This window comes from Cornus florida, unplaced genomic scaffold, assembly GCF_030987335.1.
Source record: "Cornus florida cultivar Cherokee Brave unplaced genomic scaffold, ASM3098733v1 CherokeeBrave_3.0.0_Hap2_Chr08, whole genome shotgun sequence".
Taxonomy (NCBI): Eukaryota; Viridiplantae; Streptophyta; class Magnoliopsida; order Cornales; family Cornaceae; genus Cornus; species Cornus florida.
The window spans coordinates 54,172,058-54,244,146 of NW_026775578.1; the positions used below are offsets into that span (position 1 = coordinate 54,172,058).

Here is a 72,089-nt window from a genome sequence, read left to right on the forward strand (position 1 = left end):
AGTTAAACAAAGAACAAGCAACTCATTCAGCTTAAATAAGCAGTAAATCACATACCAGCTAACAAGCAGGTGAATATGGTGAGAAGCAGAGCAATGAGCCAATGAGTCCTTGTTGTTGCCTGATCTTTGGCCAAACACCTTTAAAATGTCCAAAGTTTGTATTCTAAAAGTCTATGCAGAGTAAGAGATAGAGACTGGGAGAGGCGTGCTAGAGAGAGGGGTTTAGTGCAGGAAAGATGAGGTGAGGAAGGGTATTGTGCGAGTATATAATGGTCAAAAGGCGTGCTAGAGAGATGGTAATGAAGCCTCTCTTGTTTGAGAGCCAAAAATGGGTAGCTTTGCCCAATGGGTTTCTTTTTGCCAGAGGTCCCTAAATACTCAATATGACAATGATGTGCCCTTCGAATACCAAGGGGCAATGCCATTTAAATTGTCCACAAGCTTGCTCTTAATATTTATGGATGTGCAAATACGTTTGATATATATATATATATATATATATATAGAGAGAGAGAGAGAGAGAGAGAGAGAGACCAGTATTAACCTTTGATGCTGCAGTCAAAGACGTTTACATCAATTGTTAGCTGGCCAGCATCATTTGAGTTCAGATGCTTTTAATAGCTGCTCCTTATGATTCATAATCAACCACATGCATTTGTTTATCTAGTGCTAAAAACACATGTAAGGAAAATATGTTTCATTGGGAGATGGAAAGAGAGGTTTGTACAATTAAGGAAAAATAAAAGAGGAGGTTTGTACATGCTGCTAAATCAGATCAGCTCTAATACACATTTTTTTATACAATATACATGTTTATATGCTCAAGCAAGCATGAATTAAAATTCACGAATTAAAAGGACTATTATCCTATTATTACTTCAGTAAGATGAAGGACATCTCCCTCTTAATTCACGAATTAAAATCCACTCTAATACCAAGGCAAGGAAGCGCAAATTGGCTATGTAGCAAGTTTTGTTACTTCGGCACACAGTAGGCTCCAACAACACAACATGGTTCAATAGGCTTGAAACTGCTCGGCCTGCAGCTTCTTCACTTCCCGAGCAAAAATTGACTTATCATAGTTGAATCTTAGCAGTTTGCCTAAAATATTGAGGCAAATCTCACCAAATTTTCCCACCCCTACCAAGCCAAAAACAAGAAAGAAAGGTATTTAGCTTACTTCAGGGAAACCAGATTTATTTTTTCTCTCTCTTTCAATTCTTAAAATGCAAAGAATGCTTACAAAAACCATAAAAATCATGTCGCACAATTTCCATTTCATTTCACAACCACCAAACAAAGAAATAGAAAATCAACTGCAGGAGATCAAATTTTCTCACCTTATCGCCCCACAATAGCTGAGCCCTAACCGAAAACAGTTGAGCTTCAATAGCAGCTTTAGAAAATCCCACGCTAATTCTGAGTTTTTCCAGCAGATAAACTGTTGCCATGTAGTTTGAGAATTCTCAGAATTATGACTGCTTAAGCTGCTACAAAATGTCTACAAAATGGCAAAAAAATATCATGATGTATCAATACAAATATAAAATATATATAAAACAGTAGCTAGTTGACATGTTACTGGCAGAAACTAAAAACAATGAAACCCTACTAACAGGATAATTACTGAGATGAATCTAGAAACTTCTTAGATTGTACCATTGGGCTAGAGGCCCTTTGGATGTGAAGTGCGTAAGTTGCTACCATAGACACCTCAACAAAAATAAGTGTCATGCAAAGAACACATGAAGCATTAATAACTAGATCAATAGCAAATAGAAATGGTTTTAACTCTAAACTACTAAAAAGTCACAAGCTCAATAGTGTTTGTTATGCTAGTTATAGATTACCATGAAAGCTAGAATATTAGTAAAAGAATTCATCCAAATGGTACAATACTTTCATATTTTCATCCGGCATTGCTAGTGATAGCGACTAATATTGAGTCTTAACTTGGTACCACATCAACACCTTTATAATGAGACTGAACATCATAAGTTAAGGAGATGACAATAGGCCACTCAATAAAAAAATCTACACACAGTTTGTCTGAATAGCGAGGAAAGGATTCGGTTGTTTTTTAAGCATTAAACAGATCAATGGACTCACTGAAATTCAAACAAATGTTCTTGTACCAAATGACCATTTCGCTATTTGAGTTTATAAATTTTTGAAAGATAGTTTGCATTTTGAAATTTCAGTTTAGGCCTCTGCTACATTGCAGAAGAGGAGGAACCTATATTCTAAAATTTAAATGGTCACATACTTTTTTTTTTCCCATCTTTTATTATCTAATTCACCAATTAAGGAAAAGTTCTGAAATTAACATGACCATATAAAGCTCAAAATAGTGGAGTCCATAATTGTGTTAAGTATACTGAGAATGATTTTTGCCATTGGTAGTAAAAGGCTAAAATTCATGTCAACATGCAATTTCATAATCAAATAAATGGAGACTTGCTTATAGTCCAAGAGAGAACAAAACTTATTCACACTCAAATAAATAATAATTATTGCATTTTCTCAGTGCCTGCATCATGTTTACACCAAAATAAGAATCACTAAACCAATTTCTAGAAGATAAAAAAAAGTATAAATAAAAAAAGGAAGAATATCAGCTATAAGGATTTATCAATCTATATAACAATCTATGCTTTCATAAATCAACATCAGATAAGAACACCTAATGAGTACACATCAGTGTGTTTATGACCTGCATAATTGTGCAGAATTGTCTGCAATAAGAATCATGTTGAAGGATATATATAAAAGTTGCACCCTCTCTAACAGCTTAAGCTTTTGGAGTAGATGGTTGCTAACATCATATCAGAGCCAAAGGTCTCGAGTTCAAACCTCACCGTCACCCTAATTAAAAAAAAAATTTGAAAAACACGAGTTGGACCAAAAAGAAGGCCACACGTGAGGGGGCGTGTTGAAGGATAAATATATAAAAGTTGCACCCTCTCTAACAACTTAAGCTTTTGGAGTACATGGTTGCTAACAAATCATATACAGAGGCATTTGACCACTGCAGACAAACTTACCCTGGTAGCAGAAATAGATAAGAAGAAGGGCATTACTAAACAAAATCCGAAAAATACTGTGTTATCCACAGGACACCTTTTAAGGCTACTCAAGAAGTTCTAATTTTTCTTTTATTAGATACAAAACTGGAAAACCAATGGTGTATGCTTTTGACCTGCATTACTTATCAGCAGATCATGTCTATTGCAGGGTACTAAGTTTCCTTGGTGTATGCTTCTTTTACCAGGAGAAAAGAAAGTGAACTCCATGTACAAGACTCTATCCTAACAAAATATCTATTATCCTCACCATCGGAATAACTTCTCTTAGCATTATTCCAAAGCATCAAAACACACGTGTCGTAAAGTCACGTATGATGAGATAAATTTTCTTCCGAGATTGATAACTCCTAGATGTTGCACTTGTTTATAATAGATACATTAAATGAAATATGTTTGCATGAAAGTGTAAATTTCATTTAACATAAAGGAAAACCAGATCAATCATTAGTTTCCCTCAATCTCTCTTTTTCAACTCTTCAAATGCAAAGAGTTCATACAAAAACCAAAAACATCATCTAGCACAATTTCCATTTCATTTCAAAACAAGCAGACAGAGAAATAGAAAATCTTGTGCAGGAAATCAATATTTCTTACCTTATTGCCCGCAGGAAATCAGTCTGCCCAAATCGAACACATGCATTGATGAGAACTCCAACAGGTTGAGCCCCAATCAAACACAGTTGAGGTTCAATAGCTGCTTTGGATTCCGATTTGAGCTCCAATAGCTGCTTATCCTTGATAATCGACTACATGCATAGATTACTTTCAGCCCTTTTTTGATAATCAATTAATTTTAGCCCTAAACAGCACAAATATGGCAAATATATTTTTAAGAGGGATGGAAAAAGAGTTCATTACATGCTGATAAATCAGCTCAAATACACACATATGTAGAGAGAGAAAGAAAGGGTTGACATTGATTTTCCACTTACAGGACTATGTATTTCAATGAAAATTCTGTATTCTGGCTATGAAGAGAGAGGAGAGAGAGCCAGAGAGAGAATGATTACAAAAGAGAAATAAGAATAATCTATGAGAGAAGATAGAGTCAGAGAGACATTCTAAGAGATAGATAGAGACTGGGAGAGACTAGAGAGAAGGGTTTAGTGCAGGAAAGATAAGTTTCACGGAAGAGTACTTTGAGTAATTGGAGGAAAGTTAATAAAATAGTTTGAGCAGCGGTCACAATATCTCTTAGGCAGCGATTAGAGAAAAAGGCTAGCATAAAGGGACTCCTGTATATTTGCCGAAAGAAAGAGAAAGAAAAAAAAAGAATAAGTCAAGCTCTTGCAGCAATTTATTTAGATCGCTACTATACATCCGCCATCATTTCCTCATTAACTTGCAGTGAGGATATGTGATGAATTCAGTGCTAAGATTCTTGTCTGCAAAGAGAACAATAAATGAAAGCAAAACTCAGAATTCATTGAACAAGTCATGCTCATAGTAAATTTCTTGTGTTACAGCAATTATCCACATCGCCGGATGAAAATTCTCACTGCAGGAATCACTCAATCTAGCAACCACACATGCACAACACCATCTTTCATGCACGGAAAAGTTTCTGGAAAAGAGTTACTAGCAGATCCAGGACATACAAGGGATGAGGGACTAATTTAAAGAAAGAGAAAACATGTGTAATAAATAAATAATAAATATAATTGATTATTGGAGATACAGCCTGAAAAACCACTAATCATTTGTTAGGAAGGTGGTTACTCAAGTTGTTTAGTTTTGGCCTCTGCAGCTTTCATCATTAACAGAATGATATCAGAAATACTAAGGTCTGCACTAAAAATTAGCTCTAATCATCTAAACCAGATACCAAATCTAACGCAGCAACCCAACGCATCGGTAACTGAGATACTATATATAAATTTGGCAAAGCATTTTAATAAAGAATATCTAAGCAACTTCACATGCTTTAAAGAACTACTATGACAGCCATACAAAAAAAAAAAAAACAGGGGAATCAGTTTTGGCATCAAAAGTGGAAACGACTACTCGTTAATCAATCGCTCAATAATTGCCAAACATTGATCAGCAATAGATTTACATTCAACCGAACTCAAACATTGATCAGTAATAGATTTACTTTCAAACACACACAGATCCATTATTATCAAGCCCTCAAGAGTAAATTAAAGACATCCAGGGAATTTTAATAATAAAAAATCATAGAACTACATTGGTCCCCTTCATGAATGTCATCCAATTCTTTAGTACATGAAAAGGATTCCACATTTGATCATGAAAAGGAATCCACATTTGACCAAACTTAATTATAAACAGGCAACCTCAAGAAACTACCATGTAACTACCAATCAAGCAAGGCTGCTTGGCACAACCCAGCAAGGCTCTTTCATCATACACTGAAGGTAACAAACTGTGACAAGTTTGAGAAATGTAATCAACACACCAAACACTAGAAACAAAGATTGACGAAAAATATACACTTACTACGAAAAAAGAACAGAAAAAATAAGACACAGAGAGTTGTCAGGATTCACCATTTTTGCATGACAAGATCTGGTTCTCTCTTGCGATTAGGGTTTAAGAACGTCGAAGCGCAAACCCTAAAACTATGGCAGCCCCAGTCGTGCTCGAGAAAAGTGTGATTATATATTAGGTTGTTAAATGCTTGGAGACACCATCGTCTGTTGTTGATATTCTACCGAAAGGCACCGTATATATCAAGCCTAGTCACTCATCGCCCTACCAATCTAAACCCTAGCCCACCTTGCGTGTGTAGCCCAACCCACAAAAGTAATTTGGATAATAAAAAATATGTTTATCACTATAGGCCTCACTGAAATTCGTTTATCACTATAGTGTGGAAAGGACTCAATTGTATTTTAAGCATTAAACAGATCAATGGACTCACTGAAATTCAAAGAAATGTTGTACCACATGACCATTTCACTATTTGAGTTTATAAATTTTTTAGAGAGTTCGCATTTTGAAATTTCAGGTTGGGCCTCTGCTAAATTGCAGGGGAGGAAAAATCTATATACTTAAATTTACATGGTCACAAGCACTTAATATTTTTCCTTCTTTTACTCACCATCATAATAACTTCGAAAATACTAAACCAAATCCGAAAATACGCTGTGTTAGTCCACAGGACACCTTTTAAGGCTACTCAACAAGTTCTAACTTTTCTTTTATTAGATACAAAATTGGAAAATTCTGCCATGCGAAACCAATGGTTATGTAATGACCTGTACTACTTGTCAACATGTCGATTGCAGGTCACTAAGCTTCCTTGGTGTATGCTTCTAACTTTTATCAAATTCTATTTACCAGGAGAAAAGGAGGTGAACTCCATGGCATTATTCCAAAGCATCAAAACACAAGTGTCGTGAAGTCATGTATGATGACTGATGAGATAAAATTTCTTCTCAGATTGACAACTACCAAGTTAAACCATATTCACACTAAAGCCATAAAATTGAATGATAAACGTTGCCCTTGTTTAAATAACTCTGCTATCCAACCTATACTACATTAAATGAAATATGTAGTGTAAATTACGATAAACATAAAGAAAAACTAGATCAATCAATTTTTTTTCCCACAATCTCTCTCTCTCTCTCTCAACCCTTCAAATGCAAAGAGTTCATACAAAAAGCATAAACATCATCTAGCACAATTTCCATTTCATTTCAAAACAACCGAACAGATAAATACAAAATCAAATTTTCTCACCTTATTGTCCGCAAGAAATCAGTCGGCCCAAATCGAAAGGACTTCCATAGCTGAGCCCCAATCAAACACAATTGAGCTTCAATAGCTGCTTTAGACTCCGATTTGAGTTCCTATAGGTGCTAATGCTTCATAATCGACTACATGCAATGATTAATTTTAGTCCTAACAGCATAGGTATGGCAAATATTTTTTTAAGCGAGAGTTTGGTACATGCTGATAAATTAGCACTAGCACACGTATATTTATATATGTATAATATGTTTATATGTAGAGAGAGAGAGAGAGAAAGAGTTGACATTGATTTTCCAGTTAAAGGACTGGACTACGTATTTCAGTGAAAATTCTGTATTCCTGCTATGAAGTGAGAGAAGAGAGAGAGCTAGAGAGAGGGTGACCGAAGAGAGAAACAAGAGTAATCTATGAGAGAAGATAGAGTCATAGAGGCATTCTCAGAGACAGATGATTGTTCCATCAATTTTTTTGGGCTTGAACAGTCTTGTGTGTAGTGCGAGAGAGAGGAGAGACGGGCGTAGAGCAGGAAAGATAAGTTTCACGGAAGAGTACTTCGGGTAACTGGGGGGAAATTAATAAAATAGTTTGAGCAGCGGTCACAATATCTCTTAGGCAGCAGTTAAGAGAAAAAGGCTGGCATAAAGGGGCTCCTGCAGCGGTTTATTTATACCGCTGCTATACATGCACCATCATTTCCTCATTAACTTGCAGAAAGGATATATGATGAATTCAGTGCTAAGATTCTTGCCTGCAAAGAGAACAATAGATAAAAGCAAAACTCAGAATTCATTATAAAGTCAGGCTCATAGTACTGACAAAAGAAAATATAGATACTTGCAGGAACCACTCAATCTAGCAAACCACACATGCACATGCACGAAAAAGTTTTTGGAAAAGAGTTCGTAGCAGATCCGGGACATACAAGAGAATGAGGGACTAATTCAAAGAAAGAGAGAACATTTGTAAGAAACAAAAAAAAAATATTGATTACTGAAGCTACAGCTTCAAAAACCTATACAGGGGAATCAATCAAATTATCTACTGCTGATCAGTTTTGGCATCATAAGTGAAGATGACTACTCATTAACCGAGTAGCTCAATAATCAGCTATTCATTCATCAGCAATAGATATACATTGAACCATGTAAGCAAGGCTACTTGGCTGCAATCCAGCCGATCTAATATAAGAAAATTGTGGTCTAAAGAATATATATATATAAATATATTCTAGCTCAGGAAATATTTATAATACCAATAAATAAATGAGAAACAACCACAATAATATTTAATTAATGGTCTTGCGAGATTGATCTCACATTTTGATACAACAAGAGATAAAAATAGATTACTTGTAACGACCCTAAACTGAAAACCAAATTTAAAAAAAAAAAAAAAAAATTCGGCATGACCTCTGCTAAAAAGGGTCCTACAACAACCTGCTTAAAAAATATATATATATATATGCAATGTCCTCTCATGGACCTTCAAGACTTATCCAACTTGTCCCAATACACAATACAAATTATATATTCCAGCATCCCTTTCATCCATTCATTATGCCTCAACATGGTTCATCTCTTGGTGGAACATCCACATACCATTTAATCCAAATTATCGTAATTACAGTCACAAAATATATGGTTAAGATCTAAAGTCCATGTCTTACAATGTTTAGACAACTTATAATAAAGTTACAACCCATAAATATAATTACAATAACAAGAATCCACAAATCTCTATACCGAATATAACAAACTAAGGTTTTACAAAAAAATTATGGGACTTAGATACAAAAACAGCAAAATGATCTTCTAATCCAAATTAGGCCTGTGGTGGAACGTCGTTCGCCACTTCTTTCCCGTTTCCTAAAAAATGTTAAATATAAGGGGTGAGCAAAATTGCTCAGTAGGTGGTGCCTAAGACACCTCTTGTAGCCCCATGAATCCAAATAATGAATAGGACAATAGGGAACGGGGTCATGCTAAGCCGGGAAAATACAATATCAATTCCAAGTTCAAAACAAGTAAATGTCGTGCCATGAATGCAACGTCATGCATGTCATTCCCCATTTTCAGAAAACATCCATCACTTCACAAACTGTTAATATAACCCGTCCTTTGGTGACTCCGCAGCGACACGAGAGAAGGATTGGCTACTGTCCCTGACCCTTGGTACCTCCGCGGCGTCATTTTGGGCCCAGATAGCTCAACCACGCTAGGGCAATCTCCCTAGTTCCCTCCGGGCTATATTAACACACCAGCCCTTTGGTGACTCCGCGGCGACCGAGTTTTCTCAAAAACACTTTTACCAAAACATTTCCCCAATTTTTTTTTTTATACCAAATACTTTCCCTTTTTCTTTCATGCCCGATGCCATGGATGCATGCTACATATTTTCCAATAGTATAAAATGAAGGGAATTTAAACTTCACAATTTAACATGTTTCTTCATAGGAATTTCTCAGAAAATATTATAAACACCATGGCATGGAAAATTAACAAATTAAGCATATTCTTTCATACATTTCAATTAAATACACATAAGCATGTTTTTCATACAATTCAATTTAACACAAATAATCATAAACTTCATACATGACAATTATATCATTCTCAAGGCTAATAACTCAAAATTAAATATGTTTTGCAACAATTAATGAGAGAGAACTCACAAAGGAACAAGAAAAACATGACTTAGGAACCCCTACCTCAATTTTATGCAAAACCCACAATTTTCACCTCAAACCCTAGGATTTAGAGATCCATCAAATGATGGCCAAATGGAAATTGGCTCTGATCAACTCGTAGATCTCGTCGTGGGCTTCAAATTGCTGCAAACGGCTTCCAAAAATACCAAGGATTGGAGGAGAAATCAAGCTCTAAAACTTTGATTAAAAAAGAAAAAGAAAAAGCAAAGTAAAGGGGAGAGAGAGAACCAGCGGGGAGAGAGAAATGAGAGAAGGAAAATGAGGCTAAAATGCCTCTTTGCCCACTTTAAAGCATTCATGTGGGCCCCACCTATTTTTCTTTTTATTTTTCATTTTTCTTTTGTTTTTATTTTACACCACACACAACATATATAAACATATACACATTAATTTACAACCACATAAAATACATTGAATAAAATAGATAAGATGCAAATGGACCCAATTAAAATCCCCGCATGCAACAATTTCGGTAGCGGGTCCCACATGGGACCGTCCGGCCCGAAAAACGAAAAAATGCAAGAATGATCACCCTTACATTTCAAATAGTCTTGGACTCAATGAAATGTCCCACACAGTTCACAGACACAACTAGCACACTCCACAGTGTCCGGCAGGCGAAATGGCAAAAGACGAAAATGCCCTCGCAACAACAAAAATTCCAAAAAAATGAAAAATGGCGAAAATTGAAAACATCACATTACTTTACCACAAAATGATAAGCACAAAAACAAAAAAATAAATTAAATTAGATTTGACCAAAAGACAATCCAAAAACAAATTAAGTCTATACTCATTTTCCTAAAACAATTAGTACAATCCAAATTGAGGGTGGCATATGGTTATGTGAAGGATCAAAGATGCAATGGGTCCCAAAGCTTCCATTCTCTATGTTGAAGATACCAATGACGCGGCACCCAGGTGCGGGATAATATACAATGATTTTATAATCTTTTGTGTAGAATATTGAATTTGCCTGACATCCGGACCATTTGGAAGTTGAAACACAAATGGAATGGTGATCTCCCCAAAACAGGGTGTCTCCACCCAAGTTGTTCGCTTCAACCTGCATAGGCTAACCTTGCTCAAATTGCTCTAAGAGCAACTTGAAAACCTGAATTCTCTTTTTATCTAACGTAAGTCCAAGCTTCATCTCCTGCTTGAATAAATGCCAGGTTAAAACGACAACCATAGATAGCGGTAGCAATATAGTCATTAGGATACGAAGCAGGGTCAACTAACAATGTAGCCTTTGCAACTTCAAGCTCAACCTCAGGAGGAACTGCATCAATCTCGTATAAGATCTCACCATCACTATCACCGCCATTTTCATGAGGAGGTTCGAATTCTAAGCGGTCCATTATTAGAGGAAGCTCAATGGTGGCGCCGGATTCATTAGAGTTACGCCCAAGGATTCTTCCACAATAAATAGCCAACCATGTAAGGAACCAGAAACCCTCTTTCTGTAAGGCACCCGTAACTAAAAACCATATAGCTTCTTATGAGTGATGCTATATAGACTACGTCTTTTGTCGCTATTATCTTTCGAAGGCACCATCAAGAATGGAACTTGTCTAAAAAACTTATTTTGAATGAATTTAAGTTTGTTGTCCATTGCCACACAATGCCATGGTTTGCAAACCGCACCAAATCGAACATATTCAAAAACGAAACCAACTTGTCCAGAATCATATTCGATAAGTTCTTTGGCAGGTATGCCAAATCTGACTCCTCCATTGAACTCATCGTGTTTATCTCGCTAATAGCACTGCAATGTCAATCAAAGAATCTATATAATCACAATACATTATATCTGCAATACTCAATACTCAATTCGAATGGGTTTACAATTTTAAACTAATTGATTCACAAAAAAACAAAAACAATAAAACTTGCTAGATATAGTATGAATTAGTCATTGGTGCAATACCTCTTTCATCATACACTGAAGATAACCGATTTGCTACTAACAAATTCGAAAAAACTATTCTAATAAAATTCATTTTCAATATTAAAATCTAATTGAGCCACTACCAAATCCAAATCCCATAAAAACTATATATATTGTGAATATGAACAATCAAAAAAAATTACCTCAAGGCAGCAATATTATTTCATCTTTATATGAACATATATATTTACTAATCAGGAATTAAATGATTATACATATACATATATATATATATATATATATATATATATATATAGTATGCATATATAAGTTCCGGAATATATATATACACACAAGTAGTTCACACCAATCGCTTGAAAAGGAGATATATTAGGGTTATACATCATATGAATATGAATACATGACCATATAATAGTAAATTCGGCTAACAAAGTAGGCAAAAGCAGAATAAGAATATACACAAAGGTTGGAGCTTAAAATAAGGGAAAAGATCAACTCTTCTTTTCTATTTTCAACTCAAAAAACTAGAACACCTTCTGAATAGCGAGGAAAGGACTCAGTTGTTTTTTAAGCATTAAACAGATCAAAGGACCAACTGAAATGCAAAGAAATGTTGTTGTACTAAATCACCACTTCACTATTTGAGTATATAAATTTTTGAAATATAGTTTGCATTTTGAAATTGCAGTTTAGGCCTCTGCTAAGTTGTAGGGGAGGAGGAACCTATATAGTTAAATTTTAAATGGTCCCAAGTACTTAATTTTTTTCCTTCTTTTATCTAATTTACCAATTAAGGAAAAGTTATGAAATTAACATAACCACATAAAGCTCAAATTAGTGGATTCAGAAACTGTATTAGGCATACTGCTAATGATTATTGCCATTGGTAATTAAAGGCTAACACTCATGCCAACATGCAATTGCAGAATCCAATAAATGGAGATTTGCTTATAGTCCAACTGAGAGATCAAAACTTATTCACCCAAATATACAATAATTGTTGCATCAAGTTTACACCAAAATAAGAATCACTTAACCAACTTCATTTAAGATTTATCACTAACAATCTATGCTTTCAAAAATCAACATCAGGTAAGAGCACCTACTTTGTGAAACACAGCTGATCAGATTACTTTGTTATAAACTGACTTCACATCAGTGATCAGTGTGTTTATGATCTGCATAATTGTGCAGAATTGTCTGCAATAAGAATCATATACAGAGGCATTTGACCAGTGCAGACAAACTTACCCTGGTAACTAAAACAGACAAAAAGAAGGGCATTTCTAGACCAAATCCAAAAATAGACTGCGTTAGTCCACAGGACACCTTTTGAGGTTACTCAACATGTTCTAATTTTTCTTCTATTAGATACAAAACCGGAAAATTCTACCAAATATGTGCAACAAAACAGAATTTAGAAACCATGCCAAACCAATGGTTATGTTATGACCTGCATTACTTGTCAGCAGATCATGTCGATTGCAGGGCACTAAGCTTCCTTGGTGTATGCATCCAACTTTTATCAAATTCTATTTACCAGGAGAAAAGGAGGTGAACTCCATGTACAAGATTCCATCCTAAAAAAATATCTATTATCCTCCTCATCGGAATAACTTCAGAATGTCCTTGGCATTATTCCAAAACATCAAAACATGTGTTGTAAAGCAATCTCAAACCGACTCTAAATGTGTTTAAAAAAACGTTTTTAGGCAGTTAAAAAGCAATCTCAAACCGACTCTAAATGTGATTGAAAATGCCGATTCAAGAATCAAGCTCGATAAATAGGTAAGACTCAGTCCAAAAGTATCGAGGGACATACTGTCCAAGGTTTGGTCCAGTAGTCTCTTTATTTGTTAATTTTATTTAGACTTTATTTTTTTAGGATTTTTTAATTTAATTTTGTTATAAGTAAATAAGAAGGACATTAGAAATCAAGTGGGTTCCTCGAAGTACAAAGTTAAATACATGAAACAATGTTATATAATTTAAATTATATACAAAATTTTCTATTTCTATTACTAGGGCTATGTGTTTTTCTTAGGTAGCTAATCATGCAAAAGAACACTTTTTCAGCTTACACGTTGCCACAAAGCATATTTGGACTCTTGTTTCCAACCATAAAGATAACCTTTGGGCTCAATGGGTGAGGACTCGATTGGTTCGGGATAGATGTTTTTTGGACTATGAGCATTCCACAAGCTTGCTCTTCTGGGTAAATGAAAAACAAAACCAGAATTTACAACATACAGCCTCAGTACCAAGAAAACATGTCAATTCATTCATATATATGGATGTGCGCACACACACACACACACACATATATATATATAGAGAGAGAGATAGAGAGAGAGCACTTGTTAGCTGGCCAGCATTTACCTTTGATGCTGCAGACAAAGACTCATTCTACCCATTTTTCCTCTAACAGCTTAAAGCAATCACTGAATGTGACTGACTGCAGTGATCCTTTATAACACAGTAAATTTTTTTTTTTTTGATAAGTAACTTTATGACAGTAAATTACTGAATGTGACCGACTGCGGTGATCCTTTACGTGGTGAGGACTCTTTTTTCCAACCATAAAGATAACCTAAGACGTTTACATCAATTGTTAGCTGGCCAGCATTTACTGTTGATGCTTTTAATTCAGATTTGAGTTCCAATAGCTGCTGCTTATGATTCATAATCAACCACATGCATTTATTTATTTAGTGCTAAAAATACATTATGGAAAATATGTTTCATTGGGAGATGGAAAGAGAGGTTTGTACAATTCAGGAAAAATAAAAGAGGCTTGAACAAGCTGCTAAATCAGCTCTAATACACACATGTTTTTATACAATATACATGTTTAAAATTCACGAATTAAAAGGACTATTATCCTATTATTATTTCAGTAAGATGAAGGACATCTCCCTCTTAATTCACGAATTAAAATCCACTCTAATACCAAGGCAAGGAAGCGCAAATTGGCTATGTAGCAAGTTTTGTTACTTTAGCACACAGTAGGCTCCAACAACACAACATGCCCTTCGAAAGATTTAAAAATGACAGGTTCAATAGGCTTGAAACTGCTTGGCCTGCAGCTTCTTCACTTCCTGACCAAAAATTGACTTAACATAGTTGAATCTTAGCAGTTTGCCTAAAATATTGAAGCAAATCTCACCAAATTTTCCCACCCCTACCAAGCCAAAAACAAGAAAGAAAGGTATTTAGCTTACTTCAGGGAAACCAGATTTATTTTTTCTCTCTTTCAATTCTTAAAATGCCAAGAATGCTTACAAAAACCATAAAAATCATGTAGCACAATTTCCATTTCATTTCACAACAACCAAACAAAGAAATAGAAAATCAACTGCAGGAGATCAAATTTTCACACCTTATCGCCCCACAAGAACTTCAATAGCTGAGCCCTAATCGAACACATGCATTGTTAAGAACTTCAATAGCTGAGCCCTAACCGAACACAGTTGAGCTTCAATAGCGGCTTCAGAAAATCCCACGCTAATTCTGGGTTTTTCCAGTAGATAAACTGCTGCCATATAGTTTGAGAATTCTCAGCAATTATGACTGCTTAAGCTGCTACAAAATGTCTACAAAATGGCAAAAATAATAATAATAATAATGCTGTATCAATACAAATATAAAAAATATATAAAACAGTAGCTAGTTAACATGTTACGGGCAGAAAATAAACAAATAATTATTGAGATGAATCTAGAAACTTCTTAGTTTGATGTCCAATCAAATGATCAAAACAACTACAAAACATTGAAGCCCTACTAACAGGGTAACATGATGTCTATTCCATTAAATTTCAAAATGATATAAACTCAGTTCCCAACAACTTCAAAGAAAATTTGAATTAGGGAGCCATTATTCCAAAATATGTAATATAAAGTAATTTAAGTGCCTCACATCCTAACAAATAGATTAAACCATAAGGAAATAGAAAAAGATAATAAAATTCTAGACAAAAAAAATTGGCTATTAAAAACACAAAAAAAAAAAAAAAAATTAAAAGCTAACAATGGTTCTGCCATTCATTTTATTAAATGCATAATTTTCATTTTTTTTTTTTTTTTTTTTTTGGAAATTGAAGCAAAAACACACTCATTATCCGTAATATGTCCTAGTGGGACTAAAACTCTCCACCTCCCCTTTTGGTTCAGGCTAAGGAATGTGTGTGGGTGGGGGTGTTTGGGGGGGAGAGAGATTGTACCACTGGGCTAGAGGCCCTTTGGTTGTGAAGTGCTTAAGTTGTTACCATAGACACCTCAACAAAAATAAGTGTCATGCAAAGAACACAAGAAGCATTAGTAACTACATCAATAGAAAATAGAAATGGTTTTAACTCTAAACTACTAAAAAGTCACAAGCGCAATAGTGTTCTTTGTGCTAGTTATAGATTACCGTGAAAGCTAGAATATTAGAAAAAGAATTCATCTAAATATTACAATACTTTCATATTTTCATCCGACATTGCTAGTGATAGCGACTAATATTGAGTCTTAACTTGGTACCACATCAACACCTTTATAATGAGACTGAACATCATAAGTTAAAGAGATGACAATAGGCACATCACAAGTTAAAGAGATGACAATAGGCCACTCAATAAAAAAATCTACACACAGTTTGTCTCACTTTTCTATTTTCAGCTCAAAAGACTAGAACACCTTCTGAATAGTGACGAAAGGACTCAGTTGTTTTTTAAGCATTAAACAGATCAATGGACTCACTGAAATTCAAAGAAATGTTGTTGTACAGAATGACCATTTCGCTATTTGAGTTTATAAATTTTTGAAAAATAGTTTGCACTTCGAAATTTCAGTTTAGGCCTCTGCTGCATTGCAGGAGACGAGGAACCTATATACTTAAATTTAAATGGTCACAGGTACTTTTTTTTTTTGGCAAATTACACAAACCACCCCCGAGGTTTCCATCTCTTGCATTCGGATAGAAGTTGGCACAATAAGTTGGTCAACTACCCTTCTAGTTTTATTGACTTGACAGATGACCTTGAACATGAGGGGTAAAAAAATATTTTGACAAAAATAACCTTCTTTATTTGAAATTACTATTTTTAATGTTTAAATTATTTTAATAATAAAAATAAAAAATATATCTCAAATAGTAAAATGACAACATAGTCCACACTTATTAGGGATTTCATAAGACTCGCACCATCTCTCATCAACCACGGTTCCTCCACCATCTCTCATCAACCACGGTGCCGCCACCGCCACCATCTCTCTGTATCCACTGCCACAACCACCATCTCGTCGAATTGTTCCACCTCTTACCACCATTACTCATCACCACCACCATCCACAACTAGGGCTACAACCACCCCCAAATTTTTCTTCTTCCCTTTCTTGCACACACACACATATATACATATATACAGAGAATTACTCATCACCACCACCGTCCACAACTAGGGCTACAACCACCCCTAAATTTTGCTTCTTCCCTTCCTTGCACAAACACATATATATACATATACACAGAGAAATGAAATTGCTTCTTCCCTACCCACGCGAAATTACCGGTGGCGAAGAGATCGAAGATCTATGTTCACCGCAATTGTCGAAATTGTTGGCATCACCAAGCAAATCTTTATTGCCACTGCAATCGTCGATCATGCCTCTAATTCGCGAGCGGTGGTGGTGGTTCTGATTGTTGGTGGTGATAGCGGTGGTGGGTTTCGCTGATTCTTGAGCAGTGGTGGCTTTTTCCTCTGATCTCGTCGCTTCTGATCAACGGCAATGGTGGTGGCTGCTTCTAATTGTTGCTGGCGATAGCGGTGGTATGGTGGGCTTCTCATGAAGGGGGCGGTGATGGTGGTAGGTGGTGTTAGGACAGAGAGGGTGTGTGAGGGATAGAGATAGGGACATAGACAGAGGGTACGGTGGGTTATAGAGGGTTTGAGTGGCAAAAATTAAACTAGCCAATACACAATATTCTTTATTTTTTTCATTAAAAACAAATACTTTAATTTTAAGGTCAAAAATGTAAATTTATATTAATCCCTGTGGTCAAACGGTCAATATGAACCACTCTGTTATATTGGTATAACTTCTATCCTAATGAAAGAGATGGAAACCTCGGGGGTTGTTGGTGTAATTTGCCCCCCCCCCCCCCCCCCCCCCCCCCCCCCTCTTCTTTTATCTAATTTACCAATTAAGGAAAAGCTCTGAAATTAACATGACCATATAAAGCTCAAATTAGTGGAGTCCATAATTGTGTTAAGTATACTGAGAATGATTTTTGCCACTTTAGTAAAAGGCTAAAATTCATGCCAACATGCAATTTCATAATCCAACAAATGGAGACTTGCTTCTACTCCAAGAGAGAGAACAAAACTTATTCACACCCAAATAAATAATAATTATTGCATTTTCTCAGTGCCTGCATCATGTTTACACCAAAATAAGAATCACTAAACCAATTTCTAGAAGATAAGGAAAAGTATAAATAAAAAAGGAAGAATATCAGCTATAAGGATTTATCAATCTATATAACAATCTATGCTTTCAAAAAGCAACATCAGATAAGAACACCTAATGAGTACACATCAGTGTGTTTATGAGCTGCATAATTGTGCAGATTTGTCTGCAATAAGAATCATGTTGAAGGATATATGAAAGTTGCCCCTTTAACAGCTTAAGCTTTTGGAGTAGATGGTTGCTAACATTGTATCAGAGCCAAAGGTCTCGGGAGTTCAAACCTCACCGTCACCCTAATTAAAAATTTTTTTGAAAAATACGTGTTGGACCAAAAAGAAGGCCACACGTGAGGGGGCATGTTGAAGGATATATATATAAAAGTTGCACCCTCTCTAACAGCTTAAGCTTTTGGAGTACATGGTTGCTAACAAATCATATATAGAGGCATTTGACCCCTACAGACAAACTTACCCCGGTGGCAGAAACAGATAAAAAGAAGGGCATAACTAAACAAAATCCGAAAAATACTGTGTTATCCACAGGACACCTTTTAAGGCTACTCAAGATGTTCTAATTTTTCTTTTATTAGATACAAAACTGGAAAACCAATGGTGTATGCTTCTGACCTGCATTACCCATCAACAGATCATGTCGATTGCAGGGCACTAAGCTTCCCTGGTGTATGCTTCTTTTACCAGGAGAAAAGGAGGTGAACTCCATGTACAAGACTCTATCCTAACAAAATATCTATTATCCTCACCATCGGAATAACTTCTCTTGGCATTATTCTAAAGCATCAAAACACACGTGTCATAAAGTCAAGTATGATGAGATAAATTTTCTTCCAAGATTGATAACTCCTAGATGTTGCACTTGTTTATAATAGATACATTAAATGAAATATGTACGTATGAAAGTGTAAATTTCATTTAACATAAAGAAAAACCAGATCAATCATTTTTTCTCCTCATTCTCTCTCTTTCAACTCTTCAAATGCAAATAGTTCATGCAAAAACCATAAACATCAGATAGCACAATTTCCATTTCATTTCAAAACAACCAGACAGAGTAATGGAAAATCTTGTGCAGGAAATCAAAATTTCTTACCTTATTGCCCACAGGAAATCAATCTGCCCAAATCGAACACATGCATTGATGAGAACTCCAACAGTTGAGCCCCAATCAAACACAGTTGAGCTTCAATAGCTGCTTTAGGTTCTGATTTGAGATCCAATAGCTGCTTATCCTTCATAATCGACTACATGCATCGATTAATTTCAGCCCTTAACAGCACAAATATGGCAAATATATTTTTAAGAGGGATAGAAATAGAGTTCAGTACATGCTGATAAATCAGCTCTAATACATACATATGTAGAGAGAGAAAGAGTTGACATTGATTTTCCACTTACAGGACAATGTATTTCAATGAAAATTCTGTATTCTTGCTATGAAGTGAGAGGAGAGAGAGCTAGAGAGAGAATGACTACAAAAGAGAAATAAGAGTAATCTATGAGAGAAGATAAGAGTCAAAGAGACATTCTAAGAGAGAGAGAGAGACTGGGAGAGACTAGAGAGAGAGACATTCTAAGAGTAATGAAGCCTCTATTGTTTGAGAGCCAAAAATAGGTAGCTTTGCCAGTGAGTTTCTTTTCTTCATAGCATTCGCCAGAGGTCCCTAAATACTTATAAATTTATTGAAAAGTGTTACTCAATAGGACAATGATGTGCTTCGAATACCAAGGGACAATGCCATTTCATATTCAGACTCATCACATGAAGAGAGGGAAATAGTGTGTGTGAGAGAGTGTTTTTAGCCCTAGATTTTGATTTTTGAGTGCCTCAAAACACTGTTATTCATAAAAGAAAGAAAGAGTTGTTACAAGATATTATCAAGGTTTTTAATTCGGATGTTATGATTTTTTTTTCAAAATAATTCGAATCTCATTAGAAGCATGTTAGTGAAAGCAGAGATGATAATATGAGCAAAGAAATACATATTAATAGAGCATGCTAGTGAATTTGACTACTATATGTTAAAAATAATGTGCAAATTTAACAATATATATACAACAATATTTAAAAACATGATTTTCTCTTTGATAACGAGGAATGAAGTTTGGGTTGTGTGCCAGTTCCATGTCAAATTGATAAAAGAAAAAGGTTGCCATGCATGCATGATTTAATCATAAGATATTTAATAAATATGAATTGGATTTTTTTTTTTTTTTTTTTTTTTTGAAGGCTGTTTTAGTATATAATGCATTATCTTCAATTTTGTATACACCCTATCATTCAAGTTTTCACCGGCAAATAGATATACCTCCCTTTTAATTTATAGTTGGGTGTTTATGTGTATCACGTTAGACTAACGTGAATATCTTAGTGTAAAGATTACATGCAAAGTACAAAATTCGGTTATTTAACATAACCTATGGTTTAGGATTGGTTAAAAATGGTTAATAAACTGCATTGGATTACAATACATGCGTGAATGGGGATGTGTTGGTTTGACCATACAACGCAACCCCGTGTAAGAACTCGTTTGGCATTGCAGTTAGAAAAAATAAGCGCTTTCACAACTGGAGCGGTAGAAAAATTACATTTGGTGAAAAATATAGTAGGTGTTTGATGACATGTACTCTTTATAATTAAATTATTTTTAAATTTGTTTGGTAATAATATTTTTAAAACACTTGTATTGCTAATTTTACAATAATATCTTTTAATACAAAATTAACTATATTTGATATATAATTTTAACTTTATAAAAGAATGGCTGAGATTGTCTTTGTAAAAAATAAAAAAAGGATAAAATTGTCTAAGAAAAAATAATTACCTAAAATATACAACCTATACTCAAAACGCGATTTGAAAAGTTCATAAGTCTAACTTCATTCAAAATCTCTAGTAAACTAAAATTGGTAACCATTAAATACCAAAAAGGCCTATATGTAATTTAATTTTTTAAAATAAAAACGTTTTTTAGGCAATTAAAAATCAACCTCAAACCGACTCTAAATGGGATTGAAAGTGCCGATTCAAGAATCAAGCTCGATAAATACGGTCAGACTCGGTCCAAAAGTATCGAGGGACATACTGTCTAAGGTTTGGTCCAGTAGTCTTTTAAAAAGTGTTGTACGGACCTGAGGATGCTTTCACAAAATTTTTGTTAATTTTATTTAGACTTCGTTTTTTTAGAATTTTTTAATTTAATTTTGCTATAAGTAAATAAGAAGGACATTAGAAATCAAGTGGGTTCCTCCAAGTACAAAGTTAGATACATGAAACAATGCTATATAATTTAAATTATATACAAAATTTTCTATTTCTATTTCTATTACTAGGAATACGTGTTTTTCTTAGGTAGCTAATCATGCAGAAGAACACTTTTTCAGCTTACACGTTGCCACCACAGCATATTTGGACTCTTGTTTCCAACCATAAACATAACCTTTGGGCTCAATGGGTGAGGACTCAATTGGTTCGGGATAGATGTTTTTTGGACTATGAGCTTTCCACAAGCTTGCTCTCCTAGGTTTTTTGGACTCAATTGATTCTGGGTTTTTTGGACTCAATTGCTCTTCCAGGATATATTTCTGGGTTTTCCCAGCAGATAAACTGCTGCCATATAGTTTCAGAATTCTCAGCAATTATGACTGCTTAAGCTGCTACAAAATGTCTACAAAATGCAAAAAAATATAATGATGTATCAATACAAATATAAAAAATATATAAAACAGTAGCTAGTTGACATGTTACTGGCAGAAACTAAAAACATAATTACTGAGATGAATCTAGAAACTTCTTAGTTTGATGTCCACTCAAATGATCAAAACAACTAAAAAAATTGAAGCCCTACTAACAGGTAACATGATGTCTATTCCATTAAATTTCAAAATGATATAAACTCAGTTCCCAACAAGTTCAAAGAAAATTTGAATTAGGGAGCAATTATTCCAAAATATGTACTATAAAGTAGTTTAACTGCCTCACATCCTAACATATAGATTAAACCATAAGGAAATAGAAAAACATAAGGGGAAAGTCTGAAAAACACCCCTGTGGTTTTCAATTTGTGCGAATTACACCCTTTTTGTTCGATTTGTTTATATAAATCCATACTAGATATAAAAATGTGCAATTAAGCACCTCCGGTGAGAATTCCGGTGAAAATTCCGGTGAGTTGGTCATGTGCATGGCACATGACCATTTTAAACCCTTTATTCCCAAAATTGCCCTTTTATATTTCTTTACTACCCCTCACCATATATATATATGTATATATTTGTATATCGTATTTTTTTATAGTTTGCAGTTAGAGCGCCCAATTGATGACGAGTCCTTGTGGACTTCACCATTAGAGCTTGACATGGTGAGAACATGCCATTCTTACTCGAACACAACTGAAAACCACAACCCAATTAATATTACTAACATCATAAAGAGAAGAAGAAATACCCGTTTTTATGTTATGTTATGTAACTGGAAAGAGGTTGGGAGGAGAGAAAGTGGTTTACCTGAGAAGGGGTGACAGGAGAGAGATTAGAGGCAGCCATGGAGCATAAAGGGTAAGTTCAGAGTTGAGAACGAGAATAGAGATGGAGGCAATTAGGGAGGCTGAAATGATTTGCCCTAAAAAAAATTCATAAAAAATTTCACCAAATAGGATTTAGTTTGCAAAACAAGAATTATAGACCTTGATTAGTTGATTTAGAAAAAAAATTAAAACAAAACCCATAAATACAAGTTAGCAATTGCACCGGGGGGGCGGGGGGGGGGGGGGGGGGGGGGGGGGGGAAGCTTGAGAGTTGAGAGACAGCGTGAAGCTTGCGAACGGTGAACCCGAACTGGAACAGCAGGCAATGGAAACTGAAAAACATGGGTTTTGATTTTTTGAACAATCCAAAATGATATGCCGATATGGGTTTTGATATAGGTAATAGGTTTTGAACTTTTGATTCTTGCCGACAGATAGATAAACTGAAATATATGGGTTCTGAACTTCTGATTCTCGTAGATTTTGTAGTTTGTAGTTGCAGAGAGAGGGCAAGTTTAGAGTCGAGAACGAGAATAGAGATGGAGTATTGATAGAGGGCTATTTTAGTCCCATTTTTTGGTTATTTTATTATTATTTTTAAATCATAGATAGAGGGCTATTTTAGTCTTTTTGTAGCTCCGGTACCGGTCAATAGAGGTCAACGCCCAAAATGCACTAATCCAAACCATTTTTAAAGTATAGGAGAGGTGAACAAACAATGGGGGGTTATACGCACAATATCGATCTCACAAGGGTGTAAAGCGCACGCGAGCCAAAGCATAACAAAATTCTAGACAACAATTCTGCATGTGTTATCCTATTCTTCAAGCAACCAGAAAATAGACTATTAAAAACACAAATAAAATAATAATAATAATAAAATAAAATAAAGCTAACAATGGTTCTGCCATTCATTTTAACAAATGCATAATTTACTCTTCTTTTTCTTTTTCTTTTTCTTTTTTTTTTTTGTTTGGAAATTAAAGCAAAAACGCACTCATTATCCGTAATTTGTCCCTAGTGGGACTAAAACTCTCAACCTCCCCTTTTGGTTCAGGCTAAGGAATGTGTGTGTGTGGGTGGGGGTGTTTGGGGGAGAGAGAGATTGTACCATTGGGTTAGAGGCCCTTTGGTTGTGAAGTGCATAAGTTGTTACCATAGACACCTCAACAAAAATAAGTGTCATGCAAAGAACACATGAAGCATTAGTAACTACATCAATAGAAAATAGAAATGGTTTTAACTCTAAACTACTAAAAAGTCACAAGCTCAATAGTGTTCTTTGTGCTAGTTATAGATTACCGTGAAAGCTAGAATATTAGCAAAAGAATTCATCTAAATATTACAATACTTTCATATTTTCATCCGGCATTGCTAGTGATAGCGACTAATATTGAGTCTTAGCTTGGTACCACATCAACACCTTTATAATGAGACTGAACATCATAAGTTAAAGAAATGACAATTGGCCACTCAATAAAAAAATCTAGACACAGTTTGTCTCACTTTTCTATTTTCAGCTCAAAAGACTAGAACGCCTTCTGAATAGTGAGGAAAGGACTCGGTTGTTTTTTAAGCATTAAACAGATCAATGGACTCACTGAAATTCAAAGAAATGTTGTTGTACCAAATGACCATTTCGTTATTTGAGTTCATAAATTTTTGAAAAATAGTTTGCATTTTGAAATTTTAGTTTAGGCCTCTGCTACACTGCAAGAGACGAGGAACCTATATACTTAAATTTAAATGGTCACAAGCACTGTTTATTCCCTCCCACCCACCCCCCCAAATCTAATTTACCAATTAAGGAAAAGCTCTGAAATTAACACGACCATATAAAGCTCAAATTAGAGGAGTCCATAATTGTGTTAAGTATACTGAGAATGATTTTTGCCGTTGGTAGTAAAAGGCTAAAATTCATGTCAACATGCAATTTCATAATCCAATAAATGGAGACTTGCTTATAGTCCAAGAGAGAGAACAAAACTTATTCACACCCAAATAAACAATAATTATTGCATTTTCTCAGTGCCTGCATCATGTTTACACCAAAATAAGAATCACTAAACCAATTTCTAGAAGATAAGGAAAACTATAAATAAAAAAGGAAGAATATCAACTATAAGGATTTATCAATCTATATAACAATCTATGCTTTCAAAAATCAACATCAGATAAGAACACCTAATGAGTACACATCAGTGTGTTTACGAGCTGTAAAATTGTGCAGAATTGTCTGCAATAAGAATCATGTTGAAGGATATATATAAAAGTTGCACCCTCTAACAGCATAAGCTTTTGGAGTAGATAGTTTCTAACATCGTATCAGAGCCAAAGGTCTCGAGTTCAAACCTCACCGTCACCCTAATTAAAAAAAAAAAAAAATTCAAAAACACTTGTTGGACCAAAAAGAAGGCCACGTGACAAAATCCGAAAAATACTGTGTTATCCACAGGACACCTTTTAAGGCTGCTCAAGAAGTTCTAATTTTTCTTTTATTAGATACAAAACTGGAAAACCAATGGTGTATGCTTTTGACCTGCATTACTTATCAGCAGATCATGTCGATTGCAGGGCACTAAGCTTCCTTGGTGTATGCTTCTTTTACCAGGAGAAAAGGAGGTGAACTCCATGTACAAAACTCTATCCTAACGAAATATCTATTATCCTCACCATCGGAATAACTTCTCTTGGCATTATTCCAAAGCATCAAAACACGTGTCGAAAGTCACGTATGATGAGATAAATTTTCTTCCGAGATTGATAACTCCTAGATGTTGCACTTGTTTATAATAGATACATTAAATGAAATATGTATCTATGAAAGTGCAAATTACATTTAACATAAAAGAAAACCAGATTAATCATTTTTTCCCCTCAATCTTTCTCTTTCAACTCTTCAAATGCAAAGAGTTCATACAAAAAGCATAAACATCATCTAGCACAATTTCCATTTCATTTCAAAACAACCAGACAGAGAAATAGAAAATCTTGTGCAGGGAATCAAAATTTCTTACCTTATTGCCCGCATGAAATCAGTCTACCCAAATCGAACACATGTTCATTGATGAGAACTCCAATAGTTGAGCTCCAATGGCTGCATATCCTTCATAATCGACTACATGCATAGATTAATTTTAGCCCTTTTTTATAATTAATTAATTTTAGCCCATAGCAGCACAAATATGGCAAGTATATTTTAAAGAGGGATAGAAATAGAGTTCAGTATATGCTGATAAATCAGCTCTAATAAACACATATGTAGAGAGAGAAAGAAAGAGTCGACATTGATTTTCCACTTACACGACTATGTATTTCAATGAAAATTCTGTATTCTAACTATGAAGTGAGAAAAGAGAGAGAGCTAGAGAGAGAATGACTACAAAAGAGAAATAAGATTAATCTATGAGAGAAAATAGAGTCAGAGAGACATTCTAAGAGATAGATAGAGACTGAGAGAGACTAGAGAGAAGGGTTTAGTGCAGGAAAAATAAGTTTCACATGAGTACTTTGGGTAATTAGAGGAAAGTTAATAAAATAGTTTGAGCAGCAGTCCAATTATCTCTTAGGCAGCGATTAGAGAAAAAGGCTAGCATAAAGGGACTCCTGTATATTTACCGAAAGAAAGAGGGAAAAAAAAAAAAAGAAAGAATAAGTCAGGCTCCTGCAGCAGTTTATTTAGATCGCTACTATACATCCGCCATCATTTCCTCATTAACTTGCAGCGAGGATATGTGATGAATTCAGTGCTAAGATTCTTGTATGCAAAGAGAACAATAAATGAAAGCAAAACTCAGAATTCATTGAACAAGTCAGGCTCATAGTAAATTTCTTGTGTTACAGCAATTATCCAGATCGCCGGATGAAAATTCTCACTGCAGGAATCACTCAATCTAGCAATCACACATGCACAACACCATCTTTCATGCACGGAAAAGTTTTTGGAAAAGGTTACTAGCAGATCCAGGACATACAAGGGATGAGGGACTAATTTAAAGAAAGAGAGAGAAAACATGCGTAATATATAAATAATAATAATAATAATTGATCATTGGAGGTACAGCCTGAAAAGCCACTAATCATTTGTTAGGAAGGTGGTTACTCAAGTTGTTCAGTTTTGGCCTCTGCAACTTTCATCATTAACGGAATGATATCAGAAAGACCAAGGTCTGAACTTAAAATTAGCTCTAAACATCTAAACCAGATACCAAATCTAAAGCAGCAACCCAACGCATCGGTAACTGAGATATTATATATAAATTTGGCAAAGCATATTAATAAAGAATATCTAAGCAATCTTCACATGCTTTAAAGAACTACTGTGACAGCCATACAAATAATAATAATTAAAAAAAAAAAGGGGAATCAGTTTTGGCATCACAAGTGAACACGACTACTCATTAATCAATCGCTCAACAATATGCTAAACATTGATCAGCAATAGATTTACATTCAACCGAACTCAAACATTGATCAGCAATAGATTTACTTTCAACCACAATCAGATCCATTATTATCAAGCCCTCCAGAGTAAATTCAAGACATGCCAGGGATTTTAAAAAATAAAAAACCCAAAGAACTACATAGGTTTCCTTCATGAATGTCATCCAATTCTTTAGTACATGAAAAGGATTCCACATTTGATCATGAAAAGGATTCCACATTTGACCAAACTTAATTATAAACAGGCAACCTCAGGAAACTACCATGTAACTACCAATCAAGCAAGGCTACTAGGCGACAACCCGGCAAGGCTCTTTCATCATACACTGAAGGTAACAAATTGTGACAAGTTTGAGAAATGTCATCGACACACCAAACACTAGAAACAAAGATTGACGAAAAATATACACAAACTACGAAAAAAAACAGAAAAAATAAGATAGAGAGAGTTGTCAGGATTCACCATTTTTGCACGACAAGATTTGGTTCTCTCTTGCGATTAGGGTTTAAGAATGTCGAAGCGTAAACCCTAAAAACTATGGCAGCCCCAGTCGTGCTCGAGAAAAGTGTGATTATATATTAGGTTGTTAAATGCTTGGAGACACCATCGTCTGTTGTTGACATTCTACCAAACGGCACCATATATATCAAGCCTAGTTACTCATGTGCTAATGTGCTTTTCTAAGGTCTACCCCCAAGGAAAATCTAAACCCTAGCCCACCGTGCGTGTAGCCCAACCCACAAAAGTAATTTGGATAATAAAAAATAAGTTTATCACTATAGGCCTCACTGAAATTCATTTATCACTATACATTTATCACTCTAATGAGGAAAGGACTCAATTGTTTTTTAAGCATTAAACAGATCAATGGACTCACTGAAATTCAAAGAAATGTTGTACCACATGACCATTTCACCATTTGAGTTTATAAATTAGAGATAGTTCGCATTTTGAAATTTCAGTTTAGACCTCTGCTAAATTGCAGGGGAGGAAAAATCTATACACTTAAATTTAAATGGTCACAAGCACTTAATATTTTTCCTTCTTTTACTCACCATCGGAATAACTTCGAAAATACTAAACCAAATCCGAAAATACGCTGCGTTAGTCCACAGGACACCTTTTAAGGCTACTCAACAAGTTCTAACTTTTCTTTTATTCGATACAAAATTGGAAAATTCTGCCAATGCCAAACCAATGGTTACGTTATGATCTGTATTACTTGTCAGTATGTCGATTGCAAGTCACTAAGGTTCCTTGGTGTATGCTTCTAACTTTTATCAAATTCTATTTACCAGGAGAAAAGGAGGTGAACTCCATGGCATTATTCCAAAGCATCAAAACACAAGTGTCGTAAAGTCATGTATGATGACTGATGAGATAAATTTTCTTCTCAGATTGATAACTACTTAGATAACCATATTCACACTAAAGCTATAAAATTGAATTTTAAATGTTGCCCTTGTTTAAATAACTCTACTATCCAACCTATACTACATTAAATGAAATATGTAGTGTAAATTACGATAAACATAAAGGAAAACTAGATCAATCAATTTTTTTCCCACAATCTCTCTCTCTCAACCCTTCAAATGCAAAGAGTTCATACAAAAACCATAAACATCATCTAGCACAATTTCAATTTTATTTCAAAACAACCAAACAGATAAATAGAAAATCAAATTTTCTCACCTTATTATCCGCAAGAAATCAGTCGGCCCAAATCGAAAGAACTTCCATAGCTAAGCCCCAATCAAACACAGTTGAGCTTCAATAGCTGCTTTAGACTCCAATTTTTTTTTTTTTTTTTTTTTTTGTAAGTAAAAATTTTATAAAAAACGCTCAAAAGGAGAGCGGAACCCAAGGAAACACAAAGGCCAAAAAACGCCTCAAGCCTTCAAAGAGGCCGAAAAAGAAACAATCTCCTCAAAAGATCTATAACCTCTCCCTTAAACCCAACAAAAAAGGTTGGAAATAATAGAGAACTTAAGCATAGAGACAGGAGACAGGCTTCTCCTTTCCATCGAAATATCTCCGATTTCTCTCCAGCCAAATGCACCACTAAATACAAAGAAGAGTAGCCCTCCAGGCATCCTGAATGAGAGCCCCCACTGAAAAGCCTCTCCAAGCCTCAATCAACCCTCTAGTGGAACAAGGCATAACCCAGGGAACCCCAAACAAACCAAGCATCAAAACCCAACAGTCTCTGGCCACAGTGCAATGCAACAAAAGATAATCAACCGTCTCCTCCCCACTCAAGCACAAGTAACAACGATTAATCACCACTTGATTCCTCCTTCTCAAATTATCCTGGGTTAAAATCTTTCCCAAAATAGAAGTCCAAGCAAAGAAGGACACTTTGAGGGGGGCCTTAGAATGCCATATAGACTTCTAAGGGAAAGGCCCCCACCATCAACCGTAAGACACCTAAAAAAAGACCTAACCTTGAACCGACCCTAAGAGTTAGGATCCCAAAGCCAACCATCCGAATCACCATCTGTGATCACCTGGCTATACAAAACCTCCAACAAACGATAAACGTCCTCAATCTCCCAATCCTGAAAGTGCCTCCTAAACTGAACATCTCAAGCCAGTCTCCTGTTATCAAGATAATAACAGTCAACCACCATGGCCTGTATATGAGAAGCAATCCTGAAAAGACGTGGGAAAGAGAGAGCAAGAGAAAACTCCCCACACCAAACATCCTCCCAAAATCTAATCCTCCTACCATCCCTGATCCGAAAGTGAACATGTTTGCAAAAGTCATCCCACCCCTTCCGAATGAAAGTCCAAAGCGCCACCCCCCTAGGACCACGCACCTCAAAAGAATACCACCCTCCGCTGCTCTCCCCAAATTTGCTTGCGATAACTCTCCTCCAAAGCCAATGCCTCTCAACCCCGAACCTCCAAAGCCATTTCCCGAGAAGAGCCTTATTGAAAGGCAATAACCTCCTAAACCCTAAACCTCCACATCGAATCGGACAACAAACCTGTTCCCAACGAACCAAATGGTACTTAAACTCCTGTCCTCCCCCCCTCCCCAAAGAAAATTACGCTGCAACCTCTCAATTCTCTCAGCCATAGAAGAAGGGATCTGAAAAAGAGAGATGAAATAAGTGGGGAGGCTAGAAAGGGTGATCTTAATCAGAGTGACCCTCCCACCCTTAGAAAGATACTGCTTCTTCCAACTTGCTAGTCTCTTCTCAAATCGATCCACAACCAGGTCCCAACACCTGACACATCTCGAAGGGACTCCAAGAGGCAACCCTAAGTAAGAAATGGGAAAAAAGACCAGTGCGACATCCAAGAATTTGAGCAAACATCTTAATCTCAGGAACCTCCCCAACCGGAACTAGAACGCTCTTACCAACATCCATCTTGAGCCCAGAAACAACTTGGAACCAAATCAAAACACATCTCAAATATCTCAGTTGAGATGCTTCTGCATCACAAAGAACTAAAGTATCATCCGCAAACATAGTGGGAGATTTCCAACTGACAAGCAACATCTCTGCCCACCCGAAATCCTCTCAAAAACCCCAAATCAATAGCTTTCTTCAACAATCTACTAAGAGCCTCCATCACAAAAAGGAACAGGAAAGGAGAAAGTGGATCCCCTTGCCTCAATCCCCTCGAACTAGCAAAAACCCCCGACGGGGCACCATTCACAAGGGCAGAGAAACGAGCGCTAGAGATACAAAAATGGATCCATCTCCTCCATCTCTCACCAAACCCCATCCTCTCCAAGAAGTAGAGGAGGAAGTTCCAATTCACATGGTCGTACGCCTTCTCAATATCCAGCTTGCACAAAACACTCGGAATCCCACTGCTCAATCTGGAGTCCACACATTCACTAGCAATAAGAACTGAATCCAAAATCTGACGACCTCCCACAAAGGCATTCTGAGAGTCAGAAATGACTCCATCCAGAGCCTTCCTCAACCTAGATGCCAAGACTTTTGTAATCAACTTATAAAAGCAACCCACCAAGCTAATAGGGCAAAAATCCCTAACATCCAGCGCCCCTCCCTTTTTCGGAATGAGAGCAATAAAAGTGGCATTCAAACTCTTATCAAAAGAGCCCTGAGAATGAAAGGCATTGAAAGAACCCATCACCTCCTCTTGAACCACTTCCCAACACTCCAGAAGGAATCTCATTGTAAAACCATCAGGACCTGGGGCTTTATCCCCATTACAGCTCTTCAAAGCGGGCAAAACTTCCTCTTCCGAAAATGGCTCCTCCAAAATAGAGCTCTCCTCACTCGAAATAGAATCAAAATGAAGCCCCGCAAGAAAAGGTCTCCACCCAGACGGTTCAATGAACAACATCGAAAAGTACTCAGCAAAACCTTTACAAATCTCCTCCTCCTTACACAACACCTCCCCATCCACCCGAATCCTCCCAATGTGATTGCCCCTTCTATGAGCATTGGCCAGTCTATGAAAAAACTTCGTGTTATTGTCACCTTCCTTAAGCCACAACGCTCTAGACTTTTACCTCCACGAAATCTCCTCCTATAGGTGCTTATGCTTCATAATCGACTACATGCAATGGTTAATTTTAGTCCTAACAACATAGGTATGGCAAATATTTTTTTAAGCAAGAGTTCGGTACATACTGATAAATTAGCTCTAATACACATATTTATATATGTATAATATGTTTATATGTAGAGAGAGAAAGAAAGAGTTGACATTGATTTTCCAGTTAAAGGACTGGACTACGTATTTCAATGAAAATTCTATATTCTTGCGATGAAGTGAGAGAAGAGAGAGAGCTAGAGAGAGGGTGACTGCAAGAGAGAAACAAGAGTAATCTATGAGAGAAGATAGAGCAATAGAGTAATTCTCAGAGATAGATGATTGTTCTATAAATTTCTTTGGGCTTGAACAGTTTTGTGCGTAGTGCGAGAGAGAGGAGAGACGGGTGTAGAGCAGGAAAGATAAGTTTCACGGAAGAGTACTTCGGGTAACTGGGGGGAAATTAACAAAATAGTTTCAGCAGCGGTCACAATATCTCTTAGGCAGCAATTAAGATAAAAAGGCTGGCATAAAGGGGCTCCTGCAGCGGTTTATTTATACCACTGCTATACATCTACCATCATTTCCTCATTAACTTGCAGTAAGTATATATGATGGATTTAGTGCCAAGATACTTGCCTGCAAAGAGAACAATAGATAAAAGCAAAACTCAGAATTCATTATAAAGTCGGGCTCATAGTACTGACAAAAGAAAATATACATACTTGCAGGAACCACTCAATCTAGCAAACCGCACATACACATGCACGAAAAAGTTTTTGGAAAAGAGTTCATAGCAGATCCGGGACATACAAGAAACCAGTAAACATGTGTTAAACAAGTCGTTCGGTTTTGGCCTCGGCAGCTTTCACCATTAACAGAATGATAGCAGAAGTACCAAGTTGTGCACTGAAATTAGATCTAATCATCTAAACCAGTAACCCAAATCTAAAGAATATATATATAAATTTGGCAAAGCATTTTTATCTTCACATGCTTTAAAGAACTACTGTGACAGATATACAAATAAAAACCTATACAGGGGAATCAATCAAATTATCTGCTGCTGATCAGTTTTGGCATCATAAGTGAAGACGACTACTCGTTAACCGAGTAGCTCAATAATAAGCTATTCATTCATCAGCAATAGATTTACATTCAACCAAACTCAGATCCATTATTATGATCAAGCCCTCAAGAGTAAATCAAGACATGTCAGGGAATTTAAAAAATAAAAAATTCAAACAACTACATAGGCTTACTTCATGAATGTCATCCAATTCTTTAGTACATGAAAAGGAATCCACATTTGACTATACTTAATTACACTCTGGCAACCTCAAGAAATTGCCATACCATGTAACTAGCAAGCAAGGCTACTTGCCTGCAACCCAGCAGATCAAATATAAGAAAAATGTGGTCTAAAGAAAAGAAAATATATATATATATATATATATATATATTCTAGCTCAGGAAATATTTATAATACAAATAAAGAAATGAGAAACAACCACAATAATATTTAATTAAAGGTCTTGCAAGCTTGATCTCACATTTTGATACAACAAGAGATAAAAATAGATTACTTTACCACAAAATAATAAGCAAAAAAAAAAAAACTAAATTAAATTAGATTTGACCAAAAGACAATCCAAAAACGAATTAAGTCTAATACTCATTTTCCTAAAACAGTTGGCACAATCCAAATTGTGGGTGGCATATGGTTATGTGAAGGATGCAACGGGTCCCAATGCTTCCATTCTCTATGTTAAAGATACCAATGTCGCGGCACCCAGATGCGGGATAGTATTCAATGATATTATAATCTTCTGTGTAGAATATTGAATTTGCCTGACATCCGGGCCATTTGGAAGTTGAAACACAAATGGAATGGTTATCTCCCCAAAATAGGGTGTCTCCACCCAAGTTGTTCACTTCAACCTGCATAGGCCAACCTTGCTCAAATTGCTCTAAGAGCAACTTGAAAACCTGAAATCTCTTTGTATCTAATGTAAGTCCAAGCTTCATCTCCTGCCCGAATAAATGCCAGGTTAGAACGACAACCATAGATGGCGGTAACAATATAGTCATTAGGATATGAAGTAGGGTCAACTAACAATGTAGCCTTTGCAACTTCAAGCTCAACCTCAGGAGGAACTGCATCAATCTCGTATAAGATCTCACCATCACTATCACCGCCATTTTCTTGAGGAGGTTCAAATTCTAAGCGGTTCATTATTGGAGGAAGCTCAATGGTGGCGCCAGAAAACGGATTCATTAGAGTTACGCCCAAGGATTCTTCCACAGTAAACAGCCAACCATGTAAGGAACCAGAAAGCCTCTATCTGTAAGGCACCCGTAAATGAAAATCATATAGCTTATTATGAGTGATGCTATATAGACTACGTCTTTTGTCGGTATTGTCTTTCGAAGGCACCATCAAGAATGGAACTAGTCTAAAAAAAACTTATTTTGAATGAATTTAAGTTTGTTGTCCATTGCCACACACTGCCATATTGTCTTTCGAAGGCACCATCAAGAATGGAACTAGCCTAAAATAACTTATTTTGAATGAATTTAAGTTTGTTGTCCATTGCCACACACTGCCATGGTTTGCAAACCGCACCAAATCAAACATATTCAGAAACGAAACCAACTTGTCCAGAATCATATCAGATAAGTTCTTTGGCAGGGATGCCCAATCTGACTCCATCGAACTCATCATGTTTATCTCGCTAATAGCACTGCAATGTCAATCAAAGAATCTATATAATTACAATACATTATATCTGCAATACTCAATTCGAATGGGTTTAAAATCTAATTGATTCACAAAAAAACAAAACATAAAACTTGCTGGATATAGTATGAATTAGTCATTGGTGCAATATCTCTTTCATCATACACTGAAGATAACAGATTTGCTACTAACAAAGTCTAAAAAACTATTCTAATAAAATTCATTTTCAATATTAAAATCTAATTGAGCCACTACCAAATCCAAATCCCATAAAAACTATATATATTGTGAATATGAACAGTCAAAAAATATTACATCAAGGCTGCAATATTATTTAATCTTTATATGAACATATATATTTACTAATTAGGAATTATATGAATTGTATATATATAGTATGTATATAAAAGTTCCGGAATATATATATACACACACAAGTAGATCACACCAATCGCTTATAAAGGAGATATATTAGGGTTATACATCATATGAATATGAATACATGATCAAATAATAGTAAATTCAGCTAACAAAGTAGGTAAAAGTAGAATAAGAATACACACAAAGGTAGGAGCTTAAAATAAGGGAAAAGATCAACTCTTCTTTTCTATTTTCAACTCAAAATACTAGAACACCTTTTGAATAGTGAGGAAAGGACTCAGTTGTTTTTTAAGCATTAAACAGATCAAAGGACTCACTGAAATGCAAAGAAATGTTGTTGTACTAAATCACCACTTCACTGTTTGAGTTTGTAAATTTTTGAAGGATAGTTTGCAATTTGAAATTTCAGTTTAGGCCTCTGCTAAGTTGCAGGGGAGGAGGAACCTATATGGTTAAATTTTAAATGGTCACAAGTACTTTATTTTTTTCCTTCTTTTATCTAATTTACCAAAAAGTTATGAAATTAACATGACCACATAAAGCTCAAATTAGTGGATTCGGTAACTGTATTAAGCATACTGCTAATGATTATTGCCATTGGTAATTAAACGCTAACACTCATGCCAACATGCAATTGCAGAATCCAATAAATGGAGACAAGCTTATAGTCCAACAAAGATCAAAACTTATTCACCCAAATATACAATAATTGTTGCATCAAGTTTACACCAAAATAAGAATCATTTAACCAACTTCATTTAAGATTTATCACTAACAATCTATGCTTTCAAAAATCAACATCAGGAGAGAACACCTACTTTGTGAAACACAGCTGATCAGATTACTTTGTTATAAACTGACTTCACATCAATGTGTTTATGATCTGCATAATTGTGCAGAATTGTCTGCAATAAGAATCATATACAGAGGCATTTGACCAGTGCAGATAAACATACCTTGGTAACTAAAACAGACAAAAAAGAAGGGCATTACTAGACCAAATCCGAATATAGACTGCGTTAGTCCACAGGATACCTTTTGAGGTTACTCAACATGTTCTAATTTTTCTTCTATTAGATACAAAACTGGAAAATTCTGCCAAATATGTGCAACAAAACAGGATTTAGAAACCATGCCAAACCAATGGTTATGTTATGCCCTGCATTACTTATCAGCAGATCATGTCGATTGCAGGGCACTAAGCTTCCTTGGTGTATGCTTCTAACTTTTATCAAATTCTATTTACCAGGTGAAAAGGAGGTGAACTCCATGTACAAGATTCCATCCTAACAAAATGTCTATTATCCTCACCATCAGAATAACTTCTGAAAGTCCTTGGCATTATTCCAAAGCATCAAAACACGTGTCGTAAAGTCATGGATGATGAGATAAATTTTCTTCTTAGATTGATAACTCCTAAATGTTGCACTTGTTTATACTACATACATTAAATGAAATATGTCTGTATGACAGTATAAATTACAATAAACATAAAGGAAAACCAGATCAATCATTTTTTTTCCTCAATCTTTCTCTTTCAACTCTTAAAATGCAAAGAGTTCATACAAAAACCATTAACATCATCAAGCACAATTTTCATTTCATTTCATTTCAAAACAACCAGATAGAGAAATAGAAAATCATGTCCAGGAACTCAAATTTTCTTACCTTATGCCTGCAGGAAATCAGTCGGCGCAAATTGAACACATCCATTGATGAAAACTTCAATAGTTGAACCCCAATCAAACATAATTGAGCTTCAACAGCTGCTTTAGATTCCAATCCAAGCTCCCATGGCTGCTTATGCTTCATAATCGACTACATGCATTGATTAATTTTAGCCCTTAAAAGCACAGGTATGGCAAATATATTTTAAAGAGAGAGAGAGAAACAGAGTTCGGTACATGTTGATAATTGATCTCTAATACACATATTTATATATGTATAATATGTTTATATGTAGAGAGAGAAATGAAGAGTTGATATTGATTTTCCAGTTACAGGACTATGTATTTCAATGAAAATTCTATTCTTGCTATGAAGTGAGAGGAGAGAGAATGGCTCCTAGAGAGAAATAAGAGTAATTTATGAGGGAAGACAGAGTCAGATAAACATTCTAAGAGATAGATGATTGTTTGGGCTTGACTAGCTTTGTGTGTAATGAGAGAGAGATGGGAGAGAGGGGGGTGTAGTGCCGGAAAGATAAGTTTCACGGAAGAGTACTTGGGGTAAGTGGGGGAAAACTAATAAAATAGTTTGAGTGTCGGTCAGCAGCGGCTAGAGAAAAAGGCAGGAATAAAGGGGCTTCTGCAGCGGTTTAGTTAGACCGCTGCCGATTAGTCCCACTCTGTACTTCCAGCTTTCCTAAGTGAGTTAGTCAATAGTGAGTTAGCCGATTAAGGGATCTCTCGAGCCAGAAGTTCCGTTCAAACTCCTATAAACATTTGCCATCATTTCCTCATTAACTTGCAGTGAGAATATATGATGAATTTAGTGCTACGATTCTTGCCTGCAAAGAGAACAATAAATGAAAGCAAAAATCAGAATTCATTGAACAAATCAGGCTTATAGTAAATCTCTTGTGTTAAAGCAATTATCCAGGATGAAAATTCTCAGTGCAGGAATCACTCAATCTAGCAACCATCTTTCATGCACAAAAAAGTTTCTGGAAAAGAGTTACTAGCAGATCCAGGACATACGAGGGATGAGGGACTAATTTAAAGAAAGAGAAAACATGTGTAAGAAGAAAAAAAAATTATGATTACCAGAGTTACAGCCTCAAAAATCACTGCACGTGTTAGGAAGGTGGAAAGTCAAGTTGTTCGGTTTTGGTCAGCACTGAAATTAAATCTAATCATCTAAACCAGCAACCCAATGCATCGGTAACAGATATTATATATAAATTTGGCAAAGCATTTTAATAAAGAATATATAAGCAATCTTCAAATGTCTTAAGGAACTACTGTAACAGCCATACATATAAAAACATATCCAGGGGAATCAGTTTTGGCATCACAAGTGAACACGATTACTCATTAATCGAGCGCTCAATAAAATGCTAAACATTGATCACCAATAGATTTACTTTCAACCAAACTCAGATTTATTATTATGATCAAGCCCTCAAGAGTAAATTCAAGACATGCCAGGGAATCAAAAAATCAGAGAACTACATCGGCTTCCTTCATAAAATGTCAATCAATTCTTTAGTAAATGAAAAGGAATCCACATTGCATCATGATAAGGAACCCACATTTGACCAAACTTAATTATAAACTGGCAACCTCAAGAAATTGCCATACCATGTAACTAGCAATCAAGCAACGCTACTTGGCGCAACCCAGCAAATCAAATACAAAAAATGTGGTCTTAATTCTTGGCCGAAGGACTATAGACAACACAATAGATGAGACCTAGATTGCATTACAAGGACACTTTAACCATCAAGAATTATGATTCCATGTTATTTCCAACCCTCATTTTAAGGAATTTGATTCATGATGCTACTAGAGAAAAAAGACTGTAACTTTCTTCTAAGGAAAAAGACAATAAATTTCTTAAAAAGAAAAAGACAGTAACTTTCTTATAAGAAAAAATGAATTGCAGCTCAGAAATATTTATAATACCCTAAATATTGAGAGAAACGCACAATAATATTTAATTATACGTCTTACAAAATTTATCTCACATTTGCTACAGCAAGAGATAAAAATAGATTTTTTCCACCACATTAAAATGATAAGCAAAAAAGATTAAACAAATTAGATTGACCAAAAGACATGTGAGACAAATTAAGTCTACACTGAATTTCCCAACACAGTTGGGACAATCCAAATTGAGGGCGGCATATGGTTATGTGAACAATCAAGGATGTAATGCATCCCAAAGCTTCCATTCACTACGTTGAAGATACCCATGCCGCGACGCCCAGATGGGGGATAGAATAAAACGTCAATAGGATCATCAATATAGTATATGGAATTCAGTTGGCATCCGGGCCATTTGGAAGCTGAAACACAAATAGAATGGTTATCTCCCAAAAACAGGGTTTCTCCACCCCAATTCTTCACTTCCAACCAGCATATGCGAACCCTCCTCAAATTGCTCTAAGAGCAACTTGAAATTCTTAAACCCTAAAGTTGCATGCTATGAATCGTCTCCAAGTTTTAAAAACCTTTGTACAAGAAGGATTTACCAGTAGATGATTCAACAAGATACTTCTGTTCAGAATACGAAATAGTCTGCGTTGCAATCACCTCCACTTGCGGAGCCTTACTCTCCCCAGCCCTTCTATTAGCATCAATCATTAGGATTCTATTCCTAATATCAACTGCAAAAATCCGGCATTTATAATATATGACATCAAAGATGGGCTTAAATCTCTCTTTATCTTTGCAAGTCCAAGCTTCATCTCCTGCCCGAATAAATGCCAGGTTACAACAATCACCATAAATGGCGGTAACAATATAGTCATTAGGAGACGAAGCAAAGTCTGACAATATAGCCTTTACAACTTCAAACTCAGCCTCAACACCATCGTTGCCATTCTGATGATTTCTGAGAGGTCCATAATTGGAAGAAGCTCAATGGTAGCGCCAGAGAACGGATTCATTAGAGTTACGCCCAAGGATTCTTCCACCGTAAACTGTCAACCATGTGAGGAACCAAAAACCCGCTTTTTGTAAGGTACCTATAACTAAAAATCATATAGCTTACTATGAGTGAAGCTGCATAGACTACTCCTACTATTATCTTTCGAAGGCTTTGTTATCCATTGCCACAGACTGCCACGATTTGCAAGCCGCACCAAATCAAACATATTCAAAAAGCAAAACCAAATTGTCCAAAATCATATAGCGATGCCCAATCTGAATCCTCCATTGTCATATCCAGTAAGTTCTTTGGCAGGGATTGTGAGCTCTTATACAAGATTGGTGCGATATTGGTGTACAATACCTCTTTCATCATACACTGAAGATTACAGAAATGCTACTAAAATATTTGACAAAACTATTCTAATAAAATTAATTTTCAATATTAAAATCTAATTGAGCCACTACCAAATCCAATTCCCATGAAAAAAACTATATATATTGTGAATATGAACAATCAAAACAAGTTAGGCTGCAATAATCTTAATCTTTATATGAATATATAAAGTATGCATATATAACTTCAGGAATATTAATACATAATAGTAAATTCAGCTAAGAATAAGAATATAGGGTTAGTCTATGGAAAACCAACCTATTCCTCTGTTGTACTTGCCAAGTACAGAAATCACTCCGAAGACTCATTAGGATATCTTGCAGCTCCACATCGGCACCTCCCCTTTGCTAACGCCGACGGCTTTCCCGCAGTCACCGTCTCACAGCCGCCGTGCTGCAACAATCCCCACCCAACAGATGGAAGAAGCGTCTGGAACAAGCGACAATGAGCACAGCATCGGAGATGAAGACGCGCTGTCTGTAAGTTCACAGAGGTGGCGGTAGAGGCGACAGCAAGTTCATAGCGGTGATGAGGTCGGGACGGTGAGAGAGAATGTGATTGAGGACGCGGCGGTGGTGAAATTGAGAGAAAAGGCGGGTGGACTGGCGGCATCGCGCAGAGAGAGAGGAGGGCGAAACGAAAGTGGGTTAGGGTTTTTTTTACAAAATTACATTAACGAGGACGACGACTTCCTCTAGCATCAGCGGCGAAGTGGCAATGAGGACGTCGACCACCTCTAGCACCAGCGGCGATGAGGACCACGACCACCTTGTTCTCAAATCCATCCCTCGCCGCACTGACGATGACATCCTCAAGGACTCTGTATCATCTTCCCTGACTCATTCTTCACTGTCTCGCTCGTACCTTCCCCGCCCACGATTCCCATCACATCCCGTAAGAGGTTTTTGTCTTAGGGTTTGGTTTGTGGCGGTTGTGTGGCTTATAGAGAACCAGAACGGCGAAGTCAGTCTCGAATTTTAAGGTTTTAGTTTGGGATACAGTGCTGACATGTGTTCATCACGTGCCTAATTGGCAGGAGATATCGTGGCAACTTTACCCCTGAATAATTTTTGCACTTTTAAAAGGGTTAATTCCACCAGCCCCTAAACTATGAGCTATGCTAATATTTCATACATACTCCCTCTACGTTTTATAATTTTATTTACCTCTCTTGAGGTTTTGATTTATATAGGAAATTATCCCTGCCATTAAACAAGTGACGGTGTCAGCATGAACAAATCTGTACAAGATCAATTCTGCCCATTCAATACTTAAAATGACATTTTTAACCTCATTTATCAATGCAAATTTATAAAATTACCCTTAACTTATAAACTCAAAAAGTTTAATCCACGGTGTCCTCATATCATCGAACCTAGAGCACCATTCATCGATTGCTTCAACTTTGTAAGTCGCCGGAATTGAGCCCACAATATTAATCCAGGCACCAAAAGATGGTGACCAAACAAGTCGTTGCTCGCCAGACTAAAAAAGGAGGAATCCTTAGTTCGATCCAAACGCCGTCGAATCTACCGTGTGATCTAAAATCCCCTTCTTTGCTGAAAATCTTCTCTGTATCTTTCTGAACTGAAATCCCCTTCTCGTTGTAGAACCCTCCTTCTCTCAACTAGAAATCTCTCTAGTTGGAATATTGTTTTTGGAAATCTCTGTAGTTGGAATTTTGTTTTTGGAAATCTCTCTATGTTTCTAATAATCTCGCCATTAACCCTCTAATATTCGTCGTCGGTTCAAGATGGTTATAGATAAAAAGAAGAAAACACGTACAAATGATTAATTTTGTTCTATTGAATTGTTTTATCAAAACAAAAGCAAAGACCAACACATCCGTTCAATGTTAGGATGCGTTTATCGCTAGATTTTCATCCTAATTTTTTTTTTCCCCTGATTTGATTTGGAAACAAAAAAGAAAAATCACAATGAATGGAGTCAGGTTTCCGGCGAGATCAAGTGAGTTCCGGGGGAGGAATTGTCAGCAGTGAGTTGATCATTTATGAACATTGAGTTCGACGGAGATGGAATTTTCCGGCAAGGTTATGACTTAAATTGTTGAAGGGTGACGACAGTCACGTGCCGCCATCGGGTCTGATCTTCTTATTGCCGATAAAACCTCTTCACATGATTCAGATTTTGGGTTGAATACTTAGATACCTCCTTCGACTTCATCAATCTTCATTCCGCTCTCCCAAACAGACCCTGCAACTACACTATTTTTTTTTCACAATTGGATCTTGGGTCTGCTAGTGGTGTTGTTTGCAAAGGGTGATTGTGGATGGTGGTTAGTGTCAGCAGTGTTGGTGGTAGGTCGAGGTGGAGAAATGGCAAAATCGGTTTTTTAACTCGCTAGAGATCGCTTCACCAAGTTCAGTCTGGCAATCCTAACTCTGGTGAAGTTTAGTTCAATCCGGCGAAGCTCGCAATGGAGTAAGGACTGAAGGTTGAACGGTGATGTGTCCTTGCAATTGAATGGAAGGAAGTAAGGAGAACGGCTCGGCTGTGATAAGAACCATATTTTCCAGTGGTTGTTGTGCATTCCATCGGTGGCATAGTTTCTTAGTCGCTGGCAATAATGAGAAAGAAAGAAAGAAAAAAAATAAAATAAAAAAAAAAAAATATATATATATATAGTGTGTGTGTGTGTGTATAAATATGTGTGTGAGAGTAGAGAGAGAAATTTAATGGTGTTAAGAGGGTGTTAAAGTCTTTTCTTTTTAGTTATAAATTTTTATATATAATTAAAGGGTAAAATAGTAAAATTACACTTTTCCATTAGTAAATTAGACGGTGATTACTGTAATATCTCTAATTTTCAAAAGGATATAATTGAAATTTAATTATTTATTTCAAGTGCATTTTTAATTGATTATGTGGCTATGAGTTTATTTGATTAATTGTTTATTTGAAATATGTGATTTAATTGTGTGTTTTAATTGATTGATTGTGTGGGAATTGTTTGTTTAATTGTGTGAAATTTCTTGTAAATTATTTGTTACTTTTAAATGATTAATTGATTTATTTAATATTAATTTTATTTTAAAAATGATTTGAATTTGGATAGTAGTAATGGATTACCCAATGGGTCACATGAACTACTTGGATAGGAGATTAGATGGGTATGTATAATTACCCATGGATGGTTGTGTATGTATATATATATATATGGGTATATATATATAAGGATAGTTTAATTATTATTATTAGTATTTATTTATTACTAATAGTAAAATTATAATAATTAGTGATATATATATATATATATAGTTATAATAATATATTATATATGTATATATAGTCACGTTTTATCAGACTTAGTATATGTATGTATATTTATATTTATATTTTCTTTTTCTTTTTCCTTTTATTGTATTAATATTGGGGTATAATTAGAATTAGGGTTTTAGTGTATAACATATATGTATATGTATATACCTTATGTCTGCCAAGGGTTTAGAACCCTATTCACGTACTATTGGAGGAATATAAGGTTTGAGAGAAAACAGAGAGTTTTTAATAGAGAAAAAATTAGGGTTTTGGCCAAAGACTTAAGGCCAGAACAAGGAGGAAGATTGAGGGTTGTTCGGGGGTTAGAACCAGAGCAGTAAGAGGCGTCGATGGCGGCCAAACATCGTCAGAAAAGCTAGGAAGAAGAGGTTAATGTTTCAATCCGAAACCTAGAGGCAAGTTCTTCTTCTACTCTTTTTCTTAGATTTCGTGTTCTATACATGCCTAGGTTAATTCCAGGATTAATCAGATAATAAATTAACAATGTATGCATGTTTAATCGGAATAAAAACATAATTTATGTGTTTATATTCATACTTGCTTGATTTTGAAATTCCTTGCTTGAATCTTGTTTTAATTAGTGTAAAAGATGCATAAGAACTTTATAAAATCAATTGGGATCATCTGGAACTTAAAACAAAATGTTAGGAACCTTAAGGAAGATGGTCGGAATGATCAGAGGACACCGGAGATGAAGAAGAGGGAGAGTAGAAGGAATGGAAGCGGCTCCATTCGAATGGAGACGACTCCATTCAAATGGAAAAGTGGAGGTGGCTCCTTTTGGATAGAGCATGCTCTCTTGCTGGAACACTGCAGAAAGTGTATTTATGGTTCTGTTTTGGATTTTTGGGATTTTCTATGGTTGCTTAGACTGTAATAAGGGTTTTAAATGACTACGAAGTACATGCTAAAAACCCACAATGTATAATCTATATTAATGTGCTAAGGATTTGAACAATATAAAATTTTAATTAAATTTGCATGTTGTTGGTGGATGTTTTAATTACTGAAAATTATTCTAGCAATTTAAATGGATGTTGCATGATTTTAATCATGTGTTAGCAGTATAATATGCTCAGTTAATTATCTGATTTTAATTATACTTATCTCTGAATTAATTGATGTGTTGTTTTATTTCTTCATCAATTATTGGATGGAATGGATGATTTAATTGCTTAAAAATAACTTCACAATTAATATGGATGTTATATAATTTTAATCTTGTGTTGATTGCATAATATGATTCTTTATATCTAATTATTATTATGCTTATTCCCGGTTTATTGATGTATTGTTTTATTTCTTTCATCAATAATTGGATTGTATGGATGTAATGCACCGGTATGGGATGGTGGCATTCTAGGGACGGATTAACTTATCAGTTAAGTCCTACCTATTTTTGTAAATGGATAGATTAACCAAAAGAATGTTAAGTCCTACCTATATTCAAGTCAGGTCAGCTAAATAAGTTGAATGGTTTATAGAGGATTACTTATAGAGGATTAATTTTAGAGGATTACTTTTTACTGGATAGGATGGTTACTGGATTATATATATATAAATATGATGCCATGATATAAGCTTGAGTCTCAGGATCATGGTTAGGGTACGTATATTGCCTAGGATGGATAACTGGATATAGTAAACATCTGGGTGCCCTGGTAGGTCTAGGTACTCATGCCCACTTTATGTGCGATTTGCATATTGCCTTCTATTCAGGTTGAGACAGACATATAATCTAGTGAGCGTCCTATAGTGATTGTTGGATTGACTAGGATGTATATGTGTATTGAATCTCTGCTTGGACCGCAGTAGATTAGAACTTGTTTGTGTGCCTGACCCACCATTATTTTTCAGGTATTTGTTTAAATAATATTGAATCAGTTCATGAAATTAGATTGAAAAATAACCAATAATTCTAATTGTTGATTTTGATAAATAAAAAAAAAAAAATAGTGACGGGACGAAAAATAAATAAATAAAAAGTAATCATTAAAAATTATATCTTTTGACATGAAAAAAAAATTCCTAAAAAACTATATTTATTAAAGAAATGATCTCTTTTGTCAAGATCTCTCAAAAAAAAAAAAAAAAAGATTAAATATATATATTTTTTATCTCTATCAAAAATATTATCTCTTTTAATAATACCTCAAAAAAAAAAAAAAAAAAATATATATATATATATATATATATATATATATCGAATACATTATTTCTTTTGAGATGATTCATAAAAAATTACCAATCAAAGATTACAAAATAAAATAAAAAATTAAGTGAAAAAAAGTTAAATTCATATAAAAAGACAAAATTACCCCCTGAATATTAAATTCAAATACATTACAAAATATAAGATCTTACAAAATGACGCAATAGCCCCTTATTTTTTCTTTTTTCTCTGTTCCTATCACACCATCTATGCTTCTCTCTCTATATCCCCTAACATATACGCTTGTGTGTATATATACACATTACAACACCACCACCAACACCGGCTGTTGCACAAATGTAGATGAAACCATAACCTCTTCTCTAATCCCCAATGTTACCGCTATAAAAGTTGCCAATGCCAATGCCAATGCCCAATAATTCATCTCGTTCTCTCTCCTCTCTGTCCTCAACACCAAAGACAACCGGCAATTTTGATTCATTCACAAAACAGAAAAAATAAAGAGGCCAAGAGATAGAGCACATGACAAAAATGTCTAAATTTGAGAGTGATTCATTTGTTATTTTTTTATATACCTCTCTCCACTCTCTCTTCTCTTCTATTTTCTTCTCAGTTTATATAGAGAAACAAGAAGAAGAGAGCAGTCTATATCAATCCCATCTTTTTCCAGATCACTCTCTCTCTTGGTTACCATTAATATTAGAGAACCCATTTGGAGTTCATTTGCTAAGACAAGCCAAGAACATGATTGTGTGGGTGGTGGCGGCGATTGATGATTTGGATTGTGTGGGTGGTGGCTACGGCGGCGATTGGTGATGGACTGTGATTAGGATTGTGTGGGTTTTGGCAGTGGCGGCGATGGGTGGTGGCGGTGGGCGGCGATTATGTAGTGTGCATACATACATACATACAGAGTGAAAGGTTTGGGTTTAAGGGTTTAGCTTTGGGTTTGATCCAAGCTATTTAAGTAAATTAAAATATCAATTTTATATCAAAAGTAATAAAGTCAATTTATCGTTGTCAGGTGTGTTTGTCCATTTTTCAGGGAGTATATTTATCCAAAAAACAGATAATTTTTATCTGTTTGTCCTTTTGCTAAACCTCATGGGGTGGTTATACTTTACAAAAAAAAAAAGTAAAGAAAGTATAAACGGTAGTTATGACATTATAAATTAATGGATTCAAAACTTTTTTGTTATTTTTTTTTAAAATAAAAAAGATAAATAGAGTGTAATCGAAAAAAAGTGGAATGTAATATAACTACCCAAATTTAAAAGGTAACTTAAATGAGGAATGCTAAGGACAACTATTGAATTCCTTTTAAACTCATTAAATACTTGTTTTCTTATTTAATGAGATGCTAAAAACATGCATTTATAAAGCAAAGATATCCTTTTAAGCCTTTATTCTTTCTCATCATATTATATATATATATATATATATATATATGTATATGTATATATATAGCTAACTTTTTTTTTTTTTGGCAACTAATAAAGATTTTTTTTATTAATATTGATTGAGGGCAAACCTACTTTACTGTTTATATATATATTCACGCCAACCTTATATGTATTCTTTATATTAGTATATTATATTACATTACATTTATATATATATATATATATATACTTTAAAAGTGAAAAGAGTATTTTGTATTTAAGAATTACAATATAATATTAAAAAACTTACTTATAATAATACAATAATATTAATATTATTAACTTACTAAATAAGCAAATTAAGTTTTTTAATATTACATTAAAGAGTTTCAGTTGAAAATTTTAAAATCTATACAATATTTTTTTTTCTTTTGTCTAGATTTTTTTTGTTTCTTTCTTTTATAAATAAATTACCCAAATACAGTTTTTATTCCTTAGTTTAATTAGAACATAACCTCTATGGAGTATAACAATAGGTAAGTTTTTAAATATCATATCAATCAGTTGAAATTTTACATAATCTATACAATTATTTTTATTTTCTTTTTGCCAGTTATTTTACATGTTTTTGTCCTTTAGTTTAATTAGAACACAACTTCTATAATAAGTTTAGTTTTTTAACTAATTGAAACACAAGCTCTATAATAATAGATAGGTTTGATAAGTGAAAATATTAAAATAAAAAATTATTGTAATTATATATATACACACGTCCATATAAATAAATAAATATATATATATATATATATATATATATATATACACGCGTACACGTATGAATCAAGACAGGAAAGAGAAAAAAAGTTTTAAGGGTATTTTTGTCCTAAAAGATAACTTTTTTAGTCTGCCATTCGTTAAGGAAACAAGTAATTAATAAAGTTAAAATGGCCAATGACTTTGGCTAGATTTTTCTTACCATTCCTCTTATTTCATATATATATATATATATATATATATTATAATTTATCTATTCCTATAATACATTTAAAAATAATAATTATACCTTGACTAATCCTTGTTGTATTAGAATTTTTAGAAGTTTTTCCTTTATTCCTTTCTTGAATAGGGGAGGAATTATATATATATATATATATATATATATATATAGACACATCAACGCAGCTTCATAAATCTCATTGTACTCAGTTGTGGAAGTTATTATTGCAGACTTTGGTAAGATCTTTAAACTATTCATATTCTTTATTTTCATTCTCTTTTTTTATTTACTTATTCCTTTTTAAAATTATAATGTTGTTTCTTATTGTGTTTTTACCTACTTGCTATTATTCGATCATGTATTTATATTCATATGCTTAAATAGTTTCATTTATAATTATATCATCAATTAATTGTATCATATTATATAAATAAAATAAAAATACTTTATTTTAATGGATTATATAACTACGTGTTGAAAAAAAAAAAAAAAAAAAACACTTTGCATCAATATTAAGGCTTCTGCCATGAAACACAAACGTCTAAGGGTACCATGGTGCAGTTACGGTACGCAATTTCAACATTGGTGAGGGGGTTTAACATGTAATTTACAGACTTTTATACATCATCCTTAATCCCTAAAAAATCCAAGTATATTGTTCAGACTTTAAAGAGTGTCATTATATTACTTACAATTTAAGGGTAATTTGAGAATTACTTGAAAATATACCGGCTCGTGTATGAACCGACGCCAAAGGGAGGGTCTTTTTTACAACATTGATATAGATGAGGGTTCAATTTGCAAGTCCAAATAGTTTAGGGTGTATTTTTCACTTTTGATAATTGAGGGTTTTTTGCACTTTTGCCTTATTTTTGTTTTCAAAACTTGTTTTTATTAATTGGATTCTTATAGTGGTAATTGAATTTATACTTTATCCTCTTCAAACTCCAATTGCTTGATAAATTGCTATTAGTGGTTGAAGATAATTTATTGATATATATTATTTTAAAACATATTATCCGTGTTGTGTGTTATTTTTTTGACCTATTATGATTTATAATTATGTCTAATTACTTAAAATATGAATTTTAATATTTATTTATAATTAGTATTTATATCTTATGATTAAAAATAACTTAAATAAGAAATTACAACTCCTTAAAATTTATTATTTACTCTTAGAAATTTGTTTGTTGCTAATGAATGTGAAAAGGACAACGCATTTGATTTCATAAATATCTAAAATTTATATTAGTCAGAACAAGTTACTAATTAATTATTTAATTACTCAAAACAATTGCTAACTAATTATTTGTAAAAAGGTTTTATTTATATATATATATATATATATATATATATATATAATTTTGCATATGAAAAACTAATTAAAATTATAAATTAAATTTTGAGTTTCGAGCACCTGCTTTTTTCTAATAATATGATTCTGTAAAAATGTTAGTTGAGGAAGTTATCAATAATGATTTTGTTAAAATGTTAGTTGAAGATGTAATTATTATTATTTCATATATATATATATATATATATATATATATATATATATATGATTTTCTCCAATTTATTTATTTTTATTATAATATATCTATCCCAATAATACATTTTTTTTGAAAATAAAACCCTGACTAATCTCATAAATATATATATACATCTACGCAGCTTCATAAATCTCACTGTATTCTTCATCGTGGAAGTTATTATTGCAAACTTTTGTAAGTTCTTTAAACTATTCATATTATTTATTTTCTTCTTTTTTTATTTGTTTTATTTACTTATTCCATTTAAGATTATAATATTATTTTTTATTGTGTTTTTACTTATTTTGCCATTATTCAATCATGTATTTATATGCTTAAATAAATTCATATATAAACTTAGTATATTATTGACCAATTGTATCATGTTACATAAATAAAAATTCTTTTTATTTTAGTGAGTTTAATTTATCACTCCATGTTAATATTAAGACTTACAATGAAACACAATTACCGACAACGATACTGTGTGCAATTTCCTTAAATAGACTCTCGTTTTTCTATTTAAGGAAAGATTATATCTTTATATATAAAGGTAACAAAATAAACTCTCCACTTTTATACATCTACTCATATGGTTTGCATCCCCCAAGTGTGAAGTTTAAGATTATTTAAGGTAAGTTGTTGTGATTGTTTATATTCAATATATATATATATATATATATATATATATATTGATATTGTTTTTATGGGTTGGGACGGATTGTGACCTGAATTTGGTTGTGGCTCAATCAGATTTTAATATTGAAAGATTAGTTTTTTCAGATTTGTTAGTAACGAGTTTGATATGATGAATTACACCACTAACTTATTCATACTATAGTTAACCACCAATAAGTTTGTCTAAGTGTTTTTTTTTTTTTTTTTTTGTGAATTATTTAGTTTAAAATTATAAACCCCGTTTGAATTTTTGCCAATTATTTAAGTATCGTAGATATAATGTAAGTTATTGTGATTATTTGAGTATTGTAGATATAATGTAAGTTATTAAAATTATAAATCCCATTTGAATTTTTGCCAATTATTTGAGTATTGTAGATATAATATAAGTTTATGTGATTATTTAATATTCTTTGATTTGTTGACATTGCAGGAAATTAACGAATTCAATGGAGGAGTCAGATTGGGCATGGCTTCCCAAGCAGTTATTGGATATGATTCTGGACAATTTGGTTTCGCTTTCTGAATTTGTTCAATTTGGTGCGGTTTGCAAACCATGGCAGTCTGTGGCAATGGAGAACAAACTTAAATTCGTTCAAAATAAGTTGTCTAGACAAGTTCCATTTTTGATGGTGCCTACGGAAGATAATAGTGACGAAAGACGTAGTCTATATAGCATCACTGATAATAAGCTATATGATTTTCAGTTACGAGTACCTTACAAAAAGAGGCTTTCTGGTTCCTCGTATGGTTGGTTGTTTACTGTGGAAGAATCCTTAGGCGTAACTCTAATGAATCCGTTCTCTGGCGCTATCATTGAGCTTCCTCCAATTATGAACCTCTCAGAATTGGAACCTCATCCTAATCACATTAATGTTAGGCCTCTTGAGGTTGAGTTTGAAGTTACAAAGGCTATATTGTCAGCCGACCCTGCTTCGTCGCCTAATGACTATATTGTTGCCGCCATCTATGGTGATTGTTGTAACCTCGCATTTATTCGGGCAGGAGATAAAGCTTGGACTTACATAGATAAAAAGAGATTTAAGCCCCTCTATGATGTCATATATTATAAAGGCCAGATTTTTACAGTTGATAATAGTTATAGAGTCATAATAATTGACGTTAATAAAAGGGCGGGGGAGAGTAAGGCTCCACAAGTGGAGGTAATTGAACTCCGAACTAATATGTATGGTGATCCGACATATCTTGTCGAATCATCTAGTGGGGATTTACTTTTTGTACAAAGGTCTTACGAAGTTGGAGACGATTCACAACATGCAACATCAGGGTTTGAGGTTTTCAAGTTGCACTTAGAGCAATTTGAGCAGGGTTCGCCTATGCAGCTTAAAGGAAAAAACTTGAAGAACTTGGGCGGAGACACTCTATTTTTGGGAGATAACCATTCAATTTGTGTTTCAGCTCCCAAATGGTCTGGATGCCAACCGAATTCCATATACTACACCGATGATAATATTGACATTCTATTCTATCCCCCATTGGGGCGCCGCGACATTGGTATCTTCAACATAGAGAATGGAAGCTTTGGGACGCATTACAACCTTGATCATTCACATAACCATATGCCACCTTCAATTTGGATTGTGCCAACTATGTTAGGAAAGTGACTACGAAAGTAATTTCTTGAGTGTCCTTTTGGTCCGATCTATAGTTTCTTTTGTTTTTAATTTTTTTGTTTTTCATTGTTTTGTGCTGAAACAAATCTATTTTGTACACAAGTCTATTCTAAATTTATATCAAAATGTAAGATCGTGGTTCTGAGACTTCTAAATAAAAATATCATTCGTAGTTGGCTCTCATAATCTATTTATCATCGAATTATTTATTTATATTTTTTTTTCGGAAAGTAATTATTTATTTATATTGTTAACACAGAAGTACTTTGTCTTTTTTTTTTTTTTTTTTTGTCTGTCAGCATCATCAATAATATTCCTTAAAATTAGGGGATAGAAACACTTGAAACAATGTCTTATATAATGAAGTATGAGTTAGAGGTTGATGACTGGTATGAAGTTACTTGTATTATATGCTACTCAAGTATTGTTCTCCGCCAATTTGATCCATAGCAAGTGATAAGAGTTGCCAAGAAAGGTAATTAAAGTGGCACATCCCACACATGACACATATATGTTGTTCCTTCACTATATCAAACAGTACTTGCTAGATTGCTACACCATTCACCAATGGAATCCCCACACAAAAATGAGATCCTAACAACCAACCTCCCCATCATGACTTCCGTATCATCTTTCTCATTTTTAATTATCAAATTAGATGGTTAGAGATGGTGCGATACATGTTCACTTACGAAATTAAAGATTATGAAATATAATTCAGTAATTAAAAAAAAATTATTATATATAATATGTTATATATATTATTTATCATTTTATATGAAATTGATGTAAAAAATTAATTAAAAATATTACTTACACAGTGGTTTACGATGTATAGCATTTCAATATTTAATTATATCATTTTTTTCTTTCAAATTATTATTATTTTATCTTAACTATTTTACTCCTATTAGTCAACCGTTTGTCCCATGCTTGGATCAAACTATTCATGCTGGTGTGGATATTTCAACCCGTAAACAAACAGTATCAAAAGCAATCCCAGCAAAAGTAGCATCATAATTCACAGCAATGAGGGGTTAAATACGCACCCCCACCCTTCCCTTCATCTCTCTCCTCAAACACACACAGTCGTCCATGGCGGGCCGATCGGTTAGAAGAGACTAAACAAACAATTGAACCCTAAGCCCCTTCCTTCCATGGCCTCTTCGTCGTCTTCTTCTCGTTTTAGTTACAAAAAGACTCTGTTCATTTCGATCGTTTTGATTATAAATATTGTCGTTATGTTGAGCAAATCGTCGAACATGTGGAGCATAGTTGGAATCAATGCCCATTCCAACAATCTTTACTCCATCGAAGTAGTCAACGAGTTCCCTCACGACCCCAAAGCCTTCACTCAGGTCCAATCTTCGTTTCAAATCTCGAATTTTATATGAATTTTGTTTATATTTAATGACTTCACTAAATAGAACTTCCATGTTTGGATCAATCAAGAAACACTATTTTCCTTATATTTTTTATATTTATTTATTTTGGTTAAATTAAGCCTAACTTTGAAAATGCTTTTTTTGTTTTTGTTTTTGTTTGGGTATTGAAGTGTTTGGAGATTATATATCATCCTTAATCCGTAAATCTAAGCCATCGTACGTTGTTCAGACTTCAGAGAGTGTCTTTCTATTTAAGGAAAGATTAGAAAGACACTCTCTGAATTATTGATATTGTTTTTATGGGTTGGGACGGGATGTGACTTGAATTTGATTGTGGCTCAATCAGATTTTAATATTGAAAGACTAGTTTTTTCAGATTTGTTAGTAACGAGTTTGTTATGATGAAAGAGGCATTACACCACTAACTTATTCATACTATATCCTAAGTTTGTTAAGTTTTTGTTTGTTTTTTTGTTTTTGTTCTTGTGAATTATTTAGTTTAAAATTATAAATCTGTTTGAATTTTTGCCAATTATTTGAGTATTGTAGATAAAATGTAACTTATTGTGATTATTTGAGTATTGTAGATATAATGTAAGTTATTAAAATTATAAATCCCGTTTGATTTTTTGCCAATTATTTGAGTATTGTAGATATAATGTAAGTTATTGTGATTATTTAGATTCTTTGATTTGTTGACATTGCAGTTGTATTAGGAAAATTAATGTGTTCAATGGAGGAGTCAAATTGGGCATGGCTTTCAAAGAAGTTATTGGATATCATTCTGGACAAGTTGGTTTCGCTTTTTGAATTTGTTCGATTTGGTGCTGTTTGCAAACCATGGCAGTCTGTGGCAATGGAGAAAAAATTTAAATTCATTCAAAATAAGTTTTCCAGGCAAGTTTCATTCTTGATGGTGCCTTCGAAAGATAATAGTGACAAAAGACGTAGTCTATACAGCATCACTCATAATAAGCTATATGATTTTCAGTTAGGGGTACCTTACAAAAAGATGTTTTCTGGTTCCTCACATGGTTAGCTATTTACTATGCAAGAATCCTTCTAATGAATCCGTTCTCTAGCACTACCATTGAGCTTCCTCCAATTATGGACTGCACTGAATTAGAACGTCCTCGTCAAAACGTCAATGATAATGGTCTCTTATACGAAACTAAATCAACTCCTACTGAGGTTGAGTTTGAAGTTACAAAGGCTATATTGTCAGCTGACCCTGCTTTGTCTCCTAATGACTATATTGTTGCTGCCACCTACGGTGGTTGCAATAACTTGGCATTTATTTGGGCAAGCAACGAAGCTTGGACTTACATAGATAAAAAGAGATTTAAGCCCATCTTTGATGTCATATATTATAAAGGCCGGATTTTTGTAGTTGTTATTGGTAGAGTCCTAATGATTGATGTTAATAGAAGGGCTGGGGAGAGTAAGGCTCCACAAGTGGAGGTAATAGTACTGCAGAATATTTTGTATTCTGAACATTTGTATCTTGTCAAATCATCAAGTGGGGTTTTACTTCTTGTACAAACGTTTTTAAAGCTTGGAGACGATTCACATCATGCAACTTCAGGGTTTTAAGGTTTTCAAGTTGCTCTTCGAGCAATTTGAGCAGGGTTCACATATGCTGGTTGAAGTGAAGAATTTGGTCGGAGACACCCTGTTTTTGGGAGATAGCCATTCCATTTGTGTTTCAGCTTCCAAATGGCCCGGATGCCAACCGAATTCCATAAATTATACAGATGATTTTATTGACTTTCATTTCCATCCCTCAGGGCGCTGCGACATGGGTATCTTCAACATAGAGAACGGAAGATTTGGACCGCATTACATCCTTGATCCTTCACATAACCATATGCCGCCCTCAATTTGGATTGTCCCAACTGTGTTGGGAAATTCAGTATAGACTTAATTTGTTTCGGGTGTCTTTTGGTCAATCTAATTTATTTAGTTTTTTTTTGTTTATCATTTTTATGTGCTGAAAAACTCTATTTTTATGCCACTCTCAAGTTTTTAAAACATATAATTGAATATTATTGTGGGTTTCTATCAATTTTTATGGTATTACAATTCATTTTTTCTTATAATAAAGTTATTATCTTTTCCCTTATAAGAATTGTCTTTTTCTTTAGAAGAAAGTTACTGTCTTTTTTTTCTGTTAGCATCATGAATCATATTCCTTAAAATGAGGGTTGGAAATAACATTGTATCATAATTCTTGATGATTAAAGAGTCCTTGTAATGCAATCCAAAGTGTTGTTTGTAGTCCTTCAGCCAAGAATTAAGACCACATTTTTTATATTTGATTTGCTAGGTTGCGCCAAGTAGTTTTGCTTGATTGTTAGGTACATGGTATAGCAATTTCCTGAGGCTGCCTGTTTATAATTAAGTTTGGTTAAATGTGGATTCCCTTTCATGTACTAAAGAATTGGATGACATTCATAAAGGAAGCCTATGTAGTTCTTTAAGTTTTATATTTTTTATTTTTAAAATTCCCTGGCATGTCTTGAATTTACTCTTGAGGGCTTGATCATATTAATGGATCTGAGTTTGGTTGAAAGTAAATCTATTGTTGATCAATGTTTAACTTATTATTGAGTGCTAGATTAATGAGTTGTCGTGTTCACTTGTGATGCCAAAACTGATCGGTAGTAGATAATTTGATTGATTCCCCTGGATAGGTTTTTAAAGCATGTTGCTTAGATATTCTTTATTAAAATGCTTTGCCAAATTTATATATAATATCTCTGTTTCCATTGCTTCGGGTTGCTGGTTGCTGGTTTTGATGATTGGATCTAATTTCATTGCAGAGGCCAAAACTGAACAACTTGAGTAATCAACTTCCAAACATATGTTTAATGGTTTTTGAGGCTGTAGCTCCAGTCATCAAATATTATTTTTATTTCTTACACATGTTTACTCTTTCTTTGAATTAGTCCCTCATCCCTTGTATGTCCTGGATCTGCTAGTAACTCTTTTCCAATAACTTTTTCGTGCATGAATGATGGTCTTGTGCATGTGTGGTTTTTAGATTGAGTGATTCTTGCAGTGAGAATTTTCATCCGGTGATGTGGATAATTGCTGTAACAGAAGAAATTTACATAGCTGCAATTATGTTTTTTTCTTTTGTCGGTGCTATGAGCCTGACTTGTTCAATGAATTCGAAGTTTTGCTTTCATTTGTTGTTCTCTTTGCAGGCAAGAATATTTGCACTGAATTCATCATATATCCTCACTGCAAGTTAATGAGAAAATGATGGCGGATGTATAGCAACAGTCTAAATAAACAGCTGCAGAAGCCCCTTTATGCCAGCCTTTTTCCCTAAACTATGAACAAACAGAGTTAGAGAGACATTTTAAGAGATAATGTGACTGCCACTCAAACTATTTTATCAATTTTCCCCCAATTACCCAAAGTACTATTCTTGTACTACACCCCTCTCACTATGCACAAAGCTATTCAAACCCAAAAAGAACAATCATCTATCTCTTAGAATGTGTCTTTGACTCTATCTTCTCTCATAGATTACTTTTATTTCTCTCTTGCAATCATACTCTCTAGCTCTCTCTTCTCTCACTTCATATTTATACAGAGTTTTCATTGAAATACATAGTCCTGTAACTAGAAAATCAGTGTCAACTCTCTCTCTCTCTCTCTCTACATAGAAGCATATTATACATATATAAATATATGTGTGTATTAGAGCTGAATGATTTATCAGCATGTACTGAACTCTGTTTTTCTCTTAAAAATATATTTGCCATACCTGTGCTGTTAGGGTTAAAATTAATCAATGCATGTAGTTGATTATGAAGCATAAGCAGCTATTGGAGCTCAAATGGGAATCTAAAGCATCTATTGAAGCTGAATTATGTTCGATTGGGGCTCAGCTATTGAAGTAATCAATCAATGCATGTGTTTGATTTGGGCCAAATGATTTCCTGCGGGCAATAAGGTTAGAAATTTTGCTTTCCTGCACATGATTTTCTATTTCTCTGTTTGGTTGTTTTGAAATGAAATGGAAATTGTGCTAGATCATGTTTATGGTTTTTGAACACTTCATTTGAAGAGTTGAAAGACAGAGATTGAGCATGGTTTTTGTATAAATTCTTTACATTTGAGAAGTTGGAAGAGAAAGATTGAGGAAAAAAATGATTGATCTGGTTTTCCTTTATGTTTATCGTAATTTACAGTGTCATACAGACAACACATATTTCATTTAATGTATGTAGTATAGGTTGGATGGCAAAGTTCTTCAAACAAGTGCAACATTTATCATTCAATTTTTATAGTTTTAGTGTGAATATGGTTATATTAGTAGTTACCAATCTCAGTAGAAAATTTATATCATCATATACGACTTTAAGAGTTGAAAGAGAGAGATGAGGGGGAAACAATTATTGATCTGGATTTCCTTTATGTGTATTGTAATTTACACTATCATGCAGACATATTTCATTTAATGTATGTAGTATAAACAAATGCAACATTTATTTCAACATACATGACTTTACGACACGTGTTTTGATGCTTTGGAATAATGCCAAGGACTTTCAGAAGTTATTTCAATGGTGAAGATAATAGACATTTTGTTAGGATATAATTTAATAATAGTTCGAAGCATACACCAAGGAAGGTTAGTGGCCTGCAGATCATAACCATTGGTTTGGCATGGTTTCTAAATCCTGTTTTGTTGCACATATTTGGCAGAATTTTCCAGTTTTGCATCTAATAAAAGAATAATTAGAACTTGTTAAGTTGCCTTAAAAGGTGTCATGTGGACTAACGCAGACTATTTTCGGATTTAGTTTAGTAATGACCACCTTTTTATCTGTTTCAGCTACCAGGGAAATGCCTCTCCATATGATTCTTATTGCAGCTTATAAACACCCTGATGTGAACTCAGCTTATAACAATGTAATCTGATCAGTTGTGTTTCACAAAGTAAGTGTTCTTACCTGATGTTGATTTTTGAAAGCACCGATTCGATTGTTAGTGATAAATCTTAATAACTGATATTCTGCTTTTTTTATTTATACTTTTCTTATCTTCTAGAAATTGGTTAAGTGATTCTTATTTTGGTGTAAACTTGATGCAGACACTCAGAAAATGCAACAATTATGTTTATTTCGGTGAATAAATTTTGTTCTCTCTTGGACTATAAGCAACTCTCCATTTATTGGATTTTGCAATTGCATGTTGGCATGAGTTTTAGCCTTTTACTACCAATGGAAAAAATCATTATGAGTATGCTTAACACTATTACGGACTCCACTAATTTGAGCTTTATGTGGTCATGGTAATTTCAGAACTTTTCCTTTATTGGTAAATTAGATAAAAGAAGGAAAAAAGTTGAGTACTCGTGACCATTCAAATTTAAGTATATAGGTTCTTCCTCCCTGTAATTTAGCTGATGAGGCCTAAACTAAAATTTTGAAATGCAAAAAACTTATAAGCTCAAATAGTGAAATGGTCATTTGTTATAACATTTCTTTGAATTTTAGTGAGTTCATGGATTTGTTTAATGCTTCAAAAACAACCGAGTCCTTTCTTCACTCTTCAGAAGGTGTTCTAGTCTTTTGAGCTGAAAATAGAAAAGAAGATTTGATCTTATCCCCTATTTTAAGCTCCAATCTTTGTGCTTAACTTAGTATCTCAAAATTCTTATAGTTGGCATTTTTAAGCCCCAACTAGTGTTTTTTTAGGGTTGAGAATAAGAAGGCTACTTGAAGGAGACAAATCATCTCTTGATTTTTTTTTATTTTTTTTTATTTATAATTTTAATTTTTTATTGAGTGGCATGCATTACTGGGTCTCTTTATCGTTTGGCAAATGAAAGACCTTTCTGCTATATAACACTATTGATCTTGTGACTCTTTAGTAGTTTAGAGTTAAGACGTTTGCCTGTTTATAATTAAGTACTAAAGAATTGGATGACATTCATAAAGGAGGCCTATGTAGTTCTTTAATTTTTTTTTTTTTTTCTTGAATTTACTCTTGAGGGCTTGATCAGAATAATGGATCTGAGTTTGGCTGAAAGTAAATCTATTGCTGATCAATGTTTAACTTTGAGTGCTAGATTAATGAGTTGTCGTGTTCACTTGTGATGCCAAAACTGATCGGTAGTGATAATTTGATTGATTCCCCTGGATAGGTTTTTATTTGTATGGCTTCTTTAAAGCATGTTGCTTGGATATTCTTTATTAAAATGCTTTGCCAAATTTATATATAATATCTCTGTTTCCGATGCATTGGGTATGATTAATATTGTTTGGCAATTTTTTTTTTTTTTTTTAATGGAATTGGGGGGGAAAGTGAATTCATTTTGTCAACTGAGATTATGGTTCCAGTCCAAGTGCAAAGGTAATCAAAAGTTAAACTGTCATATAGAACAACTGGAAACAATAGAAACTAGGTTAAAACAGTCCAGCATAACAACATAAACTAAGAACGCAAATTAAAACTAGCAAAGCGCTTTCTTCTTGCGCGCTCCAAAGGCTTGAGATGTCCGCAAAGCCACCTTAAGACCCACCAGCTATAAGCTATCAACCATTCCTACCCGCTTACAATCCTAATATGTCAATGAGCCCTCCCCCGGTGTTCCGCCACCTCTGGTTCATTTCTGAATTTGATGTGGCATGAGGCACACTCCGGTTCATTTCTGTGTACTGCGGCTTGATGATTCACCAAAGCAGAAAGTGCGCCGCACGATTTGTTACATAGGTTGCAAGAAAATACTTCCAACCTTTGCGGCCCTGGTGCACATGCGCACATTCTAGGGTTCTCAACATTGCGAACCACTATGTAACCAAAACAATTCTTGCAAGCTTTGTTGGGCATGTTTTTGACCTACAATATCTATGGAAAACAAAGGAAGAAAAAAATCAATTGATATATAGAAATTAAAAAAGAAAGATGTGATTATAGAAACAAAAAAACATATGTTTTTCCATGCTAGAATGCTATTCACTTGTGTATTGTTCGAATTTAAATCTTGGAGCCTTTTAAGCCCGAATTTTCTGTTCAAATGTCATTTTGCTCCAATAATTGTGCAGGAAGACCGAAAATTGAATGGAAAAAAAAAATTAATAATAAAAAAATAAGAGACACTAAAATATAATTTCATTACCATATCCCAACCCAATTGCTTCTCAGACCCTTGCAAGTTTAACTTTATGTACTAGTGCTATTTTCTTGGTGACCAAACAAAGCAATGGAAAGTTAATCACTCAATTGCATAATAAGAAGTGACTTCATAAATGCTATCAAATACCAGTATCACACAACACACCATGTTGGTATCTAATCAAATTGACCAATCAGGAGCCCATTATAGGGTAATTTGGGCCCTGGCCTATTCCGTATTGTGGGCCGGACTGTTTTAGAAGGCTTCGGTGGCCCAATAAGCTTTGTAGTGGTGGCCCAGTGGCTGGCCTTAAAGGGCTAGGCCAGACTTGTTTAAGTAGGCTTTGGCGGCCCAGGGACCGACCTAAATGGACTGGACCAGACAGCTTGCAGCAGGCTTCAGCAGTTGTAAAATATACATCTTAAGAGAGGATCTTCTTGTTAATTTTTTAAAATAGCAAGTCTTGAACATAAAAAGATACATGGGTTAATATATATATATGTATATATGACAAAATGATTGGGAAGAATAATAATCCAATAAAAAATGACTCTTAACTATTAGAATCCAGAAATTAACAAATCAAACAATTTAAAACCAACACAAATCAGGTCCAGAAATTAACAAATCAAACAATTTAAAACCAACACAAATCAGGTCCAAAACATACTGAAGTAAAAATACTCCATTTCATCACATGTCATTCAACAATACAAACCACGAACTACAACACAAATTAGTAATTCAATGGATGATTAATAGAGTGGGATTTTTTTGCGACAAATGGAAATAGATTAGGTGGTTTAAGTGTCAAAATGAGAGTTTAAAGGAGTTTCTTAAGAAAGAGAAGAAAATTCAGGCCTTTTTATATTGAACCTGTTATCCTTGCAATTCTTTTCACTGATATATACTAAGTTCTTTTAGACTATAATTTTATTCACGCCCATATATTTTAATGAGTGTGTAGATAGAGAATCAGATAAATATATATATATATATATATATATATATATATATATATAGTTCCTTTTGTGTCTTTGTCAACTGGAAAACTGGCTTGAGAGCATATAAACAATACAAGAAAATTAATTCAAGGCATTCTCTGAAGAACCCATCAATAATTAAATAGGCCTTTTCTTTTCCACTCAACAAAATTTAAAAAATATAATATAAAGAGGAAGCTTAGTTGTACAACAGAGTTAAACAAAGAACAAGCAACTCATTCAGCTTAAATAAGCAGTAAATCACATACCAGCTAACAAGCAGGTGAATATGGTGAGAAGCAGAGCAATGAGCCAATGAGTCCTTGTTGTTGCCTGATCTTTGGCCAAACACCTTTAAAATGTCCAAAGTTTGTATTCTAAAAGTCTATGCAGAGTAAGAGATAGAGACTGGGAGAGGCGTGCTAGAGAGAGGGGTTTAGTGCAGGAAAGATGAGGTGAGGAAGGGTATTGTGCGAGTATATAATGGTCAAAAGGCGTGCTAGAGAGATGGTAATGAAGCCTCTCTTGTTTGAGAGCCAAAAATGGGTAGCTTTGCCCAATGGGTTTCTTTTTGCCAGAGGTCCCTAAATACTCAATATGACAATGATGTGCCCTTCGAATACCAAGGGGCAATGCCATTTAAATTGTCCACAAGCTTGCTCTTAATATTTATGGATGTGCAAATACGTTTGATATATATATATATATATAGAGAGAGAGAGAGAGAGAGAGAGAGAGAGAGACCAGTATTAACCTTTGATGCTGCAGTCAAAGACGTTTACATCAATTGTTAGCTGGCCAGCATCATTTGAGTTCAGATGCTTTTAATAGCTGCTCCTTATGATTCATAATCAACCACATGCATTTGTTTATCTAGTGCTAAAAACACATGTAAGGAAAATATGTTTCATTGGGAGATGGAAAGAGAGGTTTGTACAATTAAGGAAAAATAAAAGAGGAGGTTTGTACATGCTGCTAAATCAGATCAGCTCTAATACACATTTTTTTATACAATATACATGTTTATATGCTCAAGCAAGCATGAATTAAAATTCACGAATTAAAAGGACTATTATCCTATTATTACTTCAGTAAGATGAAGGACATCTCCCTCTTAATTCACGAATTAAAATCCACTCTAATACCAAGGCAAGGAAGCGCAAATTGGCTATGTAGCAAGTTTTGTTACTTCGGCACACAGTAGGCTCCAACAACACAACATGGTTCAATAGGCTTGAAACTGCTCGGCCTGCAGCTTCTTCACTTCCCGAGCAAAAATTGACTTATCATAGTTGAATCTTAGCAGTTTGCCTAAAATATTGAGGCAAATCTCACCAAATTTTCCCACCCCTACCAAGCCAAAAACAAGAAAGAAAGGTATTTAGCTTACTTCAGGGAAACCAGATTTATTTTTTCTCTCTCTTTCAATTCTTAAAATGCAAAGAATGCTTACAAAAACCATAAAAATCATGTCGCACAATTTCCATTTCATTTCACAACCACCAAACAAAGAAATAGAAAATCAACTGCAGGAGATCAAATTTTCTCACCTTATCGCCCCACAATAGCTGAGCCCTAACCGAAAACAGTTGAGCTTCAATAGCAGCTTTAGAAAATCCCACGCTAATTCTGAGTTTTTCCAGCAGATAAACTGTTGCCATGTAGTTTGAGAATTCTCAGAATTATGACTGCTTAAGCTGCTACAAAATGTCTACAAAATGGCAAAAAAATATCATGATGTATCAATACAAATATAAAATATATATAAAACAGTAGCTAGTTGACATGTTACTGGCAGAAACTAAAAACAATGAAACCCTACTAACAGGATAATTACTGAGATGAATCTAGAAACTTCTTAGATTGTACCATTGGGCTAGAGGCCCTTTGGATGTGAAGTGCGTAAGTTGCTACCATAGACACCTCAACAAAAATAAGTGTCATGCAAAGAACACATGAAGCATTAATAACTAGATCAATAGCAAATAGAAATGGTTTTAACTCTAAACTACTAAAAAGTCACAAGCTCAATAGTGTTTGTTATGCTAGTTATAGATTACCATGAAAGCTAGAATATTAGTAAAAGAATTCATCCAAATGGTACAATACTTTCATATTTTCATCCGGCATTGCTAGTGATAGCGACTAATATTGAGTCTTAACTTGGTACGACATCAACACCTTTATAATGAGACTGAACATCATAAGTTAAGGAGATGACAATAGGCCACTCAATAAAAAAATCTACACACAGTTTGTCTGAATAGTGAGGAAAGGATTCGGTTGTTTTTTAAGCATTAAACAGATCAATGGACTCACTGAAATTCAAACAAATGTTCTTGTACCAAATGACCATTTCGCTATTTGAGTTTATAAATTTTTGAAAGATAGTTTGCATTTTGAAATTTCAGTTTAGGCCTCTGCTACATTGCAGAAGAGGAGGAACCTATATTCTAAAATTTAAATGGTCACATACTTTTTTTTTTTCCCATCTTTTATTATCTAATTCACCAATTAAGGAAAAGTTCTGAAATTAACATGACCATATAAAGCTCAAAATAGTGGAGTCCATAATTGTGTTAAGTATACTGAGAATGATTTTTGCCATTGGTAGTAAAAGGCTAAAATTCATGTCAACATGCAATTTCATAATCAAATAAATGGAGACTTGCTTATAGTCCAAGAGAGAACAAAACTTATTCACACTCAAATAAATAATAATTATTGCATTTTCTCAGTGCCTGCATCATGTTTACACCAAAATAAGAATCACTAAACCAATTTCTAGAAGATAAAAAAAAGTATAAATAAAAAAAGGAAGAATATCAGCTATAAGGATTTATCAATCTATATAACAATCTATGCTTTCATAAATCAACATCAGATAAGAACACCTAATGAGTACACATCAGTGTGTTTATGACCTGCATAATTGTGCAGAATTGTCTGCAATAAGAATCATGTTGAAGGATATATATAAAAGTTGCACCCTCTCTAACAGCTTAAGCTTTTGGAGTAGATGGTTGCTAACATCATATCAGAGCCAAAGGTCTCGAGTTCAAACCTCACCGTCACCCTAATTAAAAAAAAAATTTGAAAAACACGAGTTGGACCAAAAAGAAGGCCACACGTGAGGGGGCGTGTTGAAGGATAAATATATAAAAGTTGCACCCTCTCTAACAACTTAAGCTTTTGGAGTACATGGTTGCTAACAAATCATATACAGAGGCATTTGACCACTGCAGACAAACTTACCCTGGTAGCAGAAATAGATAAGAAGAAGGGCATTACTAAACAAAATCCGAAAAATACTGTGTTATCCACAGGACACCTTTTAAGGCTACTCAAGAAGTTCTAATTTTTCTTTTATTAGATACAAAACTGGAAAACCAATGGTGTATGCTTTTGACCTGCATTACTTATCAGCAGATCATGTCTATTGCAGGGTACTAAGTTTCCTTGGTGTATGCTTCTTTTACCAGGAGAAAAGAAAGTGAACTCCATGTACAAGACTCTATCCTAACAAAATATCTATTATCCTCACCATCGGAATAACTTCTCTTAGCATTATTCCAAAGCATCAAAACACACGTGTCGTAAAGTCACGTATGATGAGATAAATTTTCTTCCGAGATTGATAACTCCTAGATGTTGCACTTGTTTATAATAGATACATTAAATGAAATATGTTTGCATGAAAGTGTAAATTTCATTTAACATAAAGGAAAACCAGATCAATCATTAGTTTCCCTCAATCTCTCTTTTTCAACTCTTCAAATGCAAAGAGTTCATACAAAAACCAAAAACATCATCTAGCACAATTTCCATTTCATTTCAAAACAAGCAGACAGAGAAATAGAAAATCTTGTGCAGGAAATCAATATTTCTTACCTTATTGCCCGCAGGAAATCAGTCTGCCCAAATCGAACACATGCATTGATGAGAACTCCAACAGGTTGAGCCCCAATCAAACACAGTTGAGGTTCAATAGCTGCTTTGGATTCCGATTTGAGCTCCAATAGCTGCTTATCCTTGATAATCGACTACATGCATAGATTACTTTCAGCCCTTTTTTGATAATCAATTAATTTTAGCCCTAAACAGCACAAATATGGCAAATATATTTTTAAGAGGGATGGAAAAAGAGTTCATTACATGCTGATAAATCAGCTCAAATACACACATATGTAGAGAGAGAAAGAAAGGGTTGACATTGATTTTCCACTTACAGGACTATGTATTCCAATGAAAATTCTGTATTCTGGCTATGAAGAGAGAGGAGAGAGAGCCAGAGAGAGAATGACTACAAAAGAGAAATAAGAATAATCTATGAGAGAAGATAGAGTCAGAGAGACATTCTAAGAGATAGATAGAGACTGGGAGAGACTAGAGAGAAGGGTTTAGTGCAGGAAAGATAAGTTTCACGGAAGAGTACTTTGAGTAATTGGAGGAAAGTTAATAAAATAGTTTGAGCAGCGGTCACAATATCTCTTAGGCAGCGATTAGAGAAAAAGGCTAGCATAAAGGGACTCCTGTATATTTGCCGAAAGAAAGAGAAAGAAAAAAAAAGAATAAGTCAAGCTCTTGCAGCAATTTATTTAGATCGCTACTATACATCCGCCATCATTTCCTCATTAACTTGCAGTGAGGATATGTGATGAATTCAGTGCTAAGATTCTTGTCTGCAAAGAGAACAATAAATGAAAGCAAAACTCAGAATTCATTGAACAAGTCATGCTCATAGTAAATTTCTTGTGTTACAGCAATTATCCACATCGCCGGATGAAAATTCTCACTGCAGGAATCACTCAATCTAGCAACCACACATGCACAACACCATCTTTCATGCACGGAAAAGTTTCTGGAAAAGAGTTACTAGCAGATCCAGGACATACAAGGGATGAGGGACTAATTTAAAGAAAGAGAAAACATGTGTAATAAATAAATAATAAATATAATTGATTATTGGAGATACAGCCTGAAAAACCACTAATCATTTGTTAGGAAGGTGGTTACTCAAGTTGTTTAGTTTTGGCCTCTGCAGCTTTCATCATTAACAGAATGATATCAGAAATACTAAGGTCTGCACTAAAAATTAGCTCTAATCATCTAAACCAGATACCAAATCTAACGCAGCAACCCAACGCATCGGTAACTGAGATACTATATATAAATTTGGCAAAGCATTTTAATAAAGAATATCTAAGCAACTTCACATGCTTTAAAGAACTACTATGACAGCCATACAAAAAAAAAAAAAAAACAGGGGAATCAGTTTTGGCATCAAAAGTGGAAACGACTACTCGTTAATCAATCGCTCAATAATTGCCAAACATTGATCAGCAATAGATTTACATTCAACCGAACTCAAACATTGATCAGTAATAGATTTACTTTCAAACACACACAGATCCATTATTATCAAGCCCTCAAGAGTAAATTAAAGACATCCAGGGAATTTTAATAATAAAAAATCATAGAACTACATTGGTCCCCTTCATGAATGTCATCCAATTCTTTAGTACATGAAAAGGATTCCACATTTGATCATGAAAAGGAATCCACATTTGACCAAACTTAATTATAAACAGGCAACCTCAAGAAACTACCATGTAACTACCAATCAAGCAAGGCTGCTTGGCACAACCCAGCAAGGCTCTTTCATCATACACTGAAGGTAACAAACTGTGACAAGTTTGAGAAATGTAATCAACACACCAAACACTAGAAACAAAGATTGACGAAAAATATACACTTACTACGAAAAAAGAACAGAAAAAATAAGACACAGAGAGTTGTCAGGATTCACCATTTTTGCATGACAAGATCTGGTTCTCTCTTGCGATTAGGGTTTAAGAACGTCGAAGCGCAAACCCTAAAACTATGGCAGCCCCAGTCGTGCTCGAGAAAAGTGTGATTATATATTAGGTTGTTAAATGCTTGGAGACACCATCGTCTGTTGTTGATATTCTACCGAAAGGCACCGTATATATCAAGCCTAGTCACTCATCGCCCTACCAATCTAAACCCTAGCCCACCTTGCGTGTGTAGCCCAACCCACAAAAGTAATTTGGATAATAAAAAATATGTTTATCACTATAGGCCTCACTGAAATTCGTTTATCACTATAGTGTGGAAAGGACTCAATTGTATTTTAAGCATTAAACAGATCAATGGACTCACTGAAATTCAAAGAAATGTTGTACCACATGACCATTTCACTATTTGAGTTTATAAATTTTTTAGAGAGTTCGCATTTTGAAATTTCAGGTTGGGCCTCTGCTAAATTGCAGGGGAGGAAAAATCTATATACTTAAATTTACATGGTCACAAGCACTTAATATTTTTCCTTCTTTTACTCACCATCATAATAACTTCGAAAATACTAAACCAAATCCGAAAATACGCTGTGTTAGTCCACAGGACACCTTTTAAGGCTACTCAACAAGTTCTAACTTTTCTTTTATTAGATACAAAATTGGAAAATTCTGCCATGCGAAACCAATGGTTATGTAATGACCTGTACTACTTGTCAACATGTCGATCGCAGGTCACTAAGCTTCCTTGGTGTATGCTTCTAACTTTTATCAAATTCTATTTACCAGGAGAAAAGGAGGTGAACTCCATGGCATTATTCCAAAGCATCAAAACACAAGTGTCGTGAAGTCATGTATGATGACTGATGAGATAAAATTTCTTCTCAGATTGACAACTACCAAGTTAAACCATATTCACACTAAAGCCATAAAATTGAATGATAAACGTTGCCCTTGTTTAAATAACTCTGCTATCCAACCTATACTACATTAAATGAAATATGTAGTGTAAATTACGATAAACATAAAGAAAAACTAGATCAATCAATTTTTTTTCCCACAATCTCTCTCTCTCTCTCTCAACCCTTCAAATGCAAAGAGTTCATACAAAAAGCATAAACATCATCTAGCACAATTTCCATTTCATTTCAAAACAACCGAACAGATAAATACAAAATCAAATTTTCTCACCTTATTGTCCGCAGGAAATCAGTCGGCCCAAATCGAAAGGACTTCCATAGCTGAGCCCCAATCAAACACAATTGAGCTTCAATAGCTGCTTTAGACTCCGATTTGAGTTCCTATAGGTGCTAATGCTTCATAATCGACTACATGCAATGATTAATTTTAGTCCTAACAGCATAGGTATGGCAAATATTTTTTTAAGCGAGAGTTTGGTACATGCTGATAAATTAGCACTAGCACACGTATATTTATATATGTATAATATGTTTATATGTAGAGAGAGAGAGAGAGAGAAAGAATTGACATTGATTTTCCAGTTAAAGGACTGGACTACGTATTTCAGTGAAAATTCTGTATTCCTGCTATGAAGTGAGAGAAGAGAGAGAGCTAGAGAGAGGGTGACCGAAGAGAGAAACAAGAGTAATCTATGAGAGAAGATAGAGTCATAGAGGCATTCTCAGAGACAGATGATTGTTCCATCAATTTTTTTGGGCTTGAACAGTCTTGTGTGTAGTGCGAGAGAGAGGAGAGACGGGCGTAGAGCAGGAAAGATAAGTTTCACGGAAGAGTACTTCGGGTAACTGGGGGGAAATTAATAAAATAGTTTGAGCAGCGGTCACAATATCTCTTAGGCAGCAGTTAAGAGAAAAAGGCTGGCATAAAGGGGCTCCTGCAGCGGTTTATTTATACCGCTGCTATACATGCACCATCATTTCCTCATTAACTTGCAGAAAGGATATATGATGAATTCAGTGCTAAGATTCTTGCCTGCAAAGAGCACAATAGATAAAAGCAAAACTCAGAATTCATTATAAAGTCAGGCTCATAGTACTGACAAAAGAAAATATAGATACTTGCAGGAACCACTCAATCTAGCAAACCACACATGCACATGCACGAAAAAGTTTTTGGAAAAGAGTTCGTAGCAGATCCGGGACATACAAGAGAATGAGGGACTAATTCAAAGAAAGAGAGAACATTTGTAAGAAACAAAAAAAAAATATTGATTACTGAAGCTACAGCTTCAAAAACCTATACAGGGGAATCAATCAAATTATCTACTGCTGATCAGTTTTGGCATCATAAGTGAAGATGACTACTCATTAACCGAGTAGCTCAATAATCAGCTATTCATTCATCAGCAATAGATATACATTGAACCAAGTAAGCAAGGCTACTTGGCTGCAATCCAGCCGATCTAATATAAGAAAATTGTGGTCTAAAGAATATATATATATAAATATATTCTAGCTCAGGAAATATTTATAATACCAATAAATAAATGAGAAACAACCACAATAATATTTAATTAATGGTCTTGCGAGATTGATCTCACATTTTGATACAACAAGAGATAAAAATAGATTACTTGTAACGACCCTAAACTGAAAACCAAATTTAAAAAAAAAAAAAAAAATTCGGCATGACCTCTGCTAAAAAGGGTCCTACAACAACCTGCTTAAAAAATATATATATATATATGCAATGTCCTCTCATGGACCTTCAAGACTTATCCAACTTGTCCCAATACACAATACAAATTATATATTCCAGCATCCCTTTCATCCATTCATTATGCCTCAACATGGTTCATCTCTTGGTGGAACATCCACATACCATTTAATCCAAATTATCGTAATTACAGTCACAAAATATATGGTTAAGATCTAAAGTCCATGTCTTACAATGTTTAGACAACTTATAATAAAGTTACAACCCATAAATATAATTACAATAACAAGAATCCACAAATCTCTATACCGAATATAACAAACTAAGGTTTTACAAAAAAATTATGGGACTTAGATACAAAAACAGCAAAATGATCTTCTAATCCAAATTAGGCCTGTGGTGGAACGCCGTTCGCCACTTCTTTCCCGTTTCCTAAAAAATGTTAAATATAAGGGGTGAGCAAAATTGCTCAGTAGGTGGTGCCTAAGACACCTCTTGTAGCCCCATGAATCCAAATAATGAATAGGACAATAGGGAACGGGGTCATGCTAAGCCGGGAAAATACAATATCAATTCCAAGTTCAAAACAAGTAAATGTCGTGCCATGAATGCAACGTCATGCATGTCATTCCCCATTTTCAGAAAACATCCATCACTTCACAAACTGTTAATATAACCCGTCCTTTGGTGACTCCGCAGCGACACGAGAGAAGGATTGGCTACTGTCCCTGACCCTTGGTACCTCCGCGGCGTCATTTTGGGCCCAGATAGCTCAACCACGCTAAGGCAATCTCCCTAGTTCCCTCCGGGCTATATTAACACACCAGCCCTTTGGTGACTCCGCGGCGACCGAGTTTTCTCAAAAACACTTTTACCAAAACATTTCCCCAATTTTTTTTTTTTATACCAAATACTTTCCCTTTTTCTTTCATGCCCGATGCCATGGATGCATGCTACATATTTTCCAATAGTATAAAATGAAGGGAATTTAAACTTCACAATTTAACATGTTTCTTCATAGGAATTTCTCAGAAAATATTATAAACACCATGGCATGGAAAATTAACAAATTAAGCATATTCTTTCATACATTTCAATTAAATACACATAAGCATGTTTTTCATACAATTCAATTTAACACAAATAATCATAAACTTCATACATGACAATTATATCATTCTCAAGGCTAATAACTCAAAATTAAATATGTTTTGCAACAATTAATGAGAGAGAACTCACAAAGGAACAAGAAAAACATGACTTAGGAACCCCTACCTCAATTTTATGCAAAACCCACAATTTTCACCTCAAACCCTAGGATTTAGAGATCCATCAAATGATGGCCAAATGGAAATTGGCTCTGATCAACTCGTAGATCTCGTCGTGGGCTTCAAATTGCTGCAAACGGCTTCCAAAAATACCAAGGATTGGAGGAGAAATCAAGCTCTAAAACTTTGATTAAAAAAGAAAAAGAAAAAGCAAAGTAAAGGGGAGAGAGAGAACCAGCGGGGAGAGAGAAATGAGAGAAGGAAAATGAGGCTAAAATGCCTCTTTGCCCACTTTAAAGCATTCATGTGGGCCCCACCTATTTTTCTTTTTATTTTTCATTTTTCTTTTGTTTTTATTTTACACCACACACAACATATATAAACATATACACATTAATTTACAACCACATAAAATACATTGAATAAAATAGATAAGATGCAAATGGACCCAATTAAAATCCCCGCATGCAACAATTTCGGTAGCGGGTCCCACATGGGACCGTCCGGCCTGAAAAACGAAAAAATGCAAGAATGATCACCCTTACATTTCAAATAGTCTTGGACTCAATGAAATGTCCCACACAGTTCACAGACACAACTAGCACACTCCACAGTGTCCGGCAGGCGAAATGGCAAAAGACGAAAATGCCCTTGCAACAACAAAAATTCCAAAAAAATGAAAAATGGCGAAAATTGAAAACATCACATTACTTTACCACAAAATGATAAGCACAAAAACAAAAAAATAAATTAAATTAGATTTGACCAAAAGACAATCCAAAAACAAATTAAGTCTATACTCATTTTCCTAAAACAATTAGTACAATCCAAATTGAGGGTGGCATATGGTTATGTGAAGGATCAAAGATGCAATGGGTCCCAAAGCTTCCATTCTCTATGTTGAAGATACCAATGACGCGGCACCCAGGTGCGGGATAATATACAATGATTTTATAATCTTTTGTGTAGAATATTGAATTTGCCTGACATCCGGACCATTTGGAAGTTGAAACACAAATGGAATGGTGATCTCCCCAAAACAGGGTGTCTCCACCCAAGTTGTTCGCTTCAACCTGCATAGGCTAACCTTGCTCAAATTGCTCTAAGAGCAACTTGAAAACCTGAATTCTCTTTTTATCTAACGTAAGTCCAAGCTTCATCTCCTGCTTGAATAAATGCCAGGTTAAAACGACAACCATAGATAGCGGTAGCAATATAGTCATTAGGATACGAAGCAGGGTCAACTAACAATGTAGCCTTTGCAACTTCAAGCTCAACCTCAGGAGGAACTGCATCAATCTCGTATAAGATCTCACCATCACTATCACCGCCATTTTCATTAGGAGGTTCGAATTCTAAGCGGTCCATTATTAGAGGAAGCTCAATGGTGGCGCCGGATTCATTAGAGTTACGCCCAAGGATTCTTCCACAATAAATAGCCAACCATGTAAGGAACCAGAAACCCTCTTTCTGTAAGGCACCCGTAACTAAAAACCATATAGCTTATTATGAGTGATGCTATATAGACTACGTCTTTTGTCGCTATTATCTTTCGAAGGCACCATCAAGAATGGAACTTGTCTAAAAAACTTATTTTGAATGAATTTAAGTTTGTTGTCCATTGCCACACAATGCCATGGTTTGCAAACCGCACCAAATCGAACATATTCAAAA

General features: G+C 34.5%; 2 protein-coding genes and 1 long non-coding RNA gene across 13 annotated transcripts; 2 read left to right on the forward strand and 1 right to left on the reverse strand.

Moving 5' to 3' along the window:
* Positions 1–682: 682 nt before the first annotated feature.
* Positions 683–40,457, reverse strand: LOC132271756 (uncharacterized). Of its 11 annotated transcripts, none has more exons than XR_009469813.1 (11): positions 39,751–40,455; positions 36,172–37,012; positions 28,554–32,021; positions 25,435–25,535; positions 19,290–21,559; positions 18,985–19,135; positions 14,805–15,018; positions 6,795–7,554; positions 3,681–4,471; positions 1,341–1,501; positions 683–1,140 (listed from the first exon to the last, which is right to left on the reverse strand). It is a non-coding gene; the product is annotated as an uncharacterized LOC132271756 (long non-coding RNA). The 11 variants fall into 11 exon arrangements; XR_009469810.1 differs by having other exon boundaries at positions 18,985–19,160; XR_009469815.1 differs by having other exon boundaries at positions 3,681–3,832; positions 4,019–4,471; positions 18,985–21,559.
* A 2,924-nt stretch (positions 40,458–43,381) lies between these two features.
* LOC132270280 (F-box protein At2g17036-like) lies at positions 43,382–51,179 on the forward strand. Its single transcript, XM_059771467.1, has 2 exons — positions 43,382–43,665; positions 49,988–51,179. The coding sequence occupies exons 1-2, from the start codon at positions 43,382–43,384 to the stop codon at positions 51,177–51,179; spliced, it is 1,476 nt and encodes a 491-aa protein (XP_059627450.1).
* A 2,127-nt stretch (positions 51,180–53,306) lies between these two features.
* On the forward strand, positions 53,307–54,491 carry LOC132270281 (probable F-box protein At1g44080). The gene is made up of 3 exons (XM_059771468.1): positions 53,307–53,470; positions 53,569–54,034; positions 54,159–54,491. The coding sequence occupies exons 1-3, from the start codon at positions 53,307–53,309 to the stop codon at positions 54,489–54,491; spliced, it is 963 nt and encodes a 320-aa protein (XP_059627451.1).
* Positions 54,492–72,089: the final 17,598 nt, after the last annotated feature.

Excerpts from the sequence above, each read along its gene's own strand:
- LOC132270281 (XM_059771468.1), top strand. The coding sequence starts at position 53,307 with ATGGAGGAGTCAAATTGGGCATGGCTTTCAAAGAAGTTATTGGATATC. Across the intron at positions 53,471-53,568 it reads ATTCAAAATAAGTTTTCCAG|GGGTACCTTACAAAAAGATG; the intron begins GCAAGTTTCATT and ends ATTTTCAGTTAG. Across the intron at positions 54,035-54,158 it reads GTAAGGCTCCACAAGTGGAG|GGTTTTAAGGTTTTCAAGTT; the intron begins GTAATAGTACTG and ends ATGCAACTTCAG.
- LOC132270280 (XM_059771467.1), top strand. The coding sequence starts at position 43,382 with ATGCATAAGAACTTTATAAAATCAATTGGGATCATCTGGAACTTAAAA. Across the intron at positions 43,666-49,987 it reads TTTCTATGGTTGCTTAGACT|GAAATTAACGAATTCAATGG; the intron begins GTAATAAGGGTT and ends TTGACATTGCAG.